The following is a 62,680-nucleotide window of genomic DNA, read 5'->3' as shown; positions in this document are numbered from 1 at the left end:
TTTTCACTCACCTCTTTATTTCTGCTTCAACCTCCAGATGAACGGATTGCTGATCCAACCTAATGCAAGTCCTTTCACCTTCCCACAAGCAAATTTCACGTAAGCTTCAAACCTGGGACTTCTGGCATGATTTTGTAAATCACAATATGAATTTAACATGTCTTATTGGAGAAAAGTTGCATGTTAATACTTGAGATAAAATCTACAAAAGTTGCATTTGATTAGCACTGGGCAAACCTCCTAAATTTTGTCTTTTCACGTCTTCCTGCAGCCACCTGCCCAATGAGATTCATGCGAATGTGGAGTATGTCTATCATGAAGGAGACATCAACCAACCAAGCAACTTCCTGGCTGCGATACTGGCAGTTAGTGGTAAGTGTCCCCTGGCACCCATCAACTCATGCTGAAAATCATGCTGTTTTTGCATCATAAAACATGACTTTCTGTAGTTCAACTCATGATATTGTATTTGATAGAGTGACCTTCTCATTTTGTCAGAACTGACCACTCTTGCTTGGTTCATTTCAGTGTCTCATTGTTTCTGTACTTTAAGGTCCTACAACCACTACAGCTTCCCCGGTGATTGCCACAACGAATTCTCCAGCAGTGACCACCACAGCAGCTCCATAGTACAGTGTATGTTTCCATTATTATCTTTGGTTTTGTAGTTGGGGACCTGCCATGTGAAATAATTTCTCTGTCCAACCTGCTGTTTGATGGACTTCTAATGCTAATGTTATCTCCATGTGTTTCTGCAGTGTGGGTCCAGTTTTTATCTTTGTCCGACTTGTGTTCCACACCAACAACACCGTCCCCAGTGAGAGTGATGTTCTGGCAAAGGGCAGTCCTTTCTTGAATGGTGATGAAATCCGGCTGAATGATACCGTGAGGGTGCAGAATCTCACATATGAACGTACGTAACACATCCACACACCCCGTCTTTGCAAGTGTTCCTCTGCATTTTTCAGCCATCTTTAATTCAGTACTTTCATTGGACCTTATTTAAAAAGTGCAGCAAGAATATTATTCAATGTTATATTATCTTTTTATCATTTTATAGAGTGTGACTCTGTCAAAAGATTATTTGTTGAAGTTGAGAATTCTTCATACAGAGACATCGTTACAGATGATGGTGTTACCTCAGTGATACAAACTGAATGCTTTGACGTGTTACAATAAAAAGTCAAATCCAAATTTGTTTTTGAAGAATATCCTTCCAATCATTTCTTTTTCAGGGTTATCAGATAATTCCTTCGCTTTGAGCCTGGCCTACAAGATCAATGACGTGAGCTTTCCAGAGAATGTAGAACTCAGGACGGAGACGCAAGCGCGCATTCAGGACTCGGTCAACAAGCTGGTAAGCCTCGCCTGTCCGCACGCAGCACAGTAAAGTAGCAACAAACAGACTTTAATCGTAGACCAGAACATTCTCTACAGAGACCCTGACAGTACTAAATTAGTGTCCAGCTGTAACATTTTCACTCACCTCTTTATTTCTGCTTCAACCTCCAGATGAACGGATTGCTGATCCAACCTAATGCAAGTCCTTTCACCTTCCCACAAGCAAATTTCACGTAAGCTTCAAACCTGGGACTTCTGGCATGATTTTGTAAATCACAATATGAATTTAACATGTCTTATTGGAGAAAAGTTGCATGTTAATACTTGAGATAAAATCTACAAAAGTTGCATTTGATTAGCACTGGGCAAACCTCCTAAATTTTGTCTTTTCACGTCTTCCTGCAGCCACCTGCCCAATGAGATTCATGCGAATGTGGAGTATGTCTATCATGAAGGAGACATCAACCAACCAAGCAACTTCCTGGCTGCGATACTGGCAGTTAGTGGTAAGTGTCCCCTGGCACCCATCAACTCATGCTGAAAATCATGCTGTTTTTGCATCATAAAACATGACTTTCTGTAGTTCAACTCATGATATTGTATTTGATAGAGTGACCTTCTCATTTTGTCAGAACTGACCACTCTTGCTTGGTTCATTTCAGTGTCTCATTGTTTCTGTACTTTAAGGTCCTACAACCACTACAGCTTCCCCGGTGATTGCCACAACGAATTCTCCAGCAGTGACCACCACAGCAGCTCCATATACAGTGTATGTTTCCATTATTATCTTTGGTTTTGTAGTTGGGGACCTGCCAGTGAAATAATTTCTCTGTCCAACCTGCTGTTTGATGGACTTCTAATGCTAATGTTATCTCCATGTGTTTCTGCAGTGTGGGTCCAGTTTTTATCTTTGTCCGACTTGTGTTCCACACCAACAACACCGTCCCCAGTGAGAGTGATGTTCTGGCAAAGGGCAGTCCTTTCTTGAATGGTGATGAAATCCGGCTGAATGATACCGTGAGGGTGCAGAATCTCACATATGAACGTACGTAACACATCCACACACCCCGTCTTTGCAAGTGTTCCTCTGCATTTTTCAGCCATCTTTAATTCAGTACTTTCATTGGACCTTATTTAAAAAGTGCAGCAAGAATATTATTCAATGTTATATTATCTTTTTATCATTTTATAGAGTGTGACTCTGTCAAAAGATTATTTGTTGAAGTTGAGAATTCTTCATACAGAGACATCGTTACAGATGATGGTGTTACCTCAGTGATACAAACTGAATGCTTTGACGTGTTACAATAAAAAGTCAAATCCAAATTTGTTTTTGAAGAATATCCTTCCAATCATTTCTTTTTCAGGGTTATCAGATAATTCCTTCGCTTTGAGCCTGGCCTACAAGATCAATGACGTGAGCTTTCCAGAGAATGTAGAACTCAGGACGGAGACGCAAGCGCGCATTCAGGACTCGGTCAACAAGCTGGTAAGCCTCGCCTGTCCGCACGCAGCACAGTAAAGTAGCAACAAACAGACTTTAATCGTAGACCAGAACATTCTCTACAGAGACCCTGACAGTACTAAATTAGTGTCCAGCTGTAACATTTTCACTCACCTCTTTATTTCTGCTTCAACCTCCAGATGAACGGATTGCTGATCCAACCTAATGCAAGTCCTTTCACCTTCCCACAAGCAAATTTCACGTAAGCTTCAAACCTGGGACTTCTGGCATGATTTTGTAAATCACAATATGAATTTAACATGTCTTATTGGAGAAAAGTTGCATGTTAATACTTGAGATAAAATCTACAAAAGTTGCATTTGATTAGCACTGGGCAAACCTCCTAAATTTTGTCTTTTCACGTCTTCCTGCAGCCACCTGCCCAATGAGATTCATGCGAATGTGGAGTATGTCTATCATGAAGGAGACATCAACCAACCAAGCAACTTCCTGGCTGCGATACTGGCAGTTAGTGGTAAGTGTCCCCTGGCACCCATCAACTCATGCTGAAAATCATGCTGTTTTTGCATCATAAAACATGACTTTCTGTAGTTCAACTCATGATATTGTATTTGATAGAGTGACCTTCTCATTTTGTCAGAACTGACCACTCTTGCTTGGTTCATTTCAGTGTCTCATTGTTTCTGTACTTTAAGGTCCTACAACCACTACAGCTTCCCCGGTGATTGCCACAACGAATTCTCCAGCAGTGACCACCACAGCAGCTCCATATACAGTGTATGTTTCCATTATTATCTTTGGTTTTGTAGTTGGGGACCTGCCAGTGAAATAATTTCTCTGTCCAACCTGCTGTTTGATGGACTTCTAATGCTAATGTTATCTCCATGTGTTTCTGCAGTGTGGGTCCAGTTTTTATCTTTGTCCGACTTGTGTTCCACACCAACAACACCGTCCCCAGTGAGAGTGATGTTCTGGCAAAGGGCAGTCCTTTCTTGAATGGTGATGAAATCCGGCTGAATGATACCGTGAGGGTGCAGAATCTCACATATGAACGTACGTAACACATCCACACACCCCGTCTTTGCAAGTGTTCCTCTGCATTTTTCAGCCATCTTTAATTCAGTACTTTCATTGGACCTTATTTAAAAAGTGCAGCAAGAATATTATTCAATGTTATATTATCTTTTTATCATTTTATAGAGTGTGACTCTGTCAAAAGATTATTTGTTGAAGTTGAGAATTCTTCATACAGAGACATCGTTACAGATGATGGTGTTACCTCAGTGATACAAACTGAATGCTTTGACGTGTTACAATAAAAAGTCAAATCCAAATTTGTTTTTGAAGAATATCCTTCCAATCATTTCTTTTTCAGGGTTATCAGATAATTCCTTCGCTTTGAGCCTGGCCTACAAGATCAATGACGTGAGCTTTCCAGAGAATGTAGAACTCAGGACGGAGACGCAAGCGCGCATTCAGGACTCGGTCAACAAGCTGGTAAGCCTCGCCTGTCCGCACGCAGCACAGTAAAGTAGCAACAAACAGACTTTAATCGTAGACCAGAACATTCTCTACAGAGACCCTGACAGTACTAAATTAGTGTCCAGCTGTAACATTTTCACTCACCTCTTTATTTCTGCTTCAACCTCCAGATGAACGGATTGCTGATCCAACCTAATGCAAGTCCTTTCACCTTCCCACAAGCAAATTTCACGTAAGCTTCAAACCTGGGACTTCTGGCATGATTTTGTAAATCACAATATGAATTTAACATGTCTTATTGGAGAAAAGTTGCATGTTAATACTTGAGATAAAATCTACAAAAGTTGCATTTGATTAGCACTGGGCAAACCTCCTAAATTTTGTCTTTTCACGTCTTCCTGCAGCCACCTGCCCAATGAGATTCATGCGAATGTGGAGTATGTCTATCATGAAGGAGACATCAACCAACCAAGCAACTTCCTGGCTGCGATACTGGCAGTTAGTGGTAAGTGTCCCCTGGCACCCATCAACTCATGCTGAAAATCATGCTGTTTTTGCATCATAAAACATGACTTTCTGTAGTTCAACTCATGATATTGTATTTGATAGAGTGACCTTCTCATTTTGTCAGAACTGACCACTCTTGCTTGGTTCATTTCAGTGTCTCATTGTTTCTGTACTTTAAGGTCCTACAACCACTACAGCTTCCCCGGTGATTGCCACAACGAATTCTCCAGCAGTGACCACCACAGCAGCTCCATATACAGTGTATGTTTCCATTATTATCTTTGGTTTTGTAGTTGGGGACCTGCCAGTGAAATAATTTCTCTGTCCAACCTGCTGTTTGATGGACTTCTAATGCTAATGTTATCTCCATGTGTTTCTGCAGTGTGGGTCCAGTTTTTATCTTTGTCCGACTTGTGTTCCACACCAACAACACCGTCCCCAGTGAGAGTGATGTTCTGGCAAAGGGCAGTCCTTTCTTGAATGGTGATGAAATCCGGCTGAATGATACCGTGAGGGTGCAGAATCTCACATATGAACGTACGTAACACATCCACACACCCCGTCTTTGCAAGTGTTCCTCTGCATTTTTCAGCCATCTTTAATTCAGTACTTTCATTGGACCTTATTTAAAAAGTGCAGCAAGAATATTATTCAATGTTATATTATCTTTTTATCATTTTATAGAGTGTGACTCTGTCAAAAGATTATTTGTTGAAGTTGAGAATTCTTCATACAGAGACATCGTTACAGATGATGGTGTTACCTCAGTGATACAAACTGAATGCTTTGACGTGTTACAATAAAAAGTCAAATCCAAATTTGTTTTTGAAGAATATCCTTCCAATCATTTCTTTTTCAGGGTTATCAGATAATTCCTTCGCTTTGAGCCTGGCCTACAAGATCAATGACGTGAGCTTTCCAGAGAATGTAGAACTCAGGACGGAGACGCAAGCGCGCATTCAGGACTCGGTCAACAAGCTGGTAAGCCTCGCCTGTCCGCACGCAGCACAGTAAAGTAGCAACAAACAGACTTTAATCGTAGACCAGAACATTCTCTACAGAGACCCTGACAGTACTAAATTAGTGTCCAGCTGTAACATTTTCACTCACCTCTTTATTTCTGCTTCAACCTCCAGATGAACGGATTGCTGATCCAACCTAATGCAAGTCCTTTCACCTTCCCACAAGCAAATTTCACGTAAGCTTCAAACCTGGGACTTCTGGCATGATTTTGTAAATCACAATATGAATTTAACATGTCTTATTGGAGAAAAGTTGCATGTTAATACTTGAGATAAAATCTACAAAAGTTGCATTTGATTAGCACTGGGCAAACCTCCTAAATTTTGTCTTTTCACGTCTTCCTGCAGCCACCTGCCCAATGAGATTCATGCGAATGTGGAGTATGTCTATCATGAAGGAGACATCAACCAACCAAGCAACTTCCTGGCTGCGATACTGGCAGTTAGTGGTAAGTGTCCCCTGGCACCCATCAACTCATGCTGAAAATCATGCTGTTTTTGCATCATAAAACATGACTTTCTGTAGTTCAACTCATGATATTGTATTTGATAGAGTGACCTTCTCATTTTGTCAGAACTGACCACTCTTGCTTGGTTCATTTCAGTGTCTCATTGTTTCTGTACTTTAAGGTCCTACAACCACTACAGCTTCCCCGGTGATTGCCACAACGAATTCTCCAGCAGTGACCACCACAGCAGCTCCATATACAGTGTATGTTTCCATTATTATCTTTGGTTTTGTAGTTGGGGACCTGCCAGTGAAATAATTTCTCTGTCCAACCTGCTGTTTGATGGACTTCTAATGCTAATGTTATCTCCATGTGTTTCTGCAGTGTGGGTCCAGTTTTTATCTTTGTCCGACTTGTGTTCCACACCAACAACACCGTCCCCAGTGAGAGTGATGTTCTGGCAAAGGGCAGTCCTTTCTTGAATGGTGATGAAATCCGGCTGAATGATACCGTGAGGGTGCAGAATCTCACATATGAACGTACGTAACACATCCACACACCCCGTCTTTGCAAGTGTTCCTCTGCATTTTTCAGCCATCTTTAATTCAGTACTTTCATTGGACCTTATTTAAAAAGTGCAGCAAGAATATTATTCAATGTTATATTATCTTTTTATCATTTTATAGAGTGTGACTCTGTCAAAAGATTATTTGTTGAAGTTGAGAATTCTTCATACAGAGACATCGTTACAGATGATGGTGTTACCTCAGTGATACAAACTGAATGCTTTGACGTGTTACAATAAAAAGTCAAATCCAAATTTGTTTTTGAAGAATATCCTTCCAATCATTTCTTTTTCAGGGTTATCAGATAATTCCTTCGCTTTGAGCCTGGCCTACAAGATCAATGACGTGAGCTTTCCAGAGAATGTAGAACTCAGGACGGAGACGCAAGCGCGCATTCAGGACTCGGTCAACAAGCTGGTAAGCCTCGCCTGTCCGCACGCAGCACAGTAAAGTAGCAACAAACAGACTTTAATCGTAGACCAGAACATTCTCTACAGAGACCCTGACAGTACTAAATTAGTGTCCAGCTGTAACATTTTCACTCACCTCTTTATTTCTGCTTCAACCTCCAGATGAACGGATTGCTGATCCCACCTAATGCAAGTCCTTTCACCTTCCCACAAGCAAATTTCACGTAAGCTTCAAACCTGGGACTTCTGGCATGATTTTGTAAATCACAATATGAATTTAACATGTCTTATTGGAGAAAAGTTGCATGTTAATACTTGAGATAAAATCTACAAAAGTTGCATTTGATTAGCACTGGGCAAACCTCCTAAATTTTGTCTTTTCACGTCTTCCTGCAGCCACCTGCCCAATGAGATTCATGCGAATGTGGAGTATGTCTATCATGAAGGAGACATCAACCAACCAAGCAACTTCCTGGCTGCGATACTGGCAGTTAGTGGTAAGTGTCCCCTGGCACCCATCAACTCATGCTGAAAATCATGCTGTTTTTGCATCATAAAACATGACTTTCTGTAGTTCAACTCATGATATTGTATTTGATAGAGTGACCTTCTCATTTTGTCAGAACTGACCACTCTTGCTTGGTTCATTTCAGTGTCTCATTGTTTCTGTACTTTAAGGTCCTACAACCACTACAGCTTCCCCGGTGATTGCCACAACGAATTCTCCAGCAGTGACCACCACAGCAGCTCCATATACAGTGTATGTTTCCATTATTATCTTTGGTTTTGTAGTTGGGGACCTGCCAGTGAAATAATTTCTCTGTCCAACCTGCTGTTTGATGGACTTCTAATGCTAATGTTATCTCCATGTGTTTCTGCAGTGTGGGTCCAGTTTTTATCTTTGTCCGACTTGTGTTCCACACCAACAACACCGTCCCCAGTGAGAGTGATGTTCTGGCAAAGGGCAGTCCTTTCTTGAATGGTGATGAAATCCGGCTGAATGATACCGTGAGGGTGCAGAATCTCACATATGAACGTACGTAACACATCCACACACCCCGTCTTTGCAAGTGTTCCTCTGCATTTTTCAGCCATCTTTAATTCAGTACTTTCATTGGACCTTATTTAAAAAGTGCAGCAAGAATATTATTCAATGTTATATTATCTTTTTATCATTTTATAGAGTGTGACTCTGTCAAAAGATTATTTGTTGAAGTTGAGAATTCTTCATACAGAGACATCGTTACAGATGATGGTGTTACCTCAGTGATACAAACTGAATGCTTTGACGTGTTACAATAAAAAGTCAAATCCAAATTTGTTTTTGAAGAATATCCTTCCAATCATTTCTTTTTCAGGGTTATCAGATAATTCCTTCGCTTTGAGCCTGGCCTACAAGATCAATGACGTGAGCTTTCCAGAGAATGTAGAACTCAGGACGGAGACGCAAGCGCGCATTCAGGACTCGGTCAACAAGCTGGTAAGCCTCGCCTGTCCGCACGCAGCACAGTAAAGTAGCAACAAACAGACTTTAATCGTAGACCAGAACATTCTCTACAGAGACCCTGACAGTACTAAATTAGTGTCCAGCTGTAACATTTTCACTCACCTCTTTATTTCTGCTTCAACCTCCAGATGAACGGATTGCTGATCCAACCTAATGCAAGTCCTTTCACCTTCCCACAAGCAAATTTCACGTAAGCTTCAAACCTGGGACTTCTGGCATGATTTTGTAAATCACAATATGAATTTAACATGTCTTATTGGAGAAAAGTTGCATGTTAATACTTGAGATAAAATCTACAAAAGTTGCATTTGATTAGCACTGGGCAAACCTCCTAAATTTTGTCTTTTCACGTCTTCCTGCAGCCACCTGCCCAATGAGATTCATGCGAATGTGGAGTATGTCTATCATGAAGGAGACATCAACCAACCAAGCAACTTCCTGGCTGCGATACTGGCAGTTAGTGGTAAGTGTCCCCTGGCACCCATCAACTCATGCTGAAAATCATGCTGTTTTTGCATCATAAAACATGACTTTCTGTAGTTCAACTCATGATATTGTATTTGATAGAGTGACCTTCTCATTTTGTCAGAACTGACCACTCTTGCTTGGTTCATTTCAGTGTCTCATTGTTTCTGTACTTTAAGGTCCTACAACCACTACAGCTTCCCCGGTGATTGCCACAACGAATTCTCCAGCAGTGACCACCACAGCAGCTCCATATACAGTGTATGTTTCCATTATTATCTTTGGTTTTGTAGTTGGGGACCTGCCAGTGAAATAATTTCTCTGTCCAACCTGCTGTTTGATGGACTTCTAATGCTAATGTTATCTCCATGTGTTTCTGCAGTGTGGGTCCAGTTTTTATCTTTGTCCGACTTGTGTTCCACACCAACAACACCGTCCCCAGTGAGAGTGATGTTCTGGCAAAGGGCAGTCCTTTCTTGAATGGTGATGAAATCCGGCTGAATGATACCGTGAGGGTGCAGAATCTCACATATGAACGTACGTAACACATCCACACACCCCGTCTTTGCAAGTGTTCCTCTGCATTTTTCAGCCATCTTTAATTCAGTACTTTCATTGGACCTTATTTAAAAAGTGCAGCAAGAATATTATTCAATGTTATATTATCTTTTTATCATTTTATAGAGTGTGACTCTGTCAAAAGATTATTTGTTGAAGTTGAGAATTCTTCATACAGAGACATCGTTACAGATGATGGTGTTACCTCAGTGATACAAACTGAATGCTTTGACGTGTTACAATAAAAAGTCAAATCCAAATTTGTTTTTGAAGAATATCCTTCCAATCATTTCTTTTTCAGGGTTATCAGATAATTCCTTCGCTTTGAGCCTGGCCTACAAGATCAATGACGTGAGCTTTCCAGAGAATGTAGAACTCAGGACGGAGACGCAAGCGCGCATTCAGGACTCGGTCAACAAGCTGGTAAGCCTCGCCTGTCCGCACGCAGCACAGTAAAGTAGCAACAAACAGACTTTAATCGTAGACCAGAACATTCTCTACAGAGACCCTGACAGTACTAAATTAGTGTCCAGCTGTAACATTTTCACTCACCTCTTTATTTCTGCTTCAACCTCCAGATGAACGGATTGCTGATCCCACCTAATGCAAGTCCTTTCACCTTCCCACAAGCAAATTTCACGTAAGCTTCAAACCTGGGACTTCTGGCATGATTTTGTAAATCACAATATGAATTTAACATGTCTTATTGGAGAAAAGTTGCATGTTAATACTTGAGATAAAATCTACAAAAGTTGCATTTGATTAGCACTGGGCAAACCTCCTAAATTTTGTCTTTTCACGTCTTCCTGCAGCCACCTGCCCAATGAGATTCATGCGAATGTGGAGTATGTCTATCATGAAGGAGACATCAACCAACCAAGCAACTTCCTGGCTGCGATACTGGCAGTTAGTGGTAAGTGTCCCCTGGCACCCATCAACTCATGCTGAAAATCATGCTGTTTTTGCATCATAAAACATGACTTTCTGTAGTTCAACTCATGATATTGTATTTGATAGAGTGACCTTCTCATTTTGTCAGAACTGACCACTCTTGCTTGGTTCATTTCAGTGTCTCATTGTTTCTGTACTTTAAGGTCCTACAACCACTACAGCTTCCCCGGTGATTGCCACAACGAATTCTCCAGCAGTGACCACCACAGCAGCTCCATATACAGTGTATGTTTCCATTATTATCTTTGGTTTTGTAGTTGGGGACCTGCCAGTGAAATAATTTCTCTGTCCAACCTGCTGTTTGATGGACTTCTAATGCTAATGTTATCTCCATGTGTTTCTGCAGTGTGGGTCCAGTTTTTATCTTTGTCCGACTTGTGTTCCACACCAACAACACCGTCCCCAGTGAGAGTGATGTTCTGGCAAAGGGCAGTCCTTTCTTGAATGGTGATGAAATCCGGCTGAATGATACCGTGAGGGTGCAGAATCTCACATATGAACGTACGTAACACATCCACACACCCCGTCTTTGCAAGTGTTCCTCTGCATTTTTCAGCCATCTTTAATTCAGTACTTTCATTGGACCTTATTTAAAAAGTGCAGCAAGAATATTATTCAATGTTATATTATCTTTTTATCATTTTATAGAGTGTGACTCTGTCAAAAGATTATTTGTTGAAGTTGAGAATTCTTCATACAGAGACATCGTTACAGATGATGGTGTTACCTCAGTGATACAAACTGAATGCTTTGACGTGTTACAATAAAAAGTCAAATCCAAATTTGTTTTTGAAGAATATCCTTCCAATCATTTCTTTTTCAGGGTTATCAGATAATTCCTTCGCTTTGAGCCTGGCCTACAAGATCAATGACGTGAGCTTTCCAGAGAATGTAGAACTCAGGACGGAGACGCAAGCGCGCATTCAGGACTCGGTCAACAAGCTGGTAAGCCTCGCCTGTCCGCACGCAGCACAGTAAAGTAGCAACAAACAGACTTTAATCGTAGACCAGAACATTCTCTACAGAGACCCTGACAGTACTAAATTAGTGTCCAGCTGTAACATTTTCACTCACCTCTTTATTTCTGCTTCAACCTCCAGATGAACGGATTGCTGATCCCACCTAATGCAAGTCCTTTCACCTTCCCACAAGCAAATTTCACGTAAGCTTCAAACCTGGGACTTCTGGCATGATTTTGTAAATCACAATATGAATTTAACATGTCTTATTGGAGAAAAGTTGCATGTTAATACTTGAGATAAAATCTACAAAAGTTGCATTTGATTAGCACTGGGCAAACCTCCTAAATTTTGTCTTTTCACGTCTTCCTGCAGCCACCTGCCCAATGAGATTCATGCGAATGTGGAGTATGTCTATCATGAAGGAGACATCAACCAACCAAGCAACTTCCTGGCTGCGATACTGGCAGTTAGTGGTAAGTGTCCCCTGGCACCCATCAACTCATGCTGAAAATCATGCTGTTTTTGCATCATAAAACATGACTTTCTGTAGTTCAACTCATGATATTGTATTTGATAGAGTGACCTTCTCATTTTGTCAGAACTGACCACTCTTGCTTGGTTCATTTCAGTGTCTCATTGTTTCTGTACTTTAAGGTCCTACAACCACTACAGCTTCCCCGGTGATTGCCACAACGAATTCTCCAGCAGTGACCACCACAGCAGCTCCATATACAGTGTATGTTTCCATTATTATCTTTGGTTTTGTAGTTGGGGACCTGCCAGTGAAATAATTTCTCTGTCCAACCTGCTGTTTGATGGACTTCTAAAGCTAATGTTATCTCCATGTGTTTCTGCAGTGTGGGTCCAGTTTTTATCTTTGTCCGACTTGTGTTCCACACCAACAACACCGTCCCCAGTGAGAGTGATGTTCTGGCAAAGGGCAGTCCTTTCTTGAATGGTGATGAAATCCGGCTGAATGATACCGTGAGGGTGCAGAATCTCACATATGAACGTACGTAACACATCCACACACCCCGTCTTTGCAAGTGTTCCTCTGCATTTTTCAGCCATCTTTAATTCAGTACTTTCATTGGACCTTATTTACAAAGTGCAGCAAGAATATTATTCAATGTTATATTATCTTTTTATCATTTTATAGAGTGTGACTCTGTCAAAAGATTATTTGTTGAAGTTGAGAATTCTTCATACAGAGACATCGTTACAGATGATGGTGTTACCTCAGTGATACAAACTGAATGCTTTGACGTGTTACAATAAAAAGTCAAATCCAAATTTGTTTTTGAAGAATATCCTTCCAATCATTTCTTTTTCAGGGTTATCAGATAATTCCTTCGCTTTGAGCCTGGCCTACAAGATCAATGACGTGAGCTTTCCAGAGAATGTAGAACTCAGGACGGAGACGCAAGCGCGCATTCAGGACTCGGTCAACAAGCTGGTAAGCCTCGCCTGTCCGCACGCAGCACAGTAAAGTAGCAACAAACAGACTTTAATCGTAGACCAGAACATTCTCTACAGAGACCCTGACAGTACTAAATTAGTGTCCAGCTGTAACATTTTCACTCACCTCTTTATTTCTGCTTCAACCTCCAGATGAACGGATTGCTGATCCAACCTAATGCAAGTCCTTTCACCTTCCCACAAGCAAATTTCACGTAAGCTTCAAACCTGGGACTTCTGGCATGATTTTGTAGATCACAATATGAATTTAACATGTCTTATTGGAGAAAAGTTGCATGTTAATACTTGAGGTAAAATCTACAAAAGTTGCATTTGATTAGCACGGGGCAAACCTCCTAAATTTTTCTTTTCACGTCTTCCTGCAGCCACCTGCCCAATGAGATTCGTGCGAATGTGGAGTATGTCTATCAGGAAGGTGACATCAACCAACCAAGCAACTTTCTGGCTGCGATACTGGCAGTTAGTGGTAAGTGTCCCCTGGCACCCATCATCTCATACTAAAAATCATGCTGTTCTTACATCATAAAACATGACTTTCTGTAGTTCAACTCATGATATTGTATTTGATAGAGTGACCTTCTCATTTTGTCAGAACTGACCACTCTTGCTTGGTTCATTTCAGTGTCTCATTGTCTCTGTACTTTAAGGTCCTACAACCACTACAGCTTCCCCGGTGATTGCCACAACGAATTCTCCAGCAGTGACCACCACAGCAGCTCCACGTACAGTGTATGTTTCCATCTTTATGTTTCGTTTTAGTGTTGGGGTCTTCCTTGTGAAATCATTTCTCTGTCAAATCTGTGGTTTGCTGGACTCCAATCCTAATGTCATCTCCATGTGTTTCTGCAGTGTGGGTCCAGTTTTTATCTTTGTCCGACTTGTGTTCCACACCAACAACACCGTCCCCAGTGAGAGTGATGTTCTGGCAAAGGGCAGTCCTTTCTTGAATGGTGATGAAATCCGGCTGAATGATACCGTGAGGGTGCAGAATCTCACATATGAACGTACGTAACACATCCACACACCCCGTCTTTGCAAGTGTTCCTCTGCATTTTTCAGCCATCTTTAATTCAGTACTTTCATTGGACCTTATTTAAAAAGTGCAGCAAGAATATTATTCAATGTATATTATCTTTTTATCATTTTATAGAGTGTGACTCTGTCAATAGATTATTTAGTTGAAGTTGAGAATTTCTTCATACAGAGACATCGTTACAGATGATGGTGTTGCATGTAAACATTTACCTCAGTGATACAAACTGAATGCTTTGACAGTGTTACAATAAAAAGTCAAACCCAAATTTGTTTTTGAAGAATATCCTTCCAATCATTTCTTTTTCAGGATTGTCAGACTAATTCCTTCGCTTTGAGACTGGCCTACAAGATCAATGACGTGAGCTTTCCAGAGAATGTAGAACTCAGGACGGAGACGCAAGCACGCATTCAGGACTCGGTCAACAAGCTGGTAAGCCTCGCCTGACGGCATCCAGCACAGTAAAGTAGCAATAAACAGACTTTAATTGTAGACCAGAGCATTCTCTGTAGAGACCCTGACAGTACTAAACTAGTGTCCTGCTGTAACAGTCTGATGATAGTTCTCTCAGCTTTCCGAATTGAAGTTTATTCTGCTGCCATCTTTCTGTAGATGGTTTGGTAAATTCAGTCATGCCTGCTGTAGGTTCTGCTGTTTTTTTTTTTAACATCATTCCTTAATGGTTACCTGGAGAACTCTTCATTGGATATGTCATGTGGATATAAATTACTCTTAAATGTATGAGTTATTCTGTGGCTTAAGGATTAATGTACACATGCCAGTTATACTGTAGACAACTGGTCAGCAGAGTACTATCTTTACTGCTGAATTCAAGGTTTTTTAATCATGACATGAACGAATAGTACGCTGAATATCAGGGTTCTTTGTCATATGATAAAGAAATCAAAGCTCATGTACCAGTGAGCATGATTGTTTAATTTGTTGATCATTTTGACTCACCTGTTTATTTCTCTTTCAACCTGCAGATGAACGGATTGCTGATTCAACCTGATGCAAGTCCTTTCACCTTCCCACAAGCAAACTTTACGTAAGTTTCAAACCTGGGACATCTGGGATGACTGTGCCTGAAAATATTCATTTCACTTACAATATCTTCATGGCGACAAGTTGCAAATTCATCCTTGTGGTAAAATCTACAAAAGTGCATTTGATGAGCACGGTGCAAACTTCCTAAATTTGGACTTTTCACATCTTTCTGCAGCCACCTGCCCAATGAGATTCGTGCCAATGTGGAGTATGTCTATCAGGAAGGTGACATCAACCAACCAAGCAACTTCCTGGCTGCGATACTGGCAGTTAGTGGTAAGTTTGCCCTGGCACCCATCATCTCATACTGAAAATCATGCTGTTCTTACATCATAAAACATGACTTTCTGTAGTTCAACTCATGATATTGTATTTGATAGAGTGACCTTCTCATTTTGTCAGAACTGAGCACTCACAGGTGTACATCTTCCAAGATCACGGTTCACTTTCTGTTCAGATTACGTGTTGTTTGCAAGATTGTGAATTCACCGAAGCTCGTGTTCCAGTGGAAAGAACAGCTGTGTGTTTTAAAAAATAAATTCTTCTGCTGGTGCTGCACCATTACTGAAAATGAGCCTTTTTGCTGGATGACGTTCCTGCTTGGTTCATTTCAGTGTCTCATTGTTTCCGTGCTTTAAGGTCCTACAAGCAGTACAGTTTCCCCTGTGATTGCCACAACGAATTCTCCAGCAGTGACCACCACAGCATCTCCACGTACAGTGTATGTATCCATCTTTATGTTTGGTTATAGTGTTGGGGTCCTCCTTGTGAAATCATTTCTCTGTCAAATCTGTGGTTTGCTGGACTTCTAATACTTAAGTCATCTCCATGTGTTTCTGCAGTGTGGGTCCAGTGTTTATCTTTGTCCGACTTGTGTTCCACACCAACAACACCGTCCCCAGTGAGAGCGATGTTCTCGCAAAGGGCAGTCCTTTCTTGAATGGTGATGAAATCCGGCTGAATGATACCGTGAGGGTGCAGAATCTCACATATGAGCGTACGTCACACATCCACACACCCCGTCTTTGCCACTGTCCCTTGGCATTTTTCAGCCATCTTTATTTCAGTACTTTCATTGGACCTTATTTAAAAAGTGCAGCAAGAATATTATTTAATATCATATTATCTTTTTATCATTTTATAGAATGTGACTCTGTCAATAGATTATTTATTGAAGTTGAGATTTCTTCATACAGAGACATCGTTACAGATAATGGTGTTTGCACGTAAAACATTTACCTCAATTGTACAAACTGAATGCTTTGACATGTTACAATAAAAAGTCAAACCCAAATTTTTTTGTGAAGAATATCCTTCCAATCATTTCTTTTTCAGGATTGTCAGACAATTCCTTCGCTTTGAGACTGGCCTACAAGATCAATGACGTGAGCTTTCCAGAGAATGTAGAACTCAGGACGGAGACGCAAGCACGCATTCAGGACTCGGTCAACAAGCTGGTAAGCCTCGCCTGACGGCATCCAGCACAGTAAAGTAGCAATAAACAGACTTTAATTGTAGACCAGAGCATTCTCTGTAGAGACCCTGACAGTACTAAACTAGTGTCCTGCTGTAACAGTCTGATGATAGTTCTCTCAGCTTTCCGAATTGAAGTTTATTCTGCTGCCATCTTTCTGTAGATGGTTTGGTAAATTCAGTCATGCCTGCTGTAGGTTCTGCTGTTTTTTTTTTTAACATCATTCCTTAATGGTTACCTTGAGGACTCTTCATTGGATATGTCATGTGGATATAAATTACTCTTAAATGTATGAGTTATTCTGTGGCTTAAGGATTAATGTACACATGCCAGTTACACTGTCGACAACTGGTCAGCAGAGTTCTATCTTTACTGCTAAATTCAAGGTTTTTTAATCATGACATGAACGAATAGTACGCTGAATATCAGGGTTCTTTGTCATATGATAAAGAAATCAAAGCTCATGTACCAGTGAGCACGATTGTTTAATTCGTTGATCATTTTGACTCACCTGTTTATTTCTCTTTCAACCTGCAGATGAACGGATTGCTGATTAAACCTAATGCAAGTCCTTTCACCTTCCCACAAGCAAACTTTACGTAAGTTTCAAACCTGGGACATCTGGGATGACTGTGCCTGAAAATATTCATTTCACTTACAATATCTTCATGGCGACAAGTTGCAAATTCATCCTTGTGGCAAAATCTACAAAAGTGCATTTGATGAGCACGGTGCAAACTTCCTAAATTTTGACTTTTCACATATTTCTGCAGCCACCTGCCCAATGAGATTCGTGCCAATGTGGAGTATGTCTATCAGGAAGGTGACATCAACCAACCAAGCAACTTCCTGGCTGCGATACTGGCAGTTAGTGGTAAGTTTGCCCTGGCACCCATCATCTCATACTGAAAATCATGCTGTTCTTACATCATAAAACATGACTTTCTGTAGTTCAACTCATGATATTGTATTTGATAGAGTGACCTTCTCATTTTGTCAGAACTGAGCACTCACAGGTGTACATCTTCCAAGATCACGGTTCACTTTCTGTTCAGATTACGTGTTGTTTGCAAGATTGTGAATTCACCGAAGCTCGTGTTCCAGTGGAAAGAACAGCTGTGTGTTTTTAAAAATAAATTCTTCTGCTGGTGCTGCACCATTACTGAAAATGAGCCTTTTTGCTGGATGACGTTCCTGCTTGGTTCATTTCCGTGTCTCATTGTTTCCGTGCTTTAAGGTCCTACAAGCAGTACAGTTTCCCCTGTGATTGCCACAACGAATTCTCCAGCAGTGACCACCACAGCATCTCCACGTACAGTGTATGTTTTCATCTTTATGTTTCGTTTTAGTGTTGGGGTCCTCCTTGTGAAATCATTTCTCTGTCAAATCAGTGGTTTTCTGGACTTCTAATACTTAAGTCATCTCCATGTGTTTCTGCAGTGTGGGTCCAGTGTTTATCTTTGTCCGACTTGTGTTCCACACCAACAACACCGTCCCCAGTGAGAGCGATGTTCTCGCAAAGGGCAGTCCTTTCTTGAATGGTGATGAGATCCGGCTGAATGATACCGTGAGGGTGCAGAATCTCACATATGAGCGTACGTCACACATCCACACACCCCGTCTTTGCCACTGTCCCTTGGCATTTTTCAGCCATCTTTATTTCAGTACTTTCATTGGACCGTATTTAAAAAGTGCAGCAAGAATATTATTTAATATCATATTATCTTTTTATCATTTTATAGAATGTGACTCTGTCAATAGATTATTTATTGAAGTTGAGATTTCTTCATACAGAGACATCGTTACAGATAATTGTGTTTGCACGTAAAACATTTACCTCAATGGTACAAACTGAATGCTTTGACATGCTACAATAAAAAGTCAAACCCAAATTTGTTTGTGAAGAATATCCTTCCAATCATTTCTTTTTCAGGATTGTCAGACAATTCCTTCGCTTTGAGACTGGCCTACAAGATCAATGACGTGAGCTTTCCAGAGAATGTAGAACTCAGGACGGAGACGCAAGCACGCATTCAGGACTCGGTCAACAAGCTGGTAAGCCTCGCCTGACGGCATCCAGCACAGTAAAGTAGCAATAAACAGACTTTAATCGTAGAGCAGAACATTCTCTATAGAGACCCTGATTGTACTAAACTAGTATCCTGCTGTAACGATCTGATGATACTTTTCTCAGACTTCAGAATTGTACTGTAACCTCTTGCCATCTATTTGTAGATGTTTGAGTAACTTCAGTCATGTGTCTGCTGTAGGTTCTGCTGTTATTTCCAAAAATAGAATGCTTTAATGTTTATCTGAGAGGATTTGGCTCAGAGGACTCCTCATTGGATATGTTATGTGGATTTTGATTACTCTACAATTGATGTGTGATTCTGTGGCTCAGGAATTAAAGTGCACATGCCAGTTACTCTGCAGAAAACTGGTTAACTGAGGACTCGCTTTACAGCAAAACTCAAGGTTTCTGAATCATGCCAGGAAAGAACAGTACACTGAATTTCAGGGTTTTTGGTCAGTTGACCAATAAATCAATGCTCACGTAGCAGTGAGCATGATTATTGAATTCATTGATCATTTTCACTCACCCGTTTCTTTCTCTTTCAACCTGCAGATGAACGGATTGCTGATTCAACCTAATGCAAGTCCTTTCACCTTCCCACAAGCAAACTTTACGTAAGTTTCAAACCTGAGACATCAGGGATGACTGTGCCTGAAAATATTCATTTCACTTACAATATCTTCATGGCGACAAGTTGCAAATTCATCCTTGTGGTAAAATCTACAAAAGTGCATTTGATGAGCACGGTGCAAACTTCCTAAATTTTGACTTTTCACATCTTTCTGCAGCCACCTGCCCAATGAGATTCGTGCCAATGTGGAGTATGTCTATCAGGAAGGTGACATCAACCAACCAAGCAACTTCCTGGCTGCGATACTGGCAGTTAGTGGTAAGTTTGCCCTGGCACCCATCATCTCATACTGAAAATCATGCTGTTCTTACATCATAAAACATGACTTTCTGTAGTTCAACTCATGATATTGTATTTGATAGAGTGACCTTCTCATTTCGTCAGAACTGACCACTCACAGATGTACAGCCTCCCAGATTACTGTTTACTTCCTGTTCAGATTACATTTGTTGTTTGCAAGATTGTGAATTCACCGAAGCTCATGTTCCGGTGGAAATATCAGCTGTGTGTTTTTTTATTTTTTAGAAATTTTCCTGTTGGTGCTACACCATAATTGAAAATCAGCCTTTTTGCTGGATGAAATTCCTGCTTGATTCATTTCAGTGACTCATTGGTTCTGTACTTTAAGGTCCTACAACCACTACAGCTTCCCCTGTGATTGCCACAACGAATTCTCCAGCAGTGACCACCACAGCAGCTCCACGTACAGTGTAGGTTTCCATCTTTATGTTTGGTTGTAGAGTTGGGGTTCTCCTTGTGAAATCATTTCTCTGTCCAACCTGTGGTTTGAGGGACTTCTAATCCTAATGTCATCTCCATGTATTTCTGCAGTGTGGGTCCAGTGTTTATCTTTGTCCGACTTGTGTTCCACACCAACAACACCGTCCCCAGTGAGAGTGACGTTCTAGCAAAGGGCAGTCCTTTCTTGAATGGTGATGAAATCCGGCTGAATGATACCGTGAGGGTGCAGAATCTCACATATGAGCGTACGTAACACATCCACACACTCCGTCTTTGCAAGTGTTCCTCGCCACTTTTCAGCCATCTTTAATTCACTACTTTCATTGGACCTTACTTAAAAAGGGCAGCAAGAATATTATTCAACGTCATATTAGCTTTTTATCGTTTTATAGAATGTGACGCAGTCAAAAAAATATTTAATGAAGTTGAGAATTCTCCACACAGAGACATTGTTACAGATAATGGTGCTTGCACATAAAACATATACCTCAGTGATAGAAACTAAATGCTTTGACGTGTCACAATAAAAAGCCAAAGCAAGTGTAATTTTTGAAGAATCTACTTCCAATCGTCTCTTTTTCAGGATTAACAGATCATTCCTTCGCTTTGAGCCTGGCCTACAAGATCAATGACGTGAGCTTTCCAGAGAATGTGGAACTCAGGACGAAGACGCAAGGGCGCATTCAGGACGCGGTCAACAAGCTGGTAAGCCTAGCCTGACGGCATCAAGCACAGTGAAGTAGAAACAAACAGAGTTTAATCGTAGAGCAGAACATTCTCTATAGAGACCCTGATTGTACTAAACTAGTATCCTGCTGTAACGATCTGATGATACTTTTCTCAGACTTCAGAATTGTACTGTAACCTCTTGCCATCTATTTGTAGATGTTTGAGTAACTTCAGTCATGTGTCTGCTGTAGGTTCTGCTGTTATTTCCAAAAATAGAATGCTTTAATGTTTATCTGAGAGGATTTGGCTCAGAGGACTCCTCATTGGATATGTTATGTGGATTTTGATTACTCTACAATTGATGTGTGATTCTGTGGCTCAGGAATTAAAGTGCACATGCCAGTTACTCTGCAGAAAACTGGTTAACTGAGGACTCGCTTTACAGCAAAACTCAAGGTTTCTGAATCATGCCAGGAAAGAACAGTACACTGAATTTCAGGGTTTTTGGTCAGTTGACCAATAAATCAATGCTCACGTAGCAGTGAGCATGATTATTGAATTCATTGATCATTTTCACTCACCCGTTTCATTCTCCTTCAACCTGTAGATGAATGGATTGCTGATTCAACCTGATGCAAGTCCCTTCACGTTCCCACAAGCCAAATTTACGTAAGTGAAAAGCCTGAGACTTCTGGTATGATTTTATGCATAAAAATATTAATTTCACGTATCTTCATGGTGACAAGTTGTGAATTTATCCTTGTGGTAAGATGTAAAAAAAAAAATGCATTTGAAAAGCATGGAGCAAACTTCTTATATTCTGTCTTTTCACGTTTTCCTGAAGCCACCTGCCCAATGAGATTCATGCCAATGTAGAGTACCTCTATCAGAAAGGTGACATCAACCAACCAAGCAACTTCCTGGCTGCGATACTGGCAGTTAGTGGTAAGTTTCCCCTGGCACCCATAAACTCATGCTGAAATTCTTGCTGTTCTTACAATATTAAAACATGATTTCCTGTAGTTCAACTCATGAAATTGCGTTTGATATAGTGACCTGTCAGAACTGACCACTCACAGATGTACAGCTTCCCAGATGATTGTCTACTTCCTGTTCAGATTATATGTGTTGTTTGCAAGACTGTGAATTCACCAAAGCTCATGTTCTGGTGGAAAGAACAGCTGTGTGTTTTCTTTTTAGAATTCTCCTGCTGGTGCTACACCATAATTGAAAATCAGCCTTTTTGCTGGATAAAGTTCCTGCTTGATTCATTTCAGTGACTCGTTGGTTCTGTACTTTAAGGTCCTACAACCACTACAGCTTCCCCTGTGATTGCCACAACGAATTCTCCAGCAGTGACCACCACAGCAGCTCCACGTACAGTGTAGGTTTCCATCTTTATGTTTGGTTGTAGAGTTGGGGTTCTCCTTGTGAAATCATTTCTCTGTCCAACCTGTGGTTTGAGGGACTTCTAATCCTAATGTCATCTCCTTGTATTTCTGCAGTGTGGGTCCAGTGTTTATCTTTGTCCGACTTGTGTTCCACACCAACAACACCGTCCCCAGTGAGAGTGACGTTCTAGCAAAGGGCAGTCCTTTCTTGAATGGTGATGAAATCCGGCTGAATGATACCGTGAGGGTGCAGAATCTCACATATGAGCGTACGTAACACATCCACACACTCCGTCTTTGCAAGTGTTCCTCGCCACTTTTCAGCCATCTTTAATTCACTACTTTCATTGGACCTTACTTAAAAAGGGCAGCAAGAATATTATTCAACGTCATATTAGCTTTTTATCGTTTTATAGAATGTGAAGCAGTCAAAAAAATATTTAATGAAGTTGAGAATTCTCCACACAGAGACATTGTTACAGATAATGGTGCTTGCACATAAAACATATACCTCAGTGATAGAAACTAAATGCTTTGACGTGTCACAATAAAAAGCCAAACCAAGTGTAATTTTTGAAGAATCTACTTCCAATCGTCTCTTTTTCAGGATTAACAGATCATTCCTTCGCTTTGAGCCTGGCCTACAAGATCAATGACGTGAGCTTTCCAGAGAATGTGGAACTCAGGACGAAGACGCAAGGGCGCATTCAGGACGCGGTCAACAAGCTGGTAAGCCTAGCCTGACGGCATCAAGCACAGTGAAGTAGAAACAAACAGAGTTTAATCGTAGAGCAGAACATTCTCTATAGAGACCCTGATTGTACTAAACTAGTATCCTGCTGTAACGATCTGATGATACTTTTCTCAGACTTCAGAATTGTACTGTAACCTCTTGCCATCTATTTGTAGATGTTTGAGTAACTTCAGTCATGTGTCTGCTGTAGGTTCTGCTATTATTTCCAAAAATAGAATGCTTTAATGTTTATCTGAGAGGATTTGGCTCAGAGGACTCCTCATTGGATATGTTATGTGGATTTTGATTACTCTACAATTGATGTGTGATTCTGTGGCTCAGGAATTAAAGTGCACATGCCAGTTACTCTGCAGAAAACTGGTTAACTGAGGACTCGCTTTACAGCAAAACTCAAGGTTTCTGAATCATGCCAGGAAAGAACAGTACACTGAATTTCAGGGTTTTTGTCAGTTGACCAATAAATCAATGCTCACGTAGCAGTGAGCATGATTATTGAATTCATTGATCATTTTCACTCACCCGTTTCATTCTCCTTCAACCTGTAGATGAATGGATTGCTGATTCAACCTGATGCAAGTCCCTTCACGTTCCCACAAGCCAAATTTACGTAAGTGAAAAGCCTGAGACTTCTGGTATGATTTTATGCATAAAAATATTAATTTCACGTATCTTCATGGTGACAAGTTGTGAATTTATCCTTGTGGTAAGATGTAAAAAAAAAAATGCATTTGAAAAGCATGGAGCAAACTTCTTATATTCTGTCTTTTCACGTTTTCCTGAAGCCACCTGCCCAATGAGATTCATGCCAATGTAGAGTACCTCTATCAGAAAGGTGACATCAACCAACCAAGCAACTTCCTGGCTGCGATACTGGCAGTTAGTGGTAAGTTTCCCCTGGCACCCATAAACTCATGCTGAAATTCTTGCTGTTCTTACAATATTAAAACATGTTTTCCTGTAGTTCAACTCATGAAATTGCGTTTGATATAGTGACCTGTCAGAACTGACCACTCACAGATGTACAGCTTCCCAGATGATTGTCTACTTCCTGTTCAGATTATATGTGTTGTTTGCAAGACTGTGAATTCACCAAAGCTCATGTTCTGGTGGAAAGAACAGCTGTGTGTTTTCTTTTTAGAATTCTCCTGCTGGTGCTACACCATAATTGAAAATCAGCCTTTTTGCTGGATAAAGTTCCTGCTTGATTCATTTCAGTGACTCATTGGTTCTGTACTTTAAGGTCCTACAACCACTACAGCTTCCCCTGTGATTGCCACAACGAATTCTCCAGCAGTGACCACCACAGCAGCTCCACGTACAGTGTAGGTTTCCATCTTTATGTTTGGTTGTAGAGTTGGGGTTCTCCTTGTGAAATCATTTCTCTGTCCAACCTGTGGTTTGAGGGACTTCTAATCCTAATGTCATCTCCTTGTATTTCTGCAGTGTGGGTCCAGTGTTTATCTTTGTCCGACTTGTGTTCCACACCAACAACACCGTCCCCAGTGAGAGTGACGTTCTAGCAAAGGGCAGTCCTTTCTTGAATGGTGATGAAATCCGGCTGAATGATACCGTGAGGGTGCAGAATCTCACATATGAGCGTACGTAACACATCCACACACTCCGTCTTTGCAAGTGTTCCTCGCCACTTTTCAGCCATCTTTAATTCACTACTTTCATTGGACCTTACTTAAAAAGGGCAGCAAGAATATTATTCAACGTCATATTAGCTTTTTATCGTTTTATAGAATGTGAAGCAGTCAAAAAAATATTTAATGAAGTTGAGAATTCTCCACACAGAGACATTGTTACAGATAATGGTGCTTGCACATAAAACATATACCTCAGTGATAGAAACTAAATGCTTTGACGTGTCACAATAAAAAGCCAAACCAAGTGTAATTTTTGAAGAATCTACTTCCAATCGTCTCTTTTTCAGGATTAACAGATCATTCCTTCGCTTTGAGCCTGGCCTACAAGATCAATGACGTGAGCTTTCCAGAGAATGTGGAACTCAGGACGAAGACGCAAGGGCGCATTCAGGACGCGGTCAACAAGCTGGTAAGCCTAGCCTGACGGCATCAAGCACAGTGAAGTAGAAACAAACAGAGTTTAATCGTAGAGCAGAACATTCTCTATAGAGACCCTGATTGTACTAAACTAGTATCCTGCTGTAACGATCTGATGATACTTTTCTCAGACTTCAGAATTGTACTGTAACCTCTTGCCATCTATTTGTAGATGTTTGAGTAACTTCAGTCATGTGTCTGCTGTAGGTTCTGCTGTTATTTCCAAAAATAGAATGCTTTAATGTTTATCTGAGAGGATTTGGCTCAGAGGACTCCTCATTGGATATGTTATGTGGATTTTGATTACTCTACAATTGATGTGTGATTCTGTGGCTCAGGAATTAAAGTGCACATGCCAGTTACTCTGCAGAAAACTGGTTAACTGAGGACTCGCTTTACAGCAAAACTCAAGGTTTCTGAATCATGCCAGGAAAGAACAGTACACTGAATTTCAGGGTTTTTGGTCAGTTGACCAATAAATCAATGCTCACGTAGCAGTGAGCATGATTATTGAATTCATTGATCATTTTCACTCACCCGTTTCATTCTCCTTCAACCTGTAGATGAATGGATTGCTGATTCAACCTGATGCAAGTCCCTTCACGTTCCCACAAGCCAAATTTACGTAAGTGAAAAGCCTGAGACTTCTGGTATGATTTTATGCATAAAAATATTAATTTCACGTATCTTCATGGTGACAAGTTGCGAATTTATCCTTGTGGTAAGATGTAAAAAAAAAATGCATTTGAAAAGCATGGAGCAAACTTCTTATATTCTGTCTTTTCACGTTTTCCTGAAGCCACCTGCCCAATGAGATTCATGCCAATGTAGAGTACCTCTATCAGAAAGGTGACATCAACCAACCAAGCAACTTCCTGGCTGCGATACTGGCAGTTAGTGGTAAGTTTCCCCTGGCACCCATAAACTCATGCTGAAATTCTTGCTGTTCTTACAATATTAAAACATGATTTCCTGTAGTTCAACTCATGAAATTGCGTTTGATATAGTGACCTGTCAGAACTGACCACTCACAGATGTACAGCTTCCCAGATGATTGTCTACTTCCTGTTCAGATTATATGTGTTGTTTGCAAGACTGTGAATTCACCAAAGCTCATGTTCTGGTGGAAAGAACAGCTGTGTGTTTTCTTTTTAGAATTCTCCTGCTGGTGCTACACCATAATTGAAAATCAGCCTTTTTGCTGGATAAAGTTCCTGCTTGATTCATTTCAGTGACTCATTGGTTCTGTACTTTAAGGTCCTACAACCACTACAGCTTCCCCTGTGATTGCCACAACGAATTCTCCAGCAGTGACCACCACAGCAGCTCCACGTACAGTGTAGGTTTCCATCTTTATGTTTGGTTGTAGAGTTGGGGTTCTCCTTGTGAAATCATTTCTCTGTCCAACCTGTGGTTTGAGGGACTTCTAATCCTAATGTCATCTCCTTGTATTTCTGCAGTGTGGGTCCAGTGTTTATCTTTGTCCGACTTGTGTTCCACACCAACAACACCGTCCCCAGTGAGAGTGACGTTCTAGCAAATGGCAGTCCTTTCTTGAATGGTGATGAAATCCGGCTGAATGATACCGTGAGGGTGCAGAATCTCACATATGAGCGTACGTAACACATCCACACACTCCGTCTTTGCAAGTGTTCCTCGCCACTTTTCAGCCATCTTTAATTCACTACTTTCATTGGACCTTACTTAAAAAGGGCAGCAAGAATATTATTCAACGTCATATTAGCTTTTTATCGTTTTATAGAATGTGAAGCAGTCAAAAAAATATTTAATGAAGTTGAGAATTCTCCACACAGAGACATTGTTACAGATAATGGTGCTTGCACATAAAACATATACCTCAGTGATAGAAACTAAATGCTTTGACGTGTCACAATAAAAAGCCAAACCAAGTGTAATTTTTGAAGAATCTACTTCCAATCGTCTCTTTTTCAGGATTAACAGATCATTCCTTCGCTTTGAGCCTGGCCTACAAGATCAATGACGTGAGCTTTCCAGAGAATGTGGAACTCAGGACGAAGACGCAAGGGCGCATTCAGGACGCGGTCAACAAGCTGGTAAGCCTAGCCTGACGGCATCAAGCACAGTGAAGTAGAAACAAACAGAGTTTAATCGTAGAGCAGAACATTCTCTATAGAGACCCTGATTGTACTAAACTAGTATCCTGCTGTAACGATCTGATGATACTTTTCTCAGACTTCAGAATTGTACTGTAACCTCTTGCCATCTATTTGTAGATGTTTGAGTAACTTCAGTCATGTGTCTGCTGTAGGTTCTGCTGTTATTTCCAAAAATAGAATGCTTTAATGTTTATCTGAGAGGATTTGGCTCAGAGGACTCCTCATTGGATATGTTATGTGGATTTTGATTACTCTACAATTGATGTGTGATTCTGTGGCTCAGGAATTAAAGTGCACATGCCAGTTACTCTGCAGAAAACTGGTTAACTGAGGACTCGCTTTACAGCAAAACTCAAGGTTTCTGAATCATGCCAGGAAAGAACAGTACACTGAATTTCAGGGTTTTTGTCAGTTGACCAATAAATCAATGCTCACGTAGCAGTGAGCATGATTATTGAATTCATTGATCATTTTCACTCACCCGTTTCATTCTCCTTCAACCTGTAGATGAATGGATTGCTGATTCAACCTGATGCAAGTCCCTTCACGTTCCCACAAGCCAAATTTACGTAAGTGAAAAGCCTGAGACTTCTGGTATGATTTTATGCATAAAAATATTAATTTCACGTATCTTCATGGTGAAAAGTTGCGAATTTATCCTTGTGGTAAGATGTAAAAAAAAAAATGCATTTGAAAAGCATGGAGCAAACTTCTTATATTCTGTCTTTTCACGTTTTCCTGAAGCCATCTGCCCAATGAGATTCATGCCAATGTAGAGTACCTCTATCAGAAAGGTGACATCAACCAACCAAGCAACTTCCTGGCTGCGATACTGGCAGTTAGTGGTAAGTTTCCCCTGGCACCCATAAACTCATGCTGAAATTCTTGCTGTTCTTACAATATTAAAACATGATTTCCTGTAGTTCAACTCATGAAATTGCGTTTGATATAGTGACCTGTCAGAACTGACCACTCACAGATGTACAGCTTCCCAGATGATTGTCTACTTCCTGTTCAGATTATATGTGTTGTTTGCAAGACTGTGAATTCACCAAAGCTCATGTTCTGGTGGAAAGAACAGCTGTGTGTTTTCTTTTTAGAATTCTCCTGCTGGTGCTACACCATACTTGAAAATCAGCCTTTTTGCTGGATAAAGTTCCTGCTTGATTCATTTCAGTGACTCATTGGTTCTGTACTTTAAGGTCCTACAACCACTACAGCTTCCCCTGTGATTGCCACAACGAATTCTCCAGCAGTGACCACCACAGCAGCTCCACGTACAGTGTAGGTTTCCATCTTTATGTTTGGTTGTAGAGTTGGGGTTCTCCTTGTGAAATCATTTCTCTGTCCAACCTGTGGTTTGAGGGACTTCTAATCCTAATGTCATCTCCATGTATTTCTGCAGTGTGGGTCCAGTGTTTATCTTTGTCCGACTTGTGTTCCACACCAACAACACCGTCCCCAGTGAGAGTGACGTTCTAGCAAAGGGCAGTCCTTTCTTGAATGGTGATGAAATCCGGCTGAATGATACCGTGAGGGTGCAGAATCTCACATATGAGCGTACGTAACACATCCACACACTCCGTCTTTGCAAGTGTTCCTCGCCACTTTTCAGCCATCTTTAATTCACTACTTTCATTGGACCTTACTTAAAAAGGGCAGCAAGAATATTATTCAACGTCATATTAGCTTTTTATCGTTTTATAGAATGTGAAGCAGTCAAAAAAATATTTAATGAAGTTGAGAATTCTCCACACAGAGACATTGTTACAGATAATGGTGCTTGCACATAAAACATATACCTCAGTGATAGAAACTAAATGCTTTGACGTGTCACAATAAAAAGCCAAACCAAGTGTAATTTTTTGAAGAATCTACTTCCAATCGTCTCTTTTTCAGGATTAACAGATCATTCCTTCGCTTTGAGCCTGGCCTACAAGATCAATGACGTGAGCTTTCCAGAGAATGTGGAACTCAGGACGAAGACGCAAGTGCGCATTCAGGACGCGGTCAACAAGCTGGTAAGCCTAGCCTGACGGCATCAAGCACAGTGAAGTAGAAACAAACAGAGTTTAATCGTAGAGCAGAACATTCTCTATAGAGACCCTGATTGTACTAAACTAGTATCCTGCTGTAACGATCTGATGATACTTTTCTCAGACTTCAGAATTGTACTGTAACCTCTTGCCATCTATTTGTAGATGTTTGAGTAACTTCAGTCATGTGTCTGCTGTAGGTTCTGCTGTTATTTCCAAAAATAGAATGCTTTAATGTTTATCTGAGAGGATTTGGCTCAGAGGACTCCTCATTGGATATGTTATGTGGATTTTGATTACTCTACAATTGATGTGTGATTCTGTGGCTCAGGAATTAAAGTGCACATGCCAGTTACTCTGCAGAAAACTGGTTAACTGAGGACTCGCTTTACAGCAAAACTCAAGGTTTCTGAATCATGCCAGGAAAGAACAGTACACTGAATTTCAGGGTTTTTGGTCAGTTGACCAATAAATCAATGCTCACGTAGCAGTGAGCATGATTATTGAATTCATTGATCATTTTCACTCACCCGTTTCATTCTCCTTCAACCTGTAGATGAATGGATTGCTGATTCAACCTGATGCAAGTCCCTTCACGTTCCCACAAGCCAAATTTACGTAAGTGAAAAGCCTGAGACTTCTGGTATGATTTTATGCATAAAAATATTAATTTCACGTATCTTCATGGTGACAAGTTGCGAATTTATCCTTGTGGTAAGATGTAAAAAAAAAATGCATTTGAAAAGCATGGAGCAAACTTCTTATATTCTGTCTTTTCACGTTTTCCTGAAGCCACCTGCCCAATGAGATTCATGCCAATGTAGAGTACCTCTATCAGAAAGGTGACATCAACCAACCAAGCAACTTCCTGGCTGCGATACTGGCAGTTAGTGGTAAGTTTCCCCTGGCACCCATAAACTCATGCTGAAATTCTTGCTGTTCTTACAATATTAAAACATGATTTCCTGTAGTTCAACTCATGAAATTGCGTTTGATATAGTGACCTGTCAGAACTGACCACTCACAGATGTACAGCTTCCCAGATGATTGTCTACTTCCTGTTCAGATTATATGTGTTGTTTGCAAGACTGTGAATTCACCAAAGCTCATGTTCTGGTGGAAAGAACAGCTGTGTGTTTTCTTTTTAGAATTCTCCTGCTGGTGCTACACCATAATTGAAAATCAGCCTTTTTGCTGGATAAAGTTCCTGCTTGATTCATTTCAGTGACTCATTGGTTCTGTACTTTAAGGTCCTACAACCACTACAGCTTCCCCTGTGATTGCCACAACGAATTCTCCAGCAGTGACCACCACAGCAGCTCCACGTACAGTGTAGGTTTCCATCTTTATGTTTGGTTGTAGAGTTGGGGTTCTCCTTGTGAAATGATTTCTCTGTCCAACCTGTGGTTTGAGGGACTTCTAATCCTAATGTCATCTCCATGTATTTCTGCAGTGTGGGTCCAGTGTTTATCTTTGTCCGACTTGTGTTCCACACCAACAACACCGTCCCCAGTGAGAGTGACGTTCTAGCAAAGGGCAGTCCTTTCTTGAATGGTGATGAAATCCGGCTGAATGATACCGTGAGGGTGCAGAATCTCACATATGAGCGTACGTAACACATCCACACTCTCCGTCTTTGCAAGTGTTCCTCGCCACTTTTCAGCCATCTTTAATTCACTACTTTCATTGGACCTTACTTAAAAAGGGCAGCAAGAATATTATTCAACGTCATATTAGCTTTTTATAGTTTTATAGAATGTGACGCAGTCAAAAAAATATTTAATGAAGTTGAGAATTCTCCACACAGAGACATTGTTACAGATAATGGTGCTTGCACATAAAACATATACCTCAGTGATAGAAACTAAATGCTTTGACGTGTCACAATAAAAAGCCAAACCAAGTGTAATTTTTGAAGAATCTACTTCCAATCGTCTCTTTTTCAGGATTAACAGATCATTCCTTCGCTTTGAGCCTGGCCTACAAGATCAATGACGTGAGCTTTCCAGAGAATGTGGAACTCAGGACGAAGACGCAAGGGCGCATTCAGGACGCGGTCAACAAGCTGGTAAGCCTAGCCTGACGGCATCAAGCACAGTGAAGTAGAAACAAACAGAGTTTAATCGTAGAGCTGAACATTCTCTATAGAGACCCTGATTGTACTAAACTAGTATCCTGCTGTAACGATCTGATGATACTTTTCTCAGACTTCAGAATTGTACTGTAACCTCTTGCCATCTATTTGTAGATGTTTGAGTAACTTCAGTCATGTGTCTGCTGTAGGTTCTGCTGTTATTTCCAAAAATAGAATGCTTTAATGTTTATCTGAGAGGATTTGGCTCAGAGGACTCCTCATTGGATATGTTATGTGGATTTTGATTACTCTACAATTGATGTGTGATTCTGTGGCTCAGGAATTAAAGTGCACATGCCAGTTACTCTGCAGAAAACTGGTTAACTGAGGACTCGCTTTACAGCAAAACTCAAGGTTTCTGAATCATGCCAGGAAAGAACAGTACACTGAATTTCAGGCTTTTTGGTCAGTTGACCAATAAATCAATGCTCACGTAGCAGTGAGAATGATTATTGAATTCATTGATCATTTTCACTCACCCGTTTCATTCTCCTTCAACCTGTAGATGAATGGATTGCTGATTCAACCTGATGCAAGTCCCTTCACGTTCCCACAAGCCAAATTTACGTAAGTGAAAAGCCTGAGACTTCTGGTATGATTTTATGCATAAAAATATTAATTTCACGTATCTTCATGGTGACAAGTTGCGAATTTATCCTTGTGGTAATATGTAAAAAAAAAAATGCATTTGAAAAGCATGGAGCAAACTTCTTATATTCTGTCTTTTCACGTTTTCCTGAAGCCACCTGCCCAATGAGATTCATGCCAATGTAGAGTACCTCTATCAGAAAGGTGACATCAACCAACCAAGCAACTTCCTGGCTGCGATACTGGCAGTTAGTGGTAAGTTTCCCCTGGCACCCATAAACTCATGCTGAAATTCTTGCTGTTCTTACAATATTAAAACATGATTTCCTGTAGTTCAACTCATGAAATTGCGTTTGATATAGTGACCTGTCAGAACTGACCACTCACAGATGTACAGCTTCCCAGATGATTGTCTACTTCCTGTTCAGATTTTTTTTGTTTTTTAGAAATTTTCCTGTTGGTGCTACACCATACTAGAAAAATCATCCTTTTTTTGGATAACGTTTCTGCTCGATTCATTTCAGTGACTCATTGTTTCTGTTCTTTAAGGTCCGACAATCACTACGGCTTCCCCTGTCATTGCAACAACAAATTTTCCAGCTTCTACGACAACTTCAGCTGTTGCTCCAATGATTTCTGAACCAGCAACTGAAAGTGTTACACGCCTTCTAGGGGCACCAACATCTGGTGCAAATTTTCCAGCTTCTACGACAACTTCAGCTGTTGCTCCAATGATTTCTGAACCAGCAACTGAAAGTGTTACACCCATTCTAGAGGCACCAACATCCGGAGGAGCGGTGACCACCACAGAAGCTATACGTATGGTGTATGTTTTCATTTTTATCTTTGGTTTAACAGACGGTCTCTTCCCAGTGAAATAATTTCTCTGTCTAACCTGTCATCTAATGCACCACTAATCCAAATTTAATTTCCCTGTTCCTGCAGCCGTGGAACGGTTTTCATCTTTCTCCGATTTGTGTTCCACACCCTCAAACCCGTCCCCACTGAGAGTCAGGTTCTCTCCCGCGTCAGCGTTTTCCTGCGAAGTCGTCAATCAAGGGCGCTAGATAATCCAGTGAGGATTCAGGATCTCACGTATGAAAGTACGTCTCACTTCCACACATTTCTGCTACTGTCCATTGTCACCTTTACAAAATTTCTCAACATTTTTAGGACTCTTTTTCATAATGTATTATTATGTAATATTATTCAATAACACATTATCCTTTTATAAAATGTCACTCCATAAAATCTAGAATTTTGCATGGAAAAACTGAAATGACAATTTCAAATCTATTGGGGTGTGACAATGCATAACCAAAAATAATTAAAAAAAAATAAATAAATAAATAAAATCTCCCTTCTGTCCTTTTCCCTCAGAAATATCAGATCATACCTTCGCTTTGGAACTGAGCTATCGGATAAGCAACGTGACCTTTCCAGAGAAATATAATCTCAGGAACGAAACGCAACAACTCATTCAGGTCTCCGCAAACGACTTGGTAAGCCTAGCCTGTCAGCATGCAGCACAGTAATGTGGGAACAAACAACTTTAATTGTAGATCAGAACATTCTTTATAGGGCCCAACATAACTGAAACTACTATCCTACTGTAACTTGCTGTCTTCTGCTTTCGTACTCCTACTTGCACTATATCAGTTGCCATCCTCCTATAGATGGGTGGGTAACTGCCATCATGAACCTACAGGCTGTAGGTTCTACTATTTAAAAAAAAAAAACTTCATTCCTTCATGGTTTATCTGAGGCAATCAGACTCGGATGACTCCTCATTAGATATATTATGTGTTCATAAGCTACTGTAAAAATTGTGTTTTTCTGTGGCTCAAGGATGAAACTGCACATACTGTACCACTTACCCTGCAAACACCTGTTCAGCACAGCACTATATTTACCTCACAAGGCAGTGGGGATGATCTTTTAACATATTGATTTTTGTTCACTTGTTTATTTCTGCTTCAACCTCCAGCTTAACGGATTGCTGAATAGCCCCAATGCAATACAGTTTACCTTCCCACAAGCAAATTATACGTAAGTCACAAACCTTAGGTTTCTGGTTTGTTCATTACAATATTTACATATTTTGAGAAAAGTAGAAAACGTATCATTTTGGTAAAATCTAGTGAACGTGAATTTGATAAGCACGAGGAAAACATTTTAAATTCTGTCATTTTATGTCTTCCTGCAGCAACGAGCTCAATGTGATTAATGCCAGTGTGGAGTATGTCTTTCGGGAAGGTGACATCAACCAACCAAGCAGCTTCCTGGCTGCGATACTGGAAGTTAGTGGTAAGTTTCTTCTGGCACCCATCAACTCATACTGAAAATCATGCTGTTCTTGCATCATAAAACGATTTGCTGTAGTTCAATAAAATTGTTTTTGATATAGTGACCTTCTCATTGTGCCAGAACTGACCACTCACAGATGTACAGCATCCAAGATCACGATTTACTTACTGTTCAGATTACATGTGTTGTTTGCAAGATTGTGAATTCACCAAAGCTCATGTTCTGGTGGAAAAAACTGTTGTGTGTGTTTTTTTTTTTTTTTTTTAGAAATTCTTCTGCTGGTTTTACACCATAACTGAAAATTTGACATTTTGCTGGATGAAGTTCCCGCTTAATTTGAGTAATTGTTTCTGTACTTACAGGTCTTGCCACCACTACATCTTCCCCTGTCATTTCTACAACAACTTCAGCTGTTGCTCCAACAATTTCTCAACCAGCCACTCAAAGAGTTACACCCATTCCAGGAGCACCAACCACCACAGAAGCTATACGTATGGTGTATGTTTCCACTTTTATTTTTGGTTTGAGTCGGTCTCTTCCCAGTGCAATAACTTCTCTGTCTAACCTGTCATCTAATGCACCACTAATCCAAATTAAATTTTATTCTATTCCTGCAGCCGTGGCACAGTTTTCATCATTTTTCGATTTATGTTCTACACCCTCAAACCCGTCCCCACTAAGAGTCAGGTTCTCTCCCGCGTCAGCGTTTTCCTGCGAAGTAGTGAATTAAGGCTGATGGAAAATCCCGTGAGGATTGCGGACCTCGAATATGAGAGTACGTCACAAGTCCACACACCCCGTCTCTGCTATTGTCCCTTGTCACCTTTACAAAATTTTAAATTCTCTACTTTTATAGGACCCTTTTTCATTATGTGTTACAAGAATATTATTCATTAACATACTTTCTTTTTTATAAAATGTGACTCAGTCAAAACAATATTTAAATTTGTTGAGAATTTTGCATGAAACAAATGTATGAACTTAAGTGACACACACTCAAATGCTTTTAAGCGTGACAATGCATAATCAAAATGAAATTTATATTTGAAAAATCTCCCTCCTGTCCTTTTCCCTCAGAAATAACAGATCATGCCTACGCTTTGCTACTGCACTATCAGATAAGCAACATGAGCTTTCCAGAGAAATTTAGTCTCAGGAACACAACGCAACAACTCATTCAGGCCTCCGCAAACGACTTGGTAAGCCTAGCCTGTCAGCATGCAGCACAGTAATGTGGGAACAAACCACATTAACTGTACAACAGAACATTCTTTATAGAGCCCAGCATAACTGAAACTGTCCTACTGTAACATGCTGTCTTCTGCCTTCCTACTCCTACTTGCACTATATCAGTTGCCATCCTCCTATAGATGGGTGGGTAACTGCCATCATGAACCTACAGGCTGTAGGTTCTGCTATTTAAAAAAAAAAACTTCATTCCTTCATGGTTTATCTGAGGCAATCAGACTCGGATGACTCCTCATTAGATATATTATGTGTTCATAAGCTACTGTAAAAATTGTGTTTTTCTGTGGCTCAAGGTTGAAACTGCACATACTGTACCACTTACCCTGCAAACACCTGTTCAGCACAGCACTATATTTCCCTTACAAAGCAGTGGGAATGATCTTTTAATTTATTGATTTTTGTTCACTTGTTTACTTCTACTTCAACCTCCAGCTTAACCGATTGCTGAATAGCCCTAATGAAAAACCTTTCACCTTCCCAGAAGGAAATTATACGTAAGTCACAAACCTTGGGTTTCTGGTATAACTTTGTTCATTACAATATTTACATGTCATTATTGAGAAAAGTAGAAAATGTATCATTTTGGTAAAATCTAGTGAACGTGAATTTGATAACCACGAGGCAAACATTTTAAATTCTGTCATTTTATGTCTTCCTGCAGCAACGGGCTCAATGTGATTAATGCCAGTGTGGAGTATGTCTTTCGGGAAGGTGACATCAACCAACCAAGCAGCTTCCTGGCTGCGATACTGGAAGTTAGTGGTAAGTTTCTTCTGGCACCCATCAACTCATACTGAAAATCATGCTGTTCTTGCATCATAAAACAATTTGCTGTAGTTCAATACAATTGTTTTTGATATAGTGACCTTCTCATTGTGCCAGAACTGACCACTCACAGATGTACAGCTTCCAAGATCACGATTTACTTACTGTTCAGATTACATGTGTTGTTTGCAAGATTGTGAATTCACCAAAGCTCATGTTCTGGTGGAAAAAACTGTTGTGTGTTTTTTTAAATTTTTTTAGAAATTCTTCTGCTGGTTTTACACCATAACTGAAAATTTGACATTTTGCTGGATGAAGTTCCTGCTTAATTCGAGTCATTGTTTCTGTACTTACAGGTCTTGCCACCACTACATCTTCCCCTGTCATGTCTACAACAACTTCAGCTGTTGCTCCAACAATTTCTCAACCAGCCACTCAAAGCGTTACACCCATTCCAGGAGCACCAACCACCACAGAAGCTATACGTATGGTGTATGTTTCCATTTTTATTTTTGGTTTGAGTCGGTCTCTTCCCAGTGCAATAACTTCTGCGTCTAACCTGTCATCTAATGCACCACTAATCCAAATTAAATTTTATTCTGTTCCTGCAGCCGTGGCACAGTTTTGATCATTCTTCGATTTGTGTTCCACACCCTCAAACCCGTCCCCACTGAGAGTCAGGTTCTCTCCCGCGTCAGCGTTTTCTTGAAAGGTCGTGAATTAAGGCTGATGGAAAATCCTGTGAGGATTGCGGACCTCGAATATGAGAGTACGTCACAAGTCCACACACCCCGTCTCTGCTATTGTCCCTTGTCACCTTTACAAAATTTTTAATTCTCTACTTTTATAGGACCCTTTTTCATTCTGTGTTACAAGAATATTATTCATTAACATACTTTCTTTTTATAAAATGCGACGCAGTCAAAACAATATTTAAATTTGTTAAGAATTTTGCATGAAAAAAATGTATGAACTTAAGTGACACACACTCAAATGCTTTTAAGCGTGACAATGCATAATCAAAATGAAATTTATATTTGAAAAATCTCCCTCCTTTTTTTTCCCCTCAGAAATATCAGATCATATCTTCGCTTTGAAACTGAACTATCAGATAAGCAACGTGACCTTTCCAGAGAAATATGATCTCAGGAACGAAACGCAAAAACTCATTCAGGACTCCGCAAACAAGTTGGTAAGCCTAGCCTGTCAGCATGCAGCACAGTAATGTGGGAACAAACAACTTTAATTGTAGATCAGAACATTCTTTATAGGGCCCAACATAACTGAAACTACTGTCCTACTGTAACTTGCGGTCTTCTGCCTTCCTACTCCTACTTGCACTATATCAGTTGCCATCCTCCTGTAGATGGATGGGTAACTGCCATCATGAACCTACAGGTTGTAGGTTCTGCTATTAATTTTTTTTAACTTCATTCCTTCATGGTTTATCTGAGGCAATCAGACTCGGATGACTCCTCATTAGATGTTTTATGTGTTCATAAGCTACTGTAAAAATTGTTTTTCTGTGGCTCAAGGATGAAACTGCACATACTGTACCACTTACCCTGCAGGCACCTGTTCAGCACAGCACTATATTTACCTCACAAGGCAGTGGGGATGATCTTTTAACATATTGATTTTTGTTCACTTGTTTATTTCTGCTTCAACCTCCAGCTTAACGGATTGCTGAATAGCCCCAATGCAATACAGTTTACCTTCCCACAAGCAAATTATACGTAAGTCACAAACCTTGGGTTTCTGGTTTGTTCATTACAATATTTACATATTTTGAGAAAAGTAGAAAATGTATCATTTTGGTAAAATCTAGTGAACGTGAATTTGATAAGCACGAGGCAAACATTTTAAATTCTGTCATTTTATGTCTTCCTGCAGCAATGGGCTCAATGTGATTAATGCCAGTGTGGAGTATGTCTTTCGGGAAGGTGACATCAACCTACCAAGTGACTTCCTGGCTGCGATACTGGAAGTTAGTGGTAAGTTCCCCTGGCACCCATCAACTCATACTAAAAATCATGCTGTTCTTGCATCATGAAACATGATTTGCTAAAGTTCAATAAAATTCTTTTTTGATATAGTGACCTTCTCAATGTGTCATCACTGTCAACTCACAGATGTACAGCTGTCAACATTACTATGTGTGTTCTGTCTAGATTATATATGTTGTTAGCAGGTTTGTGATTTCACTGAAGTGCATGACATGGTAGTAATTACTTGTGCATTTCCTGGAAATCCACCTTCTGGAGCTGAAAAGCTGGCTTTTAGCTGGGTGCAATTCCTGCTTGCTAGTTTTAATCACTCATTGCGCCTGCACTTTCAGGTCTGGCCACCACCGCAGCTCCCACCACCACAAGCAGCCCTGTCCTCCTGCTGATCACAAGTACTGCAGGCAGGTTCCCCGGATGGGCCCTGGCCATCATCATCCCCTGTGGTATTGTCATCATTCTCCTCCCCTTCTGGATCCTCCTTTGTGTAAGTACTGCAGTGTGTGTGTGTGTGTGTGTGTTTGTGTGTTTCTGTGTGTGGGTGAGTGTGTGTGTGTGTGTTTGGGTACTGAATGTGTTGCCTCCGACCTTCTTCCATCTCAGTGAGCTACACCCCTGTATTTGCAGTGTATTCCAGCTCTAATTTAGGTAGTGCTCTCTCTCTTGCTCTGACTTTCACTCTGTGTTGCAGTGTATTCTCTCTCTCTCTCTCTCTCTCTCTCTCTCACTCTCTAACACTGACCTTCACTCTATGTTGCAGTGTAGTCTCTCTCTCTCTGACTTTCTCTGCCTCTGTGTTGCAGTGCCTGCTGTGTGGTTGCTGTGCGGCCATTAAGAGACGTTGGCGCAAGAGGCAGGCCTACCACATACAGCAATATGTCACACATCCCATGTGAGAGGGTGGAGCTTAGACATTCAGCTGGAATCTGAAAACAAAGTTTTATTATGATTCATGTTTTATTATAATTTTCTAAGACATATGCATGGCTGGTTGGTGTAATATTTGTCTTTATTTACTTATATCTATAAAATAAACTGCTCTGTTATATTATACCCATGTATTCAAATGTAAATCTCCACATATTTATCTTTCTATCAAGCATTATCTCTATTTTATTATAGTGAACTATGTATTGCATATGTATTTCATGTCCAGGCATTATTAATGCAACTTGTTTAATCAATTATCATTTGACTTTGATTTAAAATTTACAATTGAAAATGATTGAAATCCATATTTTTGTTTTACTGTAGACATCTATGCAACTGTATTTGAAATGAAGATGTACTCAATACAAAGCTATTCCTGACTAATTTTACATACAGGAATATATAATATTGTTTATGATAAGTATTCTAAAACAAAATTCAGATACTAGATTAAGTTTTAAGTTATTGAAGGTTTATTTGAAGAAATAGTACGTAGCCAGTAAACTGCACACATTTTTCAAAATAATAAAATTATCTGTACTCCTTTCTTAGTAACTGCCTTTGAAGAAGAGACATTGCTGCATTGTGTGTTCTCAATAATAAAATCAGCTTCCTTAATTTGTTTACAACCTTGCTTCCATAGTTTTGTGTGGTCATTAGCATGACACAATATTCTGGGAACATTCAATAGATCACCTGAATTCATATGCCAGGTCCAGATGAGGGGAATCTCACAGGAAGACATTTTTCACTATCACTAAGAAAAGGAATGCAAACTAACATCTGTACATTTAATCCATCCTGTATTTATACCTGCTTATCCTGATCAGGGTCACAGGAGATCCTGGAGCCTATCCCAGCATGCATTGGGGGCGAGAGGCAGGAATACATCCTGACAGTTTGCCAGTCCATTGCAGGACTCATACCCCATTCAGTCACACACACTCCTAGCTAGGGGCAATTTAGAACCTCAGATTAATCTAACCTGTATGTCTTTGGGAGGAAAACAAAGCGTACACAGGGAGAACAAAGTGCTGAGGCTAATTTCTGCATGGTGAAACCAAAATGTATAAAAAATACCCTTTGACAAGAGCAGAGAATCATGTGAACTGTTTGATTACAAATCTAAAACTGTGGAGTACAGAGCCAAATCAAGAAAGATTGTATTTGTCCCATACATGGAGGACACTAACGCAGCCCAAAATAATGATGTAGTAATGTATTTTTCTAAAAAGACGCAAGTCTTGAAATTTGATAACGACAATTTTACCAGACTAGCCTACTAAAAAATCTAAATAGTTTAATACTCGATATTACTTAGAGATTTACCTTAAAAGGTGGGAAATAGCTTGGAGCGCTCAAGAAGGCGTAGTCAAATAAATCATGCACTGCCAACCTAGAACTTGTAATATGGATAGCTGCCACCACAATAACAACAACGTGTTATTTCTTACCAGACAGAGAAAATCGCGGCAGAAATATCATTATTTTGATATCAACGGGGACTTCACATTCAACACAAATGACACAAATATTAGAGGGCAGTAATATAGCACTGGGGAACATTCATTGCCCACGTTACATTTGGATGGCAATCGGACGGTTGAAGGGAGGATGTCGGGTTCAAGCCCCACATCTTAATGAACAGTCACGATTAAGAAAGGTTCTCCTTCGTTGTGATGTCTAATATTCGCAATGTTTGTTCACCCTGTTCTGTTAATACGCCCCTTACTGCAGGTCAGGGAAAGCAGCGGCAACAAAATTAATAAATATACTTTTTTACACGCCCTAAATGGCAGTCACGCCTTTTATAACTTGCCCAAGGGATCAATCACCAGGCCGCCAATTCCCACAGAAGGAGCAGAGTTGCTTATTACAAAGCGGAATTACTCTGTACCGAAGATATTTTACTTTCAAAGGAAAACGCAGGGATCTGCTTCGGATCAAAGAGATATGACCTCCGAAAAGCAGAGGGGGTGAGTTTTTCCTCCAGTACTCGAAAGATCAAACTTGGCATGTTTCTTAGAAAGGTGGAAATGGGATGCTTTGTATTAATTGAAAATGTGTAATTAACACAAGAGAATTAAACAAATTTCACTGTAGTAACGGTGCTGTCTTTGTAAACGAATTCAAACATTTTGGAGCTAGTTTGCATGCGTACTAGTAGGCCATTATATATTTAATATAACTTTTATGAAGTCAATTCCAAACAGTGCATCGGGCGGTTAACTGAAATAGGCCTATCTGATGACATTTGTTTCAACATATCCAAAACGTTACATGCACCGTAGCTTATTAGAAGTCTGCTCTGCGCAGTTTTATTAATTGGATTTGCGAATTAGACTTGCAATGCAAGATCAGAATTCAAATTCTACAGCGTTTTTTGATTGGAACATCGCTGTCAATTAGACAGTATTAGGCATGAACCTATATTAGTTCCTTGGTCTAGTTGTGCCAAGGAACAAATGTAGGCTAGTTTTATGTCCCAAAATCACCCTTCCTGTGAAGTCATTAGACAATGAACCTAATCTTTAGGGCACAGTCTATCCTGCGTAGCTGCGTGAAATTCTCAATCCTTGCGCAATCGATAAAATTCTCATGCCCTAGGTAAAAGCATGGCATATTTTCACACGTTTTACTACCGCTTATACTACCCGCCCACAATACATAACATTCGCTTATTTTTCATATCGTATTAAAGAATCAATTCTTATGCACAACTGTTAATATTTTAAACATTCATTCTTACTTAAATTATAAATGGTTAAGCAGACAGTGTGCTCAACCATTAGGTTTTGTTCTGCCCTCCAAACTTGACCATTCACTTTGAATAATCAATTATTTTCATACACCCCATATAAATTAATACTTCACTTTCAAATTTTTTTTAGTTAATATTTTTCACCTTATTTCCCACTCTATCCCATATTCATTTCTTCATTTCTAATCCATGTCAGTCCAAATACTTAAGGATCACACTATATACACCGATCAGCCACAACATTAAAACCACCTGCCTAATATTGTGTAGGTTCCCCTTGTGCCACCAAAACAGCGCTGACCCCTTGAGAGTTTTTAAAATCATGTGGAAATAATTCACCCTCTAACAATATCTTAGCATTTTATAGCCCTGTAGCAACTAATAATGTAATAAACTACCAATAGTGTAATAACTCCCAATAATTTAATCCATTTAAATTTTTTTATGTAATAAAAACCAACAATGTAAGTAGTAGTAGTAGTGTACTTTATTTATTAAAGTCTGGGGCTTTACTGTGTAGATGTGTGATGTTGTATGTGAATTCTGTGTGTTCACATGAGGTCAGAGGGTAATGTTCTTAAGAGCTGAGTGTCTGTGGTCATTGTGGTTATTTCTGTATGGAAGCACTGAAATGTGCCAAACTGTCGATGATTCGTAGATATGGGGCATGCCCTGCCAAGCCATAACTTGGTGGATGGGACACCTGCCATAACTTACATCAGTGGTGTCAAACTCATTGCCATGGAGGGCCGTGTGTATGCAGGTTTTCATTCCAGCCTCAGATCTTGATTATATAATTAGTTAAATTATTTGCTGAATTAGGGATGCAGGTTTGTGCACAATGGTGACCCAACGTCTATGGTGACCCGCATTGTCTAAATAAAAATTTTCTTATATTCTGTGCTTCAATGCAGTTAAACGCATATGGCTGAATGAGTAATTGGACTCAATTAAGGCAGCATTAATTGGTTGGAATGAAAACCTGCATACACACGGCCCTCCATGGCAACGAGTTTGACACCACTGACTTACATGATCATCCAGCAATGAGCAAATGATAGTGAAGTGGAATTATGATTAGTAGAATCATTAGAACGTTTAATAATATTATCTGAAACACGGCAGCCGATTACTCAATGTCACAATGATTTTGGGCTGCAGGCTGTCACGTGTGTCTGTTCATGCTGGAGCAGTTTTTTTTGTGTGTGTATGTTTATAGTGGAGCAGGTTATCACATGTGATGACATACCCCAAAACCACAGGAAGTGTTGAGTAGATCCCAAGATGAACTTAGCACAGGACTGCAGCTGAAGTATCAAAAGACACATTATTCTCTCCTCTACATAGTATAGATGTTCGACATATAGGCCTACAGTAATTTTGAACTTCCGTACCAACAAAATCTTATTACATTAAATGTGCACTAACATTTTCTTTTTAATGCTGAGGGTCAAAGATTCTGTGCACGGTGCAACCTTGCTAGTCAGTTCCGGTTTAGCTTTGCCACTGATCACATAATATTTAGAATTTATGACCTTGGCCACTCTGTCCACTGTGAGCTTCTGGTCAGTGTTTTACAATGTCCATGGCTTAGAAGAAACCTGTGCGAGAGGTTCCAGGTTCTTTTAGCATTGCCACTATAAACCTCCACAAGAAGGTGAACTGTATGACGTATGTGTGTGTGTGTGTGTGTGTGCACGCACGCTCTGTGTTCGTCCCCATGTATTGCACTGAAAGGTGATTAGTTCGGTTGTTGTAGTGCGTTTTTATCTTGCCTGAGGTGAGGCCAGAATGTTGGACTATTAAGGTCGTATCACATCCATGATGAAGGTCGTATTGCATCCATGCTGACGGTTGTATCACAACCATGATGACGGTTGTATCGCATCCATGATGAAGGTCATACTGTATCCATGATGAAGCGCCTGGCTTCCATATAAGGAAAGAATGTATCTTGTATTTCAACTTAAATTTATATAAGCTGTTTGATAAGACTCAGGTTTTTTTTCTTTTTTACATTTTCAGTGATCTGCAAAAAAATGCCTTTATCAATCCGCTTTAAAAACTGCACTCGTTTGTGAATGGTATCCAGTATAACTGGCTAGCAAGCAAAAGCTACAGGTTTGCAAGTACAGAAGCCATCGGATCCTGCCTTTACATGCATGTGACAGACTGAAAACCTCTGGGGCAGTTTTAAAATGCACAATAAACCAACCTGCTTTATCACCGGCACAACAGTACCCTCTGTGGTTCAGATGTGTAACAATGCGTCCTAAACAAATTTGGAGGTAATTACCCTTAACAGCATCTCATGTTTTTGTTCAAAAGAGGTGTGTGTATTGCGTTTGATGGCATAGCATTCCACTGGGGTTTTCCGCCCCCAAACTCTGGAATGCCCTCCCCCCTGACATCCGTACCTCTGACTCACTCACTCACTTCAAATCACGTCTTAAAACCCACCTCTTTTCCCTAGCTTTCCCTTGATGTTTATCTTCCCCCCCCTTTTTTTTTGTCTCTGAATTGTATGTTTCATTGTATGTATGTATCGCTTATTGTAAAGCATCTTTGAGTTCTTGAAAAGCGCTATATAAAATAAATGTATTATTATTATTATTATTATTAATAATAATAAATATGGATCAAATAGACAGACAGATATAGCATCTCATTGTTTTTTTTTGGGGGGGGGGTCACTTTTTCTTACTCGGCGGAAGGGGTGTCTATCTGTGCATGCACCTGTTGTGAAGTTAAGGACATCTCTGTGTGGCCATTTACATATTGCCGCTGTTTTTGCTATTTTAGACGGACACCCTCTGTGTACCATGGTATTAAAACAAGAAGAGGAATAAGGGTCTTAGTGACAGTGGGTAAGTACGCTATATCTTGCCATTGCCTCAAACTGATGATATTTGTGGTTCTAGTTCAATTGGTAAAATTCTAAATAATATTAAAAGTATGTTTCCCTTACATTTACATTTTTTACATCAGGGAAGTATGAACTGTATTCTGGGATAAACAATCACTTAATAATGATTATCACTTTGGATATTATATTTAATAAGACACGGGTACTCAGCATTTAAAACTGCAATAAAGGCTATTTAAAGTTATATAAAGTTATTTTGAGACTTAATATGTAGCTGGAAAACCATTCTTATTATCTGAAATTACATTCTTATTTTCTAATATATATTAAATATACAATAATCTGATGGTTGCCATTTTATTTTCCTGTTTGTAATATAAATCTTCATAAATCACAAGCCTTGTTGTTATTACATGTTACATACATGTGGAAATATGAGCCTAATAACATGATGTGAGTACAACTGAAAATGTTTATTCAACTACAGTCTATATATGCTGGCAAATCAATGGAGGAAAAGGACAATTGTAAGTATTATAATTAATTTCAATTTTGAAATTCATATCATAAATGTTGAAATCCAAAAATACCTGAAAAATTATATCCCAAAATTTTTTACTAAATACATTTTTAGAACAACAACAGTCCAGAACGGGCCTTCAACAAAGGAGATCACAAGCACAGCAAAAACTGAACCTCATACAACAAGACCTACAATATTTACAACTGATGATCATACAGCAAGTTCATCAACAACCACTGCAACAAAAGATGTTCCAACTACAAATGAAGCTCCAGCCACAATAAAGGTGCCAATCACAATTTATAGTCCTACAACTGAAACTCTGACTACCACAAATCATCCAGCAACTACAACTGTACCTGCCACCAAAACAGCTACAGAAATGACAAGTGCAGCACCAACCACAATGACTACTCCAACTACAAGTGCAGGTCCAGCCACAACAAAGGTTCCACCCCAAACTAAAGGTCCAACAACAACTGAATCTCAAATTCAAAATTCAACTGTATCTCCCAGTACAACTGAAAAAACGACTATGGTTGCTGCAACGACACCAATTGCTCCAAGTGCAAGTGCAGCTACAGCCACAAAGATTGTGCCAGCCACAACTGAAAGTCATATATCAACTGAATCACTGACCACAACAATTTGTCTAACAACCACAGTTGTATCTGGCACCAAAACAGCTGCAGCTTTAGAACCAAGCACAACGATTTCTACAACTCCAAGTGCATCTCTAGCCACAATTGGAAGTCCTACAATAACTCAGACTCTGACCTCCACAATTTGTCTAACAACTACAATTGTATCCCCCACCAAAACACCTGCAGAAATTACAACTGTAGCACCAACAATAACAAATACTCCAACTACAAGTGCAACTCCAACCACCACAAAGCTGCCAAACACAACTGAAAGGCCTACAAAAACAGAATCCCTGACCTCAGCCAATCTTCCCCTGTCAACTGTATCTCCCAGCAACAGAGTTGAGGAAACAGCAGATGGAGCACCATCCAAAAATATTGCCCTGGCTACAACTGCAGTTCCAATCACAAACAAGCTACAAACCACAAATGAAAAACCTATAACAACTGAATCTCTGACCACCACAATTTGTCTAACAAATACAATTGTACCCACTAGCAAAACAGCTGCAGAAACTACTGTAGCGCCAGCCACAACAATTGCTCCAACAACAAGTGGAGCGCAAAGCACAATTGCCCCAACTACAAGTGCGATTCCAACTACAAGTGCAACTACAACAACAATTGCACCAACTGCAAGTGCAGCACCACCAAATATTAGTCCAACTACAAGTGCAGCCCCACTCACCACAGTTCCTCCAACTACAAGTGCAACCCCACCCACCACAGTTCCTCCAACTACAAGTGGAGCTCCAGCCACAACAATTGCTCCAATTACAAGTGGAGCTCCAACAACAGCAAATGTTCCACTCATAACTGAAGGTACGACAACAACAAAATCTATGAGCACAGCTGGTATTATAGCTACCACTACATCTCCCACCACAGTAGCTACAGAAACTTTAGGACCAACCAGAGCAATAACTTCAACAACAAGTGCAGCATCGCCCACAACCATTACTCCAAATACAAGTTCAACATCAGCCACAAAACAGGTCCCAAAAACAAGTGCAGCTCAAACCTCAACAACTCCTCCAACTACAACTGCAGCAGCACACACAACAATTGCTCCAGCTACAAGTACAGCTCCAATCACAACAACTCCTCACACTACAACTGCAGCAGCGCCCACAACAATTGCTAAAACGACAAGTACAGCAGCACCCACAACAACTGCCCACTCATCAATTGAAGCTCCTACCACAATAGTTACTCCAATTGCAAGTGCAATCCCATCAACAACAATTGGACCAACAACAAGAGAAACTTCAGGCCCAACAACAAGAGAAACTTCAACCCCAACAATTGAAGAAACTACAAGTGAAGTTCCAACCACAACAATTTCTCACACTAAAACTGCAGCAGCACACACAACAATTTCTCCAGCTAAGAGGACAGCACCACTGACAACAATTGCCTCAACAAGTGCAGGTCAAATCACAACTGCTCCAACTACAACTGCAGCTGCACAGACAAAAATTGCTCCAGCTACAAGTCCAGCTCCAATCACAACTCCTCCTCCAACTGCAACTGCCGCAGCACCCACAACCATAGCTAAAACGACGAGTGCAGCACCACCACCAACAACTGCCCACTCATCAATTGAAGCTCCTACCACAACAGTTGCTCCAATTGCAAGTGCAATCCTATCAACAACAATTGGCCGAACAACAAGAGCAACTCCAACCCCAACAATTGAAGGAACCACAAGTCCAGCTCCAGGCACAACAAGTGGTCCAACAACAAGTGCAGTTTCAGCCACAACAGGTTCTCCACCTACAAGTGAAGCTCCAACCACGACAGGTATTCCACCAAGAAGTAAAGCGCCATCCACAACAAGAGCTCACACAACGACTGCAGCAGCACAGACGGCAATTGCTCCAGCTACAAGTGCAGCTCCAATCACAACTCCTCCAACTACAACTGCAGCAGCACACACAACCACTGCTAAAACGACAAGTGCCGCACCACCAACTACAACTGCCCACACAACAATTGAAGCTCCTACCACAACATTTGCTCCAATTGCAAGTGCAAATCCATCAACAACAAATGGACCGACAACAAGAGCAACTCCAACCCCAACAATTGAAGGAACCACAAGTCCAGCTCCAGGCACAACTCCTCCAACTACAACTGCAGCAGCACCCACAACCATAGCTAAAAAGACAAGTGCTGCACCAGCAACAACAGCTGCCCAGACAACAAGTGAAGCTCCAACCCCAACAACTGCAAGTGCAACCCCATCAACAACAATTGGCCCAACAACAAGAGCAGCTCCAATTACAACATCTGTTCCAACTACAACTGCAGCAGCACCCACAACTATTGCTAAAACGACAAGTGCAGCAGCACCACCAACAACAGCCAAGATGACAAGTGAAGCTCCAACCCCAACAAGAGCTCACACAATGACTGCAGCAGCACACACAACAATTGCTCCAGGTACAAGTGCAGCACCAATGACAACAATTTCCCCAACAATAAGTGCAGCTCCAATCACAACAACTGTTCCAACTACAACTGCCACTGCACCCACAACCATTGCTAAAACGACAAGTGCCGCACCACCAACAACAACTGCCCACACAACAATTGAAGCTCCTACCACAACAGTTGCTCCAATTGCAAGTGCAATCCCATCAACAACAATTGGCCCAACAACAAGAGCACCTCCAACCCCAACGATTGAAGAAACTACAAGTGAAGCTCCAAAAACAACAATTTCTCACACTAAAACGTCAGCAGCACACACAACAATTGCTCCAGCTACAAGTGCAGCACCACTGACAACCATTGCCTCAACAAGTGTAGGTCAAATGAAAACAACTGCCCCAACTACAACTGCAGCTGCACAGACAATTGCTCCAGCTACAAGTCCAGCTCCAATCACAACAACTCCTCCAACTGCAAATGCAGCAGCACCCACAACCATAGCTAAAACGACAAGTGCTGCACCAGCAACAACAGCTGCCCAGACAACAAGCGAAGCTCCAACCCCAACAACTGCAAGTGCAACCCCATCAACAACAGTTGGCCCAACAACAAGAGCAACTCCAACCCCAACAATTGAAGAAACTACAAGTGAAGCTCAAACCACAACAATTTCTCACACTAAAACTGCAGCAGCACACACAACAATTGCTCCAGCTACCAGTGCAGCACCACTGACAACCATTGCCTCAACAAGTGCAGGTCAAATCAAAACAACTGCTCCAACTACAACTGCAGCAGCACCCACAACCAGAGCTAAGACGACAAGTTCAGCACCACCAACAGCTGCCCAGACAACAATTGAAGCTCCAACCACAACAATTGCAAGTGCAACACCATCAACAACAATTGGCCCAACAACAAGAGCAGCTCCAATCACAACATCTGTTCCAACTACAACTGCAGCAGCACCCACGACCATAGCTAAAACGACAAGTGCTGCACCAGCAACAACAGCTGCCCAGACAACAAGTGAAGGTCCAACCCCAACAACTGCAAGTGCAACCCCATCAACAACAATTGGCCCAACAACAAGAGCAACTCCAACCCCAACAATTGAAGAAACTACAAGTGAAGCTCAAACCACAACAATTTCTCACAGTAAAACTGCAGCAGCACACACAACAATTGCTCCAGCTACCAGTGCAGCACCACTGACAACCATTGCCTCAACAAGTACAGGTCAAATCAAAACAACTGCTCCAACTACAACTGCAGCAGCACCCACAACCATAGCTAAAACGACAAGTGCAGCACCACCAACAGCTGCCCAGACAACAATTGAAGCTCCAACCACAACAATTGCAAGTGCAACACCATCAACAACAATTGGCCCAACAACAAGAGCAGCTCCAATCACAACATCTGTTCCAACTACAACTGCAGCAGCACCCACGACCATAGCTAAAACGACAAGTGCTGCACCAGCAACAACAGCTGCCCAGACAACAAGTGAAGGTCCAACCCCAACAACTGCAAGTGCAACCCCATCAACAACAATTGGCCCAACAACAAAAGCAACTCCAACCCCAACAATTGAAGAAACTACAAGTGAAGCTCAAACCACAACAATTTCTCACACTAAAACTGCAGCAGCACACACAACAATTGCTCCAGCTACCAGTGCAGCACCACTGACAACCATTGCCTCAACAAGTACAGGTCAAATCAAAACAACTGCTCCAACTACAACTGCAGCAGCACCCACAACCATAGCTAAAACGACAAGTGCAGCACCACCAACAGCTGCCCAGACAACAATTGAAGCTCCAACCACAACAATTGCAAGTGCAACACCATCAACAACAATTGGCCCAACAACAAGAGCAGCTCCAATCACAACATCTGTTCCAACTACAACTGCAGCAGCACCCACAACCATTGCTAAAACGACAAGTGCAGCACCACCACCAACAGCAGCCCAGATGACAACTGAAGCTCCAACCCCAACAAGAGCTCACACAATGACTGCAGCAGCACAGACAACAATTGCTCCAGCTACAAGTCCAGCTCCAATCACAACAAGTGCTCACACAATGACTGCAGCAGCACAGACAACAATTGCTCCAGCTACAAGTCCAGCTCCAATCACAACAACTCCTCCAACTGCAACTGCAGCAGCACCCACAACCATAGCTAAAACGACAAGTTCCGCACCACCAACAGCTGCCCAGACAACAAGTGAAGCTCCAACCGCAACAAGTGCAGTTCCAGCCTCAACAGGTATTCCACCAAGAAGTGAAGCTCCAACTACGACAATTCCTCACACTACAACTGCAGAAGAATACACAACCATTTCTCCAGCTACAAGTGCCGCACCACTGACAACAATTTCCCCAACAACAAGTGCAGCTCCAATCACAGCATCTGCTCCAACTACGACTGCAGCAGCACAGACAACAATTGCTCCAGCTACAAGTCCAGCTCCAATCACAACAACTCCTCCAACTGCAACTGCAGCAGCACCCACAACCATAGCTAAAACGACAAGTGCAGCACCACCAACAACTACTTCCCACACATCAATTGAAGCTCCTACCACAAAGGTTGCTCCAATTGCAAGTGCAATCCCATCAACAACAATTGGCCCAACAACAAGAGCACCTCCAACCCCAACAATTGAAGGAACTACAAGTCCAGCTCCAGGCACAACAATTACTCCAACAACAAGTGCAGTTTCAGCCACAACAGGTTCTCCACCTACAAGTGAAGCTCCAACCACAACAATTGCTCCAACAACAACTGCAGCAACACACACAACTGCTCCAACTACAACTGCAGCTGCATCCACAACCATTGCTAAAACGACAAGTGCCGCACCACCAACAACAACTGCCCACACAACAATTGAAGCTCCTACCACAACAGTTGCTCCAATTGCAAGTGCAATCCCATCAACAACAATTGGACCAACAACAAGAGCAACTCCAACCCCAACGATTGAAGAAACTACAAGTGAAGCTCCAACAACAACAATTTCTCACACTAAAACGGCAGCAGCACACACAACAATTGCTCCAGCTACAAGTGCAGCACCACTGACAATAATCACTTCAACAACAAGTGCAGCTCCAATCACAACAACTGTTCCAATTTCAACTGCCGCTGCACCCACAACCATAGCTAAAACGACAAGTGCAGCACCACCAACAACTGCCCACACATCAAGTGAAGCTTCAACCACAACAATTGCTCCAGCTACAAGTGCAGCACCACTGACAACCATTGCCTCAACAAGTGCAGGTCAAATCAAAACAACTGCTCCAACTACAACTGCAGCAGCACCCACAACCATAGCTAAAACGACAAGTGCAGCACCACCAACAACAGCTGCCCAGACAACAATTGAAGCTCCAACCACAACAATTGCAAGTGCAACACCATCAACAACAATTAGCCCAACAACAAGAGCAGCTCCAATCACAACATCTGTTCCAACTACAACTGCAGCAGCACCCACAACCATTGCTAAAACGACAAGTGCTGCCCCACCAACAACAACTGCCCACACAACAATTGAAGCTCCTACCACAACAGTTGCTCCAATTGCAAGTGCAATCCCATCAACGACAATTAACCCAAAAACAAGAGCAACTACAACCCCAACAATTGAAGGAACTACAAGTCCAGCTCCAGGGACAACAATTAGTCCAACAACAAGTGCAGTTTCAGCCACAAGAGTTTCTCCACCTACAAGTGAAGCTCCAACCCCAACAACTGCAAGTGCAACCCCACCAACAACAATTGGCCCAACAACAAGAGCAACTCCAACCCCAACAATTGAAGAAACTACAAGTGAAGCTCAAACCACAACAATTTCTCACACTAAAACTGCAGCAGCACACACAACAATTGCTCCAGCTACCAGTGCAGCACCACTGACAACCATTGCCTCAACAAGTGCAGGTCAAATCAAAACAACTGCTCCAACTTCAACTGCCGCTGCACCCACCACCATTGCTAAAACGACAAGTGCTGCCCCACCAACAACAACTGCCCACACAACAATTGAAGCTCCTACCACAACAGTTGCTCCAATTGCAAGTGCAATCCCATCAACAACAATTGGACCAACAATAGCAACTCCAACCCCAACAATTGAAGAAACTACAAGTGAAGCTCCAACAACAACAATTTCTCACACTAAAACGGCAGCAGCACACACAACAATTGCTCCAGCTACAAGTGCAGAACCACTGGCAACCATTGCCTCAACAAGTGCAGGTCAAATCAAAACAACTGCTCCAACTACAACTGCAGCAGCACCCACAACCATAGCTAAAACGACAAGTGCAGCACCACCAACAACAGCTGCCCAGACAACAATTGAAGCTCCAACCACAACAATTGCAAGTGCAACACCATCAACAACAATTAGCCCAACAACAAGAGCAGCTCCAATCACAACATCTGTTCCAACTACAACTGCAGCAGCACCCACAACCATTGCTAAAACGACAAGTGCAGCACCACCACCAACAGCAGCCCAGATGACAACTGAAGCTCAAACCCCAACAAGAGCTCACACAATGACTGCAGCTGCACAGACAACAATTGCTCCAGCTACAAGTCCAGCTCCAATCACAACAACTCCTCCAACTGCAACTGCAGCAGCACCCACAACCATAGCTAAAACGACAAGTGCAGCACCACCAACAACAACTGCCCACCCATCAATTGAAGCACCAACCACAACAATTGCTCCAACTACAACTGCAGCATCACTGACAACAATCGCCCCAACAGCAAGTGCAGCTCCAATCACAACATCTGCTCCAATTACAACTGCAGCAGCACCCACAACTATTGCTAAAACTACAAGTGCAGCACCACCACCAACAGCAGCTCAGACGGCAAGTGAAGCTCCAACCCCAACAAGAGCTCACACAACGACTGCAGCAGCACACACAACAATTGCTCCAGGTACAAGTGCAGCACCACTGACAACAATCACTTCAACAACAAGTGCAGCTCCAATCACAACAACTGTTCCAACTTCAACTGCCGCTGCACCCACCACCATTGCTAAAACGACAAGTGCTGCCCCACCAACAACAACTGCCCACACAACAATTGAAGCTCCTACCACAACAGTTGCTCCAATTGCAAGTGCAATCCCATCAACGACAATTGGACGAACAACAAGAGCAACTCCAACCCCAACGATAGAAGAAACTACAAGTGAAGCTCAAACCACAACAATATCTCACACTAAAACGTCAGCAGCACAAACAACAATTGCTCCAGCTACAAGTGCAGCACCACTGACAACCATTGCCTCAACAAGTGCAGGTCAAATGAAAACAACTGCTCCAACTACAACTGCAGCTGCACAGACAACAATTGCTCCAGCTACAAGTCCAGCTCAAATCACAACAACTACTCCAACTGCAACTGCCGCAGCACCCACAACCATAGCTAAAACGACAAGTGCTGCACCAGCAACAACAGCTGCCCAGACAACAAGTGAAGCTCCAACCCCAACAACTGCAAGTGCAACCCCATCAACAACAATTGGCCCAACAACAAGAGCAACTCCAACCCCAACAATTGAAGAAACTACAAGTGAAGCTCAAACCACAACAATTTCTCACACTAAAACTGCAGCAGCACACACAATTGCTCCAGCTACCAGTGCAGCACCACTGACAACCATTGCCTCAACAAGTGCAGGTCAAATCAAAACAACTGCTCCAACTACAACTGCAGCAGCACCCACAACCATATCTAAAACAACAAGTGCAGCACCACCAACAACAGCTGCCCAGACAACAATTGAAGCTCCAACCACAACAATTGCAAGTGCAACACCATCAACAACAATTAGCCCAACAACAAGAGCAGCTCCAATCACAACATCTGTTCCAACTACAACTGCAGCAGCACCCACAACCATTGCTAAAACGACAAGTGCAGCACAACCACCAACAGCAGCCCAGATGACAACTGAAGCTCCAACCCCAACAAGAGCTCACACAATGACTGCAGCAGCACAGACAACAATTGCTCCAGCTACAAGTCCAGCTCCAATCACAACAACTCCTCCAATTGCAACTGCAGCAGCACCCACAACCATAGCTAAAACGACAAGTGCAGCACCACTAACAACAACTGCCCACACATCAATTGAAGCTCCAACCACAACAATTGCTCCAGCTACAAGTGCAGCACCACTGACAACCTTTGCCTCAACAAGTGCAGGTCAAATCAAAACAACTGCTCGAACTACAACTGCAGCAGCACCCACAACCATAGCTAAAACTACAAGTGCAGCACCACCAACAACAGCTGCCCAGACAACAATTGAAGCTCCAACCACAACAATTGCAAGTACAACACCATCAACAACAATTGGCCCAACAACAAGAGCAGCTCCAATCACAACATCTGTTCCAACTACAACTGCAGCAGCACCCACAACCATTGCTAAAACAACAAGTGCAGCACCACCAACAACAACTGCCCACACATCAATTGAAGCTCCTACCACAAAGGTTGCTCCAATTGCAAGTGCAATCCCATCAACAACAATTGGCCCAACAACAAGAGCACCTCCAACCCCAACAATTGAAGAAACTACAAGTCCAGCTCCAGGCACAACAATAACTCCAACAACAAGTGCAGTTTCTGCCACAACAGGTTCTCCACCTACAAGTGAAGCTCCAACCACAACAATTGCTCCAACTACAACTGCAGCAACACACACAACTGCTCCAACTACAACTGCAGCTGCATCCACAACCATTGCTAAAATGACAAGTGCCGCACCACCAACAACAACTGCCCACACAACAATTGAAGCTCCTACCACAACAGTTGCTCCAATTGCAAGTGCAATCCCATCAACAACAATTGGACCAACAACAATAGCAACTCCAACCCCAACAATTGAAGAAACTACAAGTGAAGCTCCAACAACAACAATTTCTCACACTAAAACGGCAGCAGCACACACAACAATTGCTCCAGCTACAAGTGCAGCACCACTGACAACCATTGCCTCAACAAGTGCAGGTCAAATCAAAACAACTGCTCCAACTACAACTGCAGCAGCACCCACAACCATAGCTAAAACGACAAGTGCAGCACCACCAACAACAGCTGCCCAGACAACAATTGAAGCTCCAACCACAACAATTGCAAGTGCAACACCATCAACAACAATTAGCCCAACAACAAGAGCAGCTCCAATCACAACATCTGTTCCAACTACAACTGCAGCAGCACCCACAACCATTGCTAAAACGACAAGTGCAGCACCACCAACAACAACTGCCCACCCATCAATTGAAGCACCAACCACAACAATTGCTCCAACTACAACTGCAGCATCACTGACAACAATCGCCCCAACAGCAAGTGCAGCTCCAATCACAACATCTGCTCCAACTACAACTGCAGCAGCACCCACAACCATTGCTAAAACTACAAGTGCAGCACCACCACCAACAGCAGCTCAGACGGCAAGTGAAGCTCCAACCTCAACAAGAGCTCACACAACGACTGCAGCAGCACACACAACAATTGCTCCAGGTACAAGTGCAGCACCACTGACAACAATCACTTCAACAACAAGTGCAGCTCCAATCACAACAACTGTTCCAACTTCAACTGCCGCTGCACCCACCACCATTGCTAAAACGACAAGTGCTGCCCCACCAACAACAACTGCCCACACAACAATTGAAGCTCCTACCACAACAGTTGCTCCAATTGCAAGTGCAATCCCATCAACGACAATTAGCCCAAAAACAAGAGCAACTCCAACCCCAACAATTGAAGGAACTACAAGTCCAGCTCCAGGCACAACAATTAGTCCAACAAGTGCAGTTTCAGCCACAAGAATTTCTCCACCTACAAGTGAAGCTCCAACCCCAACAATTGAAGAAACTACAAGCGAAGCCCCAAGCACAACAAGTGGTCCAACAACAAGTGCCGTTCCAGGCACAACAGGTTCTCCAACTACAAGTGAAGCTCCAACCACAACAATTGCTCCAACTACAACTGCAGCACCACTGACAACAATCACTTCAACAACAAGTGCAGCTACAATCACAACATCTGCTCCAACTACAACTGCAGCAGCACCCACAACCATTGCTAAAACAACAAGTGCAGCACCACCACCAACAGCAGCCCAGACGGCAAGTGAAGCTCCAACCCCAACAAGAGCTCACACAATGACTGCAGCAGCACACACAACAATTGCTCCAGGTACAAGTTCAGCACCAATTACAACAATTGCCCCAACAATAAGTGCAGCTCCAATCACAACAACTGTTCCAACTACAACTGCCGCTGCACCCACAACCATTGCTAAAACGACTAGTGCCGCACCACCAACAACCGCCCACACAACAATTGAAGCTCCTACCACAACAGTTGCTCCAATTGCAAGTGCAATCCCATCAACAACAATTGGCCCGACAACAAGAGCACCTCCAACCCCAACTATTGAAGAAACTACAAGTGAAGCTCCAACAACAACAATTTCTCACACTAAAACGTCAGCAGCACACACAACAATTGCTCCAGCTACAAGTGCAGCACCACTGGCAACCATTGCCTCAACAAGTGCAGGTCAAATGAAAACAACTGCTCCAACTACAACTGCAGCTGCACAGACAACAATTGCTCCAGCTACAAGTCGAGCTCCAATCACAACAACTACTCCAACTGCAACTGCAGCAGCACCCACAACCATAGCTAAAACGACAAGTGCAGCACCACCAACAACAGCTGCCCAGACGGCAAGTGAAGCTCCAACCCCAACAGTTGCTCCAGGTACAAGTGCAGCACCACTGACAACAATCACTTCAACAACAAGCGCAGCTCCAATCACAACAACTGTTCCAACTACAACTGCAGCAGCACCCACAACCATTGCTAAAACTACAAGTGCAGCACCACCACCAACAGCAGCTCAGACGGCAAGTGAAGCTCCAACCCCAACAAGAGCTCACACAACGACTGCAGCAGCACACACAACAATTGCTCCAGGTACAAGTGCAGCACCACTGACAACAATCACTTCAACAACAAGTGCAGCTCCAATCACAACAACTGTTCCAACTTCAACTGCCGCTGCACCCACCACCATTGCTAAAACGACAAGTGCTGCCCCACCAACAACAACTGCCCACACAACAATTGAAGCTCCTACCACAACAGTTGCTCCAATTGCAAGTGCAATCCCATCAACGACAATTAGCCCAAAAACAAGAGCAACTCCAACCCCAACAATTGAAGGAACTACAAGTCCAGCTCCAGGCACAACAATTAGTCCAACAAGTGCAGTTTCAGCCACAAGAATTTCTCCACCTACAAGTGAAGCTCCAACCCCAACAATTGAAGAAACTACAAGCGAAGCCCCAAGCACAACAAGTGGTCCAACAACAAGTGCCGTTCCAGGCACAACAGGTTCTCCAACTACAAGTGAAGCTCCAACCACAACAATTGCTCCAACTACAACTGCAGCACCACTGACAACAATCACTTCAACAACAAGTGCAGCTACAATCACAACATCTGCTCCAACTACAACTGCAGCAGCACCCACAACCATTGCTAAAACAACAAGTGCAGCACCACCACCAACAGCAGCCCAGACGGCAAGTGAAGCTCCAACCCCAACAAGAGCTCACACAATGACTGCAGCAGCACACACAACAATTGCTCCAGGTACAAGTTCAGCACCAATTACAACAATTGCCCCAACAATAAGTGCAGCTCCAATCACAACAACTGTTCCAACTACAACTGCCGCTGCACCCACCACCATTGCTAAAACGACAAGTGCTGCCCCACCAACAACAACTGCCCACACAACAATTGAAGCTCCAACCACAACAGTTGCTCCAATTGCAAGTGCAATCCCATCAACAACAATTGGACCGACAACAAGAGCACCTCCAACCCCAACAATTGAAGGAACTACAAGTGAAGCTCCAACAACAACAATTTCTCACACTAAAACGGCAGCAGCGCACACAACAATTGCTCCAGCTACAAGTGCAGCACCACTGACAACCATTGCCTCAACAAGTGCAGGTCAAATCAAAACAACTGCTCCAACTACAACTGCAGCAGCACCCACAACCATAGCAAAAACGACAAGTGCAGCACCACCAACAACAGCTGCCCAGACAACAATTGAAGCTCCAACCACAACAATTGCAAGTGCAACACCATCAACAACAATTAGCCCAACAACAAGAGCAGCTCCAATCACAACATCTGTTCCAACTACAACTGCAGCAGCACCCACAACCATTGCTAAAACGACAAGTGCAGCACCACCACCAACAGCAGCCCAGATGACAACTGAAGCTCAAACCCCAACAAGAGCTCACACAATGACTGCAGCAGCACAGACAACAATTGCTCCAGCTACAAGTCCAGCTCCAATCACAACAACTGTTCCAACTTCAACTGCCGCTGCACCCACCACCATTGCTAAAACGACAAGTGCTGCCCCACCAACAACAACTGCCCACACAACAATTGAAGCTCCTACCACAACAGTTGCTCCAATTGCAAGTGCAATCCCATCAACGACAATTAGCCCAAAAACAAGAGCAACTCCAACCCCAACAATTGAAGGAACTACAAGTCCAGCTCCAGGCACAACAATTAGTCCAACAACAAGTGCAGTTTCAGCCACAAGAGTTTCTCCACCTACAAGTGAAGCTCCAACCACAACAATTGCTCCAACTACAACTGCAGCACCACTGACAACAATCACTTCAACAACAAGTGCAGCTCCAATCACAACATCCGCTCCAACTACAACGGCAGCAGCACACACAACAATTGCTCCAGCTACAAGTGCAGCACCACTGACAACCATTGCCTCAACAAGTGCAGGTCAAATAAAAACAACTGCTCCAACTACAACTGCAGCTGCACAGACAACAATTGCTCCAGCTACAAGTCCAGCTCCAATCACAACAACTCCTCCAACTGCAACTGCAGCAGCACCCACAACCATAGCTAAAACGACAAGTGCAGCACCACCAACAACAACTGCCCACCCATCAATTGAAGCACCAACCACAACAATTGCTCCAACTACAACTGCAGCATTACTGACAACAATCGCCCCAACAGCAAGTGCAGCTCCAATCACAACATCTGCTCCAACTACAACTGCAGCAGCACCCACAACCATTGCTAAAACAACAAGTGCAGCACCACCACCAACAGCAGCTCAGACGGCAAGTGAAGCTCCAACCCCAACAAGAGCTCACACAACGACTGCAGCAGCACACACAACAATTGCTCCAGGTACAAGTGCAGCACCACTGACAACAATCACTTCAACAACAAGTGCAGCTCCAATCACAACAACTGTTCCAACTACAACTGCCGCTGCACCCACAACCATTGCTAAAACGACTAGTGCCGCACCACCAACAACCGCCCACACAACAATTGAAGCTCCTACCACAACAGTTGCTCCAATTGCAAGTGCAATCCCATCAACAACAATTGGCCCGACAACAAGAGCACCTCCAACCCCAACTATTGAAGAAACTACAAGTGAAGCTCCAACAACAACAATTTCTCACACTAAAACGTCAGCAGCACACACAACAATTGCTCCAGCTACAAGTGCAGCACCACTGGCAACCATTGCCTCAACAAGTGCAGGTCAAATGAAAACAACTGCTCCAACTACAACTGCAGCTGCACAGACAACAATTGCTCCAGCTACAAGTCGAGCTCCAATCACAACAACTACTCCAACTGCAACTGCAGCAGCACCCACAACCATAGCTAAAACGACAAGTGCAGCACCACCAACAACAGCTGCCCAGACGGCAAGTGAAGCTCCAACCCCAACAGTTGCTCCAGGTACAAGTGCAGCACCACTGACAACAATCACTTCAACAACAAGCGCAGCTCCAATCACAACAACTGTTCCAACTACAACTGCAGCAGCACCCACAACCATTGCTAAAACTACAAGTGCAGCACCACCACCAACAGCAGCTCAGACGGCAAGTGAAGCTCCAACCCCAACAAGAGCTCACACAACGACTGCAGCAGCACACACAACAATTGCTCCAGGTACAAGTGCAGCACCACTGACAACAATCACTTCAACAACAAGTGCAGCTCCAATCACAACAACTGTTCCAACTTCAACTGCCGCTGCACCCACCACCATTGCTAAAACGACAAGTGCTGCCCCACCAACAACAACTGCCCACACAACAATTGAAGCTCCTACCACAACAGTTGCTCCAATTGCAAGTGCAATCCCATCAACGACAATTAGCCCAAAAACAAGAGCAACTCCAACCCCAACAATTGAAGGAACTACAAGTCCAGCTCCAGGCACAACAATTAGTCCAACAAGTGCAGTTTCAGCCACAAGAATTTCTCCACCTACAAGTGAAGCTCCAACCCCAACAATTGAAGAAACTACAAGCGAAGCCCCAAGCACAACAAGTGGTCCAACAACAAGTGCCGTTCCAGGCACAACAGGTTCTCCAACTACAAGTGAAGCTCCAACCACAACAATTGCTCCAACTACAACTGCAGCACCACTGACAACAATCACTTCAACAACAAGTGCAGCTACAATCACAACATCTGCTCCAACTACAACTGCAGCAGCACCCACAACCATTGCTAAAACAACAAGTGCAGCACCACCACCAACAGCAGCCCAGACGGCAAGTGAAGCTCCAACCCCAACAAGAGCTCACACAATGACTGCAGCAGCACACACAACAATTGCTCCAGGTACAAGTTCAGCACCAATTACAACAATTGCCCCAACAATAAGTGCAGCTCCAATCACAACAACTGTTCCAACTACAACTGCCGCTGCACCCACCACCATTGCTAAAACGACAAGTGCTGCCCCACCAACAACAACTGCCCACACAACAATTGAAGCTCCAACCACAACAGTTGCTCCAATTGCAAGTGCAATCCCATCAACAACAATTGGACCGACAACAAGAGCACCTCCAACCCCAACAATTGAAGAAACTACAAGTGAAGCTCCAACAACAACAATTTCTCACACTAAAACGGCAGCAGCGCACACAACAATTGCTCCAGCTACAAGTGCAGCACCACTGACAACCATTGCCTCAACAAGTGCAGGTCAAATCAAAACAACTGCTCCAACTACAACTGCAGCAGCACCCACAACCAGAGCAAAAACGACAAGTGCAGCACCACCAACAACAGCTGCCCAGACAACAATTGAAGCTCCAACCACAACAATTGCAAGTGCAACACCATCAACAACAATTAGCCCAACAACAAGAGCAGCTCCAATCACAACATCTGTTCCAACTACAACTGCAGCAGCACCCACAACCATTGCTAAAACGACAAGTGCAGCACCACCACCAACAGCAGCCCAGATGACAACTGAAGCTCAAACCCCAACAAGAGCTCACACAATGACTGCAGCAGCACAGACAACAATTGCTCCAGCTACAAGTCCAGCTCCAATCACAACAACTGTTCCAACTTCAACTGCCGCTGCACCCACCACCATTGCTAAAACGACAAGTGCTGCCCCACCAACAACAACTGCCCACACAACAATTGAAGCTCCTACCACAACAGTTGCTCCAATTGCAAGTGCAATCCCATCAACGACAATTAGCCCAAAAACAAGAGCAACTCCAACCCCAACAATTGAAGGAACTACAAGTCCAGCTCCAGGCACAACAATTAGTCCAACAACAAGTGCAGTTTCAGCCACAAGAGTTTCTCCACCTACAAGTGAAGCTCCAACCACAACAATTGCTCCAACTACAACTGCAGCACCACTGACAACAATCACTTCAACAACAAGTGCAGCTCCAATCACAACATCCGCTCCAACTACAACGGCAGCAGCACACACAACAATTGCTCCAGCTACAAGTGCAGCACCACTGACAACCATTGCCTCAACAAGTGCAGGTCAAATAAAAACAACTGCTCCAACTACAACTGCAGCTGCACAGACAACAATTGCTCCAGCTACAAGTCCAGCTCCAATCACAACAACTCCTCCAACTGCAACTGCAGCAGCACCCACAACCATAGCTAAAACGACAAGTGCAGCACCACCAACAACAACTGCCCACCCATCAATTGAAGCACCAACCACAACAATTGCTCCAACTACAACTGCAGCATTACTGACAACAATCGCCCCAACAGCAAGTGCAGCTCCAATCAC

The 62,680-nt window shown here is 42.1% G+C and overlaps 2 protein-coding genes and 1 long non-coding RNA gene across 3 annotated transcripts; all 3 read left to right on the top strand.

Annotated features, from left to right (window-relative positions):
* Positions 1-13,064: 13,064 nt before the first annotated feature.
* Positions 13,065-27,755, top strand: LOC118227467. The gene is made up of 34 exons (XM_035417964.1): positions 13,065-13,069; positions 13,812-13,893; positions 14,507-14,629; positions 15,184-15,245; positions 15,420-15,520; positions 15,884-15,965; positions 16,087-16,241; positions 16,580-16,701; positions 17,256-17,317; positions 17,492-17,592; positions 17,956-18,037; positions 18,159-18,313; positions 18,652-18,773; positions 19,345-19,406; positions 19,581-19,681; positions 20,052-20,133; positions 20,255-20,409; positions 20,748-20,869; positions 21,441-21,502; positions 21,678-21,778; positions 22,136-22,217; positions 22,339-22,493; positions 22,832-22,953; positions 23,524-23,585; positions 23,761-23,861; positions 24,219-24,300; positions 24,422-24,576; positions 24,915-25,036; positions 25,608-25,669; positions 25,844-25,944; positions 26,302-26,383; positions 26,505-26,659; positions 26,998-27,119; positions 27,690-27,755. Exons 1-34 carry the CDS (start codon positions 13,065-13,067, stop codon positions 27,753-27,755), a joined length of 3,408 nt encoding a protein of 1,135 aa, XP_035273855.1.
* A 183-nt stretch (positions 27,756-27,938) lies between these two features.
* On the top strand, positions 27,939-29,170 carry LOC118226864. Its single transcript, XR_004765110.1, has 4 exons — positions 27,939-28,027; positions 28,385-28,466; positions 28,588-28,742; positions 29,082-29,170. It is a non-coding gene; the product is annotated as an uncharacterized LOC118226864 (long non-coding RNA).
* Positions 29,171-29,182: 12 nt separating this feature from the next.
* LOC118226860 lies at positions 29,183-39,819 on the top strand. The gene is made up of 25 exons (XM_035416827.1): positions 29,183-29,203; positions 29,775-29,836; positions 30,011-30,111; positions 30,469-30,550; positions 30,672-30,826; positions 31,165-31,286; positions 31,858-31,919; positions 32,095-32,195; positions 32,490-32,766; positions 32,886-33,043; positions 33,321-33,442; positions 33,928-33,989; positions 34,147-34,247; positions 34,610-34,745; positions 34,865-35,022; positions 35,325-35,446; positions 35,928-35,989; positions 36,157-36,257; positions 36,617-36,752; positions 36,872-37,029; positions 37,331-37,452; positions 37,935-37,996; positions 38,154-38,254; positions 38,599-38,750; positions 39,067-39,819. Exons 2-25 carry the CDS (start codon positions 29,775-29,777, stop codon positions 39,157-39,159), a joined length of 2,808 nt encoding a protein of 935 aa, XP_035272718.1. The 5' UTR covers positions 29,183-29,203; the 3' UTR covers positions 39,160-39,819.
* Positions 39,820-62,680: the final 22,861 nt, after the last annotated feature.

The sequence above is a fragment of the Anguilla anguilla genome, chromosome 5, assembly GCF_013347855.1.
Source record: "Anguilla anguilla isolate fAngAng1 chromosome 5, fAngAng1.pri, whole genome shotgun sequence".
Taxonomy (NCBI): domain Eukaryota; kingdom Metazoa; phylum Chordata; class Actinopteri; order Anguilliformes; family Anguillidae; genus Anguilla; species Anguilla anguilla.
This window is presented reverse-complemented; position numbering and strand designations above follow the sequence as displayed.

Excerpts from the sequence above, each read along its gene's own strand:
- LOC118227467 (XM_035417964.1), top strand. Across the intron at positions 20,870-21,440 it reads AGGACGCGGTCAACAAGCTG|ATGAATGGATTGCTGATTCA; the intron begins GTAAGCCTAGCC and ends TTCAACCTGTAG. Across the intron at positions 21,503-21,677 it reads TTCCCACAAGCCAAATTTAC|CCACCTGCCCAATGAGATTC; the intron begins GTAAGTGAAAAG and ends GTTTTCCTGAAG.
- LOC118226860 (XM_035416827.1), top strand. The coding sequence starts at position 29,775 with ATGAATGGATTGCTGATTCAACCTGATGCAAGTCCCTTCACGTTCCCA. Across the intron at positions 36,753-36,871 it reads ACAGAAGCTATACGTATGGT|CCGTGGCACAGTTTTGATCA; the intron begins GTATGTTTCCAT and ends CTGTTCCTGCAG. Across the intron at positions 37,453-37,934 it reads AGGACTCCGCAAACAAGTTG|CTTAACGGATTGCTGAATAG; the intron begins GTAAGCCTAGCC and ends TTCAACCTCCAG.